Source organism: Pan troglodytes, chromosome 2 (genome assembly GCF_028858775.2).
Source record: "Pan troglodytes isolate AG18354 chromosome 2, NHGRI_mPanTro3-v2.0_pri, whole genome shotgun sequence".
Taxonomy (NCBI): domain Eukaryota; kingdom Metazoa; phylum Chordata; class Mammalia; order Primates; family Hominidae; genus Pan; species Pan troglodytes.
The window spans coordinates 75,666,437-75,738,525 of NC_086015.1; the positions used below are offsets into that span (position 1 = coordinate 75,666,437).

At 41.1% G+C, this 72,089-nt stretch overlaps 1 protein-coding gene across 2 annotated transcripts; it reads right to left on the reverse strand.

The window, feature by feature from the left end:
* Positions 1-9,862: 9,862 nt before the first annotated feature.
* On the reverse strand, positions 9,863-52,430 carry EIF4E3 (eukaryotic translation initiation factor 4E family member 3). Of its 2 annotated transcripts, none has more exons than XM_016940113.4 (7): positions 52,219-52,430; positions 37,465-37,537; positions 26,652-26,746; positions 23,503-23,563; positions 20,918-20,984; positions 17,044-17,199; positions 9,863-11,758 (listed from the first exon to the last, which is right to left on the reverse strand). In XM_016940113.4, the coding sequence occupies exons 1-7, from the start codon at positions 52,392-52,394 to the stop codon at positions 11,712-11,714; spliced, it is 675 nt and encodes a 224-aa protein (XP_016795602.1). In that variant the 5' UTR covers positions 52,395-52,430; the 3' UTR covers positions 9,863-11,711. The 2 variants fall into 2 exon arrangements, with proteins under 2 accessions (XP_016795602.1, XP_063662081.1); XM_063806011.1 differs by lacking the exon at positions 52,219-52,430 and adding an exon at positions 45,101-45,175.
* Positions 52,431-72,089: the final 19,659 nt, after the last annotated feature.

Sequence of the window (72,089 nt, forward strand, 5' to 3'; positions counted from 1 at the left end):
AAGACCACTGTGAGTGAGAGAGCCACGAGGGCTGAACCCTGTGTCAGCACGTGCTTCTGGAATGAATAATCGGAAGGGGTCTCCAGCTGGGTCATGGGACAGATGCTCATTTATGATGCTCTGGGCTTGTTGACCTGCACTTAGTGGAGTTCCCAAACTGCTGAAAATGCATAAGGTAGTGGCCCCAAGATATTATTTAATCCTAGACTTAGTGTCATATTTCTTGTTCAGATGCTATATATGCTTTATAAAGAGTTACAGGGCTTTTAAAAATTACAGAGTAAGCAATCTTTATACATTCCACGGTATAAGGATCCCCATATTTCACATGCTGGTGCACAGGCCTTTTGATGACCGCTACCCCTCAGGTATATACATAAAGACACAGTGAATTATTGGCCAGGAGTCAAGGGCTTGTTTGGCTTTCAAAGATGTTTAAAAAGCACCAACAAATTATAAACAGCCTCTGTGGTTACTGAATTCAGTGTCTAAGCTATTATTATTATTGGAGAATTTGAAAACAATAATGAGATTAGTAAAAAACACTCAGCTTTAGAAATCTAAGGGGTTTTTGACTTTAAAAAAAAAAACACTGCTTATGACAACATTCAAACATTCCTTCATTCAAACATGCATTGCATTCATACTTATATGCCAGGTATGTGCAACTCAAAAATGTCTAAGATACACTTCCTGCATTTCTTATAGTCTAGTAGTTCAGTTTTAATATTTACCAATCCACTAAATCGTCAGCTCCATGAAATAGGAATGATGTCATGTCTTGTTTTTGTATCCCCAGTGCCTAACACATCATAGCTGTTCAAGAAATATTTGTTGAATTAATGAGTCAATATTGTATATGGTCTACATCTCAGCAATACTAAGGCCTATTAACTTTCCTTTAAGGTAGCCAGGATTAAAATAATAATATAATAATATATAATTATATATATATATATATAAAACATAACATGCACATCATACAGGGAACTCTTGGGAGCTTCTCACAATTGTCCCCTCAGTGACAAGTTTGAGTGTCTGCAATCCAAGATGGACAATAGGAGACTTATGCTTCAGTGAGAATTTGTTCAGCCTCTAAAACATTTTCATCAACTGTACTTTTTTTTTTTTTTTTTTTTTTTTTGAGACAGCGCCTCGCTGTGTCGCCCAGGCTGGAGTGCAGTGGCATAATCCCAGCTGACTGCAACCTCTGCCTCCTAGGTTCAAGTGATTCTTATGCCTCGGCCTCCTGAGTAGCTGGAATTACAGTCGTGCACCACCATGCCCAACTAATTTTTGTATTTTTAGTATTGATGGGGTTTCACCATGTTGGCCGGGCTGGTCTTGAACTCCCGGCCTCAGGTGATCCACCCACCTCAGCCTCCCAAAGTGCTGAGATTACAGGCATGAGCCACTGCGCCCGACCCTGAACTTCCTTCTTATGTTATGATGGCAATAATGCTCTTAGAAAATAATTGGAAAGTTCATTTAGGTTTTAAGTTGGTTTGTGGCAAATCAACGCAGAAGTCAAGTGCGCAGAAGTCAAGTGCACAGAACTCAAGTAAACGGGGATGATTTGTTTTTTCCCAATATGGTACAATGAGGTAGAAAGATCATAAACAAGCAGTTAGAAGACTAATGGGTTTGGCCACAGTGTTGCCACCAAAGACTTGTAGGACCTCAAACATGTTAAGCTGGGCCAATACCTGAGGAGGAAAGTGGGAAAGTTTCCTTGAAGCAGTTCATTCTCTTCACTGTATGGATGAATTGATACAGCCAACCAATGGAAGTACCATTTACTAACTCTTTACCACATCCAAAGGGCTGAGCTGGGTGCTTCCTATGTTACTGGCTTTGAAGAAGCTCTACCTTGCCCTTCTAAAAAGGAGGAAACTGGGGCTCAGATATGTTGAGGGACTTGCTCAAGGCACAAGCGAATAGAATTTCAACCCAATAAAGCAAATTCCAAACTAAGCTCTTTGCATTGCGTCAGTTTGCTTTCTTTCTGATTGTTCATATTCAAGGCTAAATTGGGCATCCCGGACAAGTTCAAATCCAGAGAGAATCCTACGGTCTCCCTGTACTCTTAAGTGGCAAAACCACCAAACCTTTTACCAGAACACCTAACATTCTGGTCAAGAAACCAAATTCCATCTTCTCTGCTCTTCTCCTTTCCAATCCCTGGTAGAAGCATTTGCAAACACAAATAGTTAAAGGTCACCAGTAAGAAGTAGAAGAGGGATTTTGCATGATCCATCTGTGCTGGGATAATCCGGAATTGGCCGTGAATATGTTGAAGGGCCTACACGCTACATCAGTAATTCTTTTTCACCTGCCATCCACACCAGCAAATGTGTTATTCTTGTACATTCTTTGGAGAAGAGTGTTAGGCATGTGTGTCTGCAGATTGGGCACTCAATAAGTGAGACAGAAAAGCAAGCTTCAGATATAAATTTTTTAATTCCCAGTTAAAACCTTGAGAAAATAAGCAAGTAGATGGTGTGTCCTAGCTATAAACTGGTTTTAAGACAAATCTGCTTACATGGAGTTGATGCAAAGAAGCAGGTTAGAAAACATGCATTTTTTCCACATAATATATGGAATGAAGAAAAGATCATTGATTTTAACAGCCAGGAGATTTGGGATATAGCTGCAACTTTGCCACCAACTACTTGTATGACCTTGAACGAATTCTTTATACTTTCTGGGTCATTTCTTCATCTGTAAAATGAAAAGTTTGAACTAGGCCAGTGATTTTTCCATCTTTTTCTTAAAGCTGTAAAACCTTTTCTTTGTAAACAAACTCGCATAAGGAATCTCAAAATTCTTGCACATCATATCTTCAACTTTCACCAAGGCAGCCTCACTGTAGAACAGGCTGGAGCCACAGTACCTTAGATGTATCTTGGTTCTGCAACTGACTACTGGTGTGACCTTTGGCAAGTTATTTCACCTCTCTGAACCTCATGCATATGTTTCCACATACACAAACTGGGGACAACAATGACAGCATCCACCTCGTAGAGTGTTGGGGAGAACTAACCTCTATGCTTAGATGGCATGGAACTCCATACATGCTATTGTTATTGTGGATATTATAGCTATGGACAGAGCCACACACTACAGCAAAAGCACATTAAATTCTGCCCAGTTACTAACTTACGGGGGTATCAATTGCTTATAGTGTGTCATTTTGCACTTATCATTTAAAAGACTTATTACAAATAAGTTTTCTGAACCAACGTTCATAGTTAGAGAAGATTCTATATGTAAAATAATGTTTATCACCTGTGATAAAACCAGAGAGAAATGCAAGTGTCTCCTGTAGGTCAGGATAATGGTTATTTTAGTGGAGAGGGCGGGGACACAAGAAAGGGCTCCTGGGGTGACCGGCAAAGTTCTATTTCTTGGCCTGCTGTTATAGAGTGTTCTCCTTGTAACAATTCAGTAAGTTACACATTTGTTTTGTGTGGTTTTCTGTACCTTTATTTTACGCTAAAAAGGTTTTATAAAACCTTTGTTTCGTTTCATAAAACAAAATCAGTGAGTACATAAGTTATACTTACTGGCTTCCAAAATGTTAAAATTTGGCCATGTGATGCATGTCACTGTGTGTTATTGCTTTATTATACTTTTAAAAATACTTCTTAAAATGTATTTTACAATGAAAACTTTGTTTGCCATATCTGAAAGTGTTTCTGTGGAACCACCCTTCTAGGGAACACTCTTTGAAAGCTGATGGACCTCTGTTAAAATGTGGATTCCAAGATGTTTGTTTTAAAAAAATAAAATAAAATTCTGAAAAACAGTCTTGTCCTTTATAACTTGACTATCTTCATGAAACACTAATTATTTTCGCCTTAAAAAGGGGACACGGCTTTAGTGTTTAACCTTCACTTCCGTCATTCTTTTCCAGTAAGCATGAATCACAAAACTCAAATGTTTCCTAAGATCTGAAACCTTTCTCTAGGTCCATACTTTATATAATCCTATATGTGCAAAAAACAAATGATTTAAGTTTCCTGAGTTAAAGAGGAAATTGGGGAGTAAGAGCTTGTCCACATCTTTAATGCTTAGAGGAGCACACACATTTAGCCCTGCCATCTGTACAAATGGTACCAGAGTTCAACATGCTTACGATTATAAAGAATTTATGATTTATGCTTGCTAGTTAAATATGCTTATGATTTAAACTTATTTTCTCTGGCAAGAAATAAGCTAGTCAGCACCACAGCCTAGCCAGATGATGGGAAATAGAAACATATTTTAATGACATATATTTTAACTTGCTGGCCCTTGCAAATGCTACTGTTTTTTCTTTTCTTCATGTAACAAAAGAACCATCGTCCTGTAGGATTCCAGAGATTTTTTTATGCATTCATTAACGAAAAGCAGTTAAAAGTTCTTTAATAGCAGTTACTGCAGCGAAAGGATCACTGAGGAAGAAAAGGCATGCATGGTCTTGGCTTCCAAGAAAACTGTACGTTAGGTGACAAGGCAGAGGAACCTATGCTAATAGAACAACCGAGAACACATTCCAAAAAGTGCATCAATAACGACTAGATGATAAAGTACACACAGAATGCATGGTGGCAGTAATCAGATGCAAATATGAGAGGGAAATATTATGAAATTTTAAAGCCTTCCTAGTGTTATGCCCTGCTCTTCAACGATTTCATTAAATTCGCTGTGTTAAAATTAATTAGGCATCACACATAAGATCCTGAATTGCTTGTTTCTGCAGGGAGAGATAGGAAAGTCTGCAGATGAATGGAAGAAGAGTTTGTTGGTACGTTTTGTTTGTTTTTAAAGGAATATATTAGACAGCCAGAAAGGAGGAGTAAATTCACTTTACTTGCCGAAACAGGGGACAACTGAATCTCACCAGCAAATTGCAGCACAAAAGAGCAACGAGAGTAATTGACTTATTCTAAAACGGAACCATTCTTAGTAGAGGGTAAAGAAAAAGAATTAAAATAAGCAAGATACGTTTTCTAAGAGACCCAGATGAGCCCTATTATCAAATGTGTTCAACAGGGAAGTGTAAAAATAAAAACAGTTACTCCCCATCAGAATACCAGATAACCTACTAAGCGTCAGACTCCATGCTAGCAGCGTCACACATATTAGAGGTGTTGGACAGAAACTTTTAATATGTGTTGTAATAAACAAGGTTATTCTAATCACCATACACACACTGGAAATCTAATAATGATTAAGTTATGTGGTTGATTAAACTGCATGAAATTTTTAAACTGGAGGATGAAAATGACATTTCTATACTATAAGAACCTCAATACAGAATGAGAATTAGTAGCAACAGATTACAAAAGATCTCAAAATAAAGTTCTACAAACTAACACTTAAACAAACCCTGTGAACTACTACCCTGAAAAATGAAGAAGCACAAATTCATAGCAATATAGTCCCAAATTAGAAAATTGCAAAACAGTCTAAACATTTGCACTAAACACATAAATCACTACCTTTTCAAGTAAGAAAAGTATAGTCTAGTCTTACCTTATTGCTGCAAAAGGCTGGAATAAAAAATACTGACTTATAGAAGCAACTTTCACATGTATCTGAACATCAAACACAACACACAATATAAAATCAAAAATAACTAGAACAGAAAAGTTTTCAGTCTGACCTTAAAAATACTGAGCAAATCACTAGATGAAGCCAGATCAAAAGGAAGGGCATTACACCAGCTTGTAGCCAGATGTGAAAGGGTCCCCAATTGCACAGGGCACAGATGGTATAAAATAAGGGGGTGGGGGCACAAGCAGATCCAAAACATAATCAAACAAACCTGGTTCAACTTACACAGGTAAGACTATTCTAAAGAATTAATAACTTTCAATGCAACTGGTAAGATTTTAAATTTGGTTAGCTGTCTCAAGCTAAAGTATGCTCACTAGTTTAAATTTTGAAATTCTTTTATATAATCATTGAAATAAATTCTCCATGAGAATATATTCAAAGTCCTGGTGACTTGTTTTAAATGAATACTGAAAAGACAGTGTTAAAACTTAAAAACAAAAACAATGGTTGTAAGCCACATTATCTGATTAAAGTCTGAGAACTTTGGGGAGAATTTAATGTATATCCACAGCATCAATACCTCTATTTGAAAACAGAAACACTGTAAGTTTATTAAAATGTTCAAAGTCCTTTAATATTCGCCATTCATCATGTAATGTAAAGTGCTAAAATTAAAATTTTCACCCTAAGCCTTCATTAAAAGTTGCTTCTTTGTATGTGAAAAGATGAGAGGTAGCATAAATTTTCTATAGAAAACTCAGAAACACTCAATTTACTTCATGTTCAGTTCTATAATGCAAAGTTGACACTTTAATAGATCCGAAATAAACATCTGTTCCAAAATAAAAGTTCAAGAAAAATTATCTGACTTCGATATTAGAAATTGAAATTTTCATAAAGAAATCTTGCATTTCACTAAATGAGTTGGCAACTTTCTTCAGGCAGCAACCAAAACAAAAACATTTAACACAGATTCCTTCAATCTCATGATTTCTGAAGGACACAAAAGCATAGAATATCCAAAAGCTATTGTATTGGATATTCTAATAAGGTACACTCAAGACACACATATACAATGGAACTCTGAATTTCAGTAGCAATGATGAACAAAAAAATACTGACTTTGCAATGACTTTTGCTTATCACTCACATCGTTTAGGGAATACTTATTTGATTTTTTTTTGACATTTCTATGTATTAAAGGATCTCTCCAGTTTAGTAACAGCTTTGCTAAGCTACGTTTTGAAAGTGACAATTAATTTTAGTGGAAATTCATTCCCAGGCTACTTTGATAGTCATTTGAACAGTTTTGTGTTATTTTACATGCAATTTTATAGCTCTATAACGTTCATTTAATCTTGTTCAATGATGCTGAACCCCAGATGCCATAAGACATTATAGAAAAGTAGTTACTGCACATATGGAGTAACTACTTTTCTGAACATTAATTTCTTTTCTCTTAACAGGCTGAAATGGTATTTAGAAAAGAGAAAAACCACCACTCTGTATTAAAGGCTTTATATTATGGACTTCCAGGGATGGGCTCCTATGACTGCTGTGGTCCCAGCCATAAAGTTCTTATTTACGAGCATCATCTACTCAAGTCTCAGTATTAATGGTTTTCTCCAGCCTTCCTAAGATTGTTGGTATCATACATTGGAATCAGGTCACCTGACAAAGCTTAGGGTTGGGAGGCTTTCCTCATTTGTCATATGTGGGAGTTGGATAAAATCAGGGGTTCTCCAAGAGCGATCTGAGCACCATCAGCATTAGAATCACTAGGGCACTTGTTAAAAATGCAGATATCCTCCCAGATTTCTAGTGCTGGGGTCAAGAAATGTGAATAATAAGTAAGTATCTGAGTGATTTTGCTGCATGCTAAGGGGTGAGAAGCAGTGGTAGATGATCTCAAAGGTCCCTTCCACTCTAAAATTCTAAGAGTCCCTGAATGTTCTTTTAAAAATGGATTCATGTCAGCAACATGAAAGAATTTCTAGAAGACAAGACAGTGACTTTTGGCCTGAGTGGGCCAATCTGAATAAGTATTCTTAGATTTGGATGTATATGTAAAAATAATAGAAAATAAAATCAGAACAGTATAATCTGACATGAAGGGAATCTATTTGGGATTTCTTCTTGGGAGAAGTAGAGGGGCAACCCACTCTAATTGCTATAAATGACCACAGGTTCAAAGGGACTTTTCATTGCCTCTCAGTCCCTATTTTTTCCCACTTCACCCTCTGACTCCTCCCAGCTGTTGAGATCCAGGCTTTTTACAATCCTGAGTCACCAAACTCTTGAGTAATTTTAACTGATCTCAATATATTCTTTTCAGAAGTAAACAATTCACAGGCAGTCCTCTACTTTCACTTGTAATGAGTAAAATCTCACAGAAACATACAATGTAGGAAAGGTGAAGGGTAGAATTACATTTTTAAAAGGAAGTTCCATATTCAGAGTGCTAAAAAAATCAACTCCTAATTTTCTCTCTTTGGGCATAATATTTGATGAAATATTTTCCATATCTCCTATATGTGAGTTTATTTTATTCTTTTTCTTCCCAATCACTTATAAGGCCAATGAGAGCCTAGGATTTCAGATATTTTAAGCACATCTGGAGCGATCTAGCTTTGACACATTTTTATTAGGTGCATGAAAACTAAATGTCTTATTGCCAAGTATCATTTTTACATTTTCTCGTCAAATTTTTATAAAAGCTTAAGAGCAAAATGCAGTAGGATCTTAAAAGAATTCTACAAACATAGCTGGATAAATTCTGCTGCTGAGCCAGAACTGTTGGCTGGAAGGCAGCGCCACCATGCGATCGTTCCAAAGGCTGTCAGTTTTGTCTAAAGACATAAGCTGGGATCCTCTAAGAGTTGGGCAACTAATAGCAAAAGCCCACTTCCTGTCATAGGAAGGTTATTTTCAAACTCCAAACCCCAGCACCACTTCTGTCTCTGAGAGGGAGAGGGAGAGAAGGAGGAGCTGTTTACAAACAGGATGTCTGATTACGGAGTTACACCAGTGGCCAGATTGGATCAGGTATTTAATGCTTGATTAGGGTGGCTAGTGGGCAGGTTAAGGCTGGCAGATTCTGAGTACTCTCCATTTAAGGACGCCTGCACCGGGATACAACTTGCCGACTTCAATACCCAGCTCTGTGGCTGGCTAGCCCTACGTCTTTAACAAGGGACAAGTTCGGCCAAGGCTCAGTTGGTGGATTGTATATTATATCTATAGGACCCAATTATACCTAAAGTTTCTAAGCTATAAAGTCTTGTGACCGTGTGCATGGTGTAGACATGGGCTAAACTCAAGAAGAGGGGGTGAGAAAGAGTCATCTTAATCTTTAAAGTTTATTAGAGTTGTGTTTTCCTTTTCATGTTTTTGCTTCATAAAGTGTACCATGAATCTAACAGCAATATTATATGAAATGTACATGTTTGCAGTAAATTACACCCTCAATTAAGAAATGTGGAAAAGTTGGGGGGAAAGAGGAAATCTTAAAACTGAGTTAAGTCAGCAGTTCAGCAAGTGCTTACGAAAGACAGTCAAAATATAGGCAAGTTACTTTAAATGGGTATTATTTGTCCTTACTTTCCCAATGTAGGCAAGTGCCTGTGATATAACAATTTAGGGAATAATGGGAGAATAAAAAGCATATTAGTTTCAATCAGATTTCCTGGCATATATCACAGACCCTAAGGAATTACAAAGACAAAAAAGCAAGCTCTTTGGTTTCTGCATGGTTCTTTGCAGACTACAAGGCTGCCCCTGCAAGCACTTGGATGAAAAGACCGGGATTCTACTGGAAGTTTGCACTTTCCCCACATCAGCCAAGATGGGTAAACTGCCTTAACACAAAAGTCACATGCCCCACAAAATATTTCCTTCTATCTCAAAACAGTATTAGCTTCTTTAATCTAAGAAGGTAATGAGAGGTTTTTAAACTGATTAAATCAGCTTAGTTCATACAAAGTCTATTATGATTAAATATTCAATTAAAACAATTTCCAAACCAAAATCTGACAAAATCCTCTCTGAAAGTAATTTAGATGATAGGTTTTTAACATTAGGCAAATTAAATCCTTCTCACAGTTGGTATTTTCTAAAGGGTCAGAAACAGTTGCAGAAGTTCACTGGGGCAAAAATCTACTTTGTGTGCTAGTCATGTTCCATGATCATAAACAGAAACTAGAAATATTAACGTGAGCCTAACATTCCTATTTATTTTATTTTTACTTCAAAGGCTACATACATGCAAAAGTTGAACATGTCATCACAAATGCTTTAAATAAAGTTCAAAAAATAAAAATACTTCAAAATCCATTTACTTATGGAAATATACATGACAATTATAGTGAAGTCAATTATATCCTTTTTTCAATCAGAAAAATACTTATATTATAAAAAAGTTTTAATTCATGTCCAGAATAATTTTTTAAAATTCTTGAGTCATAATTTTAAAACAAGTTGAATGATAGTACAATATTTGGAGAAACAAGTCCTAGGCTTTAGCTAATTGGATCTGATATTCTTATACTTCATTTTGAAATAACTAAGGAAACTCAAGTTTAGAAAAAAAAGCATTTTTAAAAACCTATGATGGTAAGTATTATGGCTGAGGTGGTTACTAACCAAGTGAAGGGCACAACTTCCATAAGCAGATAATGTTCAAAGTCCTTTAAAATGTTTGAATGGAGAATTTTATCTACAAACACATAGTGGAGGCTTAAAGTAGCCTCGAGTCTCTCTGCTGGTCAACACTGCAAGAGGAATTAAAAATCCCAGGTACAGTGAAGTTCTGAGTGCACTGCCCTTTTGAAAAATGTGTGAGCAGGCACTAGCTCCCGTGACTCCAAAGCCGACTGGGGGAAGTGTCTTCAGATGGCCCTGCCCTTTATCAGGCAAAAGCAGCCAAAGGCTTGGCAAAGTCAGGAGAGGGAAATCAGCGTATTCTGAGCAAGTCTCCACGGTCCAGAGGATGACCATTTCCTTCTAATAAAACCAATATTTCTTTGGTAGCATAATACAATATATATCAACAATCCCAATAATTAATATGAGCAGAATGCACTCAAAGTTCAACTTTGTAAATGTTCACATGCATCCTGGAAATGAGATTTAACTTCCTGCACCTACATGAAAAAGGGTGGGGACAGCTGCCCAGGCTGGAGGACTACTGATGATGAGAAATGACACACAATGTGAGCAGGGAAAGGGATCATTTAACAAAATGTGTTAGCGTTGACTGGGAAAGAAAGCCCTAAGTGGGTAAACACACCCGAACTTTGCAAGGAGCTTAATTCAAACAATTAAAATATCACCTTCTCTTTAAATCAGAAACATCAGGTTTCCTATTGGAAGAAATCCCTTGCTACCACTCTAAGCCTTTGGTTGAAAAGGCCAAATTAAAATTCGGGTTAGAAATGTTTCCACAGAGGGTCCAAAGACTTAGAGCTTGATTTATATCCTGATACTGAATTGTGATTATAGTTTTCATGTTATGCAATCCAACTATTATTTTCCTTTTATCACTAAAAAAAAAAGTTTTAAAAAGGAAAATTGAAGATTTGTGTGCTGTCAGTGCAAAATCACATTAAGTATGGTTTTTCTTTTCCCTGGGACAGAAAAAAACAATGCCCAGCTCACAGTACATAGGAATGTGTCACAACAAATAATCAGAAGACAGATTTCTCCAAGCTAGTGTTCCTCCTTGTACAGTGTGGTATTCAAAAGCAGTATTGTCACGATTATGCACATTCTCATTAACTAGGTACAGCAGAGCTACTTAGAGGGAAACCCATTTCTTGTGCCTCAATGAAAGGGGAGTGTAGAAAACAATAATTAGGCTGAATAAGGAATTTTAAACGGCAAAAAAAAAAAAAAAATCAGAGTGAAAAGAACAGAGAATTTAGAAAGCCAAAAAAAAAGTTTTTTGTGTGTGTTTTTTTTAAAAAGCAAGTAATGTGACGGTAGAAACCCACACAATCTCCCCCCACCCCACCTGCCACTTTGAGTCCTAATTGCCCATCTGCAAGGACAGAAACCCACTCTAAATTGACCAGCATCGGCTTCGGCAAGTCTTCTCTTCACTCTCCCTCCTGTTAAGACCGTTTCCAAAACCAATCAGCAAAGGACAAAGAATTCTTTACAGAGTGCAATTAGTGTTTTCCACGTCCACCTTCAAAAGCATGATGCTCTTCATGGGCTAAAGGACAGAAAAAAAACAAAAAAGAAAAAAAGGAAAGAAAACTTTAAGCAAAGGATGGGCCAACCCTCCTCTAGGCATCTCATTCAGCTTCCCCAAATGTTGGCAAGAACTCAAACACCTTATTTATTTATTTATTTTTTTGCCAGTAACTGTTAGCTAAGGCGTGCATTTCCTGAGAAACGTAATAATGAAAATTAAAACAAGGAATAAACAAGCAATGGGCATGCTGCCTGTTTCTTCTTGCTGTGCCTGGGAGGATGAGTCATCTCAGCAAGCCGATGAAGAGAGTATGTTGGGCTGCAAGCAAATGCCGCAGGGGAAAATGTGCCCCACAAAATGCATTGCAGAGGGTGGGGAGAGGGGGTGCCTGACACAACCCAAGACAGAGCCGCTTACAAGCCTATCTTTAAAAATAAACTAAAAATAAAACAAAACAAAGAACCACACCAGGGTGACAGCAATTATATCTAGGTGCCCCTGCTGCCTACCTCTCAACACTCTCCATGGGAAATGAAGTTTCATAAAATTGCTAAGTTTTATTTTTCCAAATCAAGTTTCCCCCTGCCAATAGATATTCAGACCTATCATCTGGCTTGCAAAATTACTAATTTTAATTAGGAACTCTAGAATATATATATATTTTTTGAGACATAGTTTTGCTCTGTAGCCCAGGCTGGAGTGCAGTGGCGCAATCTTGGCTCACTGCAACCTCCTCTGCCTCCCGGGTTCAAGCAATTCTCCAGCCTCAGCCTCTGGAGTAGCTGGGATACAGGCATGTGCCACCACGTCCAGCTAATTTTTGTATTTTTGGTAGAGATGGGGGTCTCACCATGTTGGACAGGCTGGTCTCGAACTCCTGACCTCAAGTGAACCACCTGCCTCAGCCTCCCAAAGTAGTGGGATTATAGGCGTCAGCCACCAGGCCCAGCTGGAACTCAGGAATTTAAAAAAATTATGCTACCAAAAATATTTTCAAACACTTAACGTTTTTTAAAGTAGAAGATGCCACAGGGAGACCTACGAAATACATAACATTTTCTCTAAGGCAAAAGACTGAGTGTGACAATCTACCTCCCAGATCTGGCTAACCATTACCAGGAAGCAATGTCTGATAAAGGTGGGGTGATTCAGGACTCTGGGTGCTTTGATCCCCAACACGCTACCCACACTTAGCAGTGAATGGGGTTCTAAGGAGGCAGATGGGCTGGCCCATTTCACCTTTTAAGCCCCTTCCAATTCTGTTTTTTTTTTTTCTTTTTGTTTTTTAAGACTGGGTCTTGCTGCTCTGTCACCCAGGTTGGAGTGCAGTAGCATCACGCTACTCGGCTCACTGCAGCCTTGACTTCCCGGGCTCAAGCAATCCTCTCACTTCAGTCTCCTGAGGAGCTGGGATTACAGGTATGTGCCACCATGCCCGGCTAACTTTTGTCTTTTTGATTGATAGAGACAGGGTTTTGCCATGTTGACCAGGCTGGTCTCGAACTCCTGAGCTCAAGTGATCCACCCGCCTCAGACTCCCAAAGTGCTGGGATTACAGGCATGAACCACTGTACCTGGCCTCTGTGTTTTTCATAAGGACTAAATTCTTCAGACTATTGCTGAGGGGGTGGATGGAACGGGCCTATTTTCCCTTCAACATCATCTTGGATGTTCACCCCAACCTACTCCGCACTTGGATAAAACACTGGGAGAGACGCACTTTATACCTCCCAGGTCACCTCAGGTTGGCCATACTCCTAAGGGCAGCCTGAAATCTGAACTAATTTAACAGAACATTTCTCACAGCTTTAACTTTACAAATATTTCACATTGAGTGTGTGTGTGTGTGTGTGTGTGTGTGTGTGTGTGTGTTTTCTTTTTAAGAAAGATATTTAGGGAAGATATCGAAGAAAACATGCTTTGATCTGCAAGGAAATTACACTATGCTTCAGGGTCAAGTAGAGGTACCATAGAACTACAGTAACCTGGTTTCCAAACAATAAATCCAGATATACAGACTATCCAAAGATCTGTGTTACTTCTAGGTGTGAGGGGTAGTCTGGGGTGGTCATAGTTGCAAACTACAATGTTGATGGGTTAAAGAGACAGTACAACAGAACATTCAGAATTGGGAGTGCCTAGTGAACAGGAGTACTGTCAGCCTTAGGTTACTTTGGGTAGAAAGGGATTATAGAATTGCTCTAAGCCTGGAGTTGGCAAACATTTTCAGGAAAAGGAAGAGAATAAATGTTTGTCTTTATGACCATACGGTCTCTGTCCCAATTATTATTATTTGTTGTTGTTGTTCTTGAGACAGAGTTTTTCTCTTGTCGCCCAGGCTAGAGTGCAATGGTGTGATCCTGGCTCACTGCAACCTTCACCTCCTGGGTTCAAACAATTCTCCTGCCTCAGTCTCCCAAGTAGCTGGGATTATAGGCACCTGCCACCACGCCTGGCTAACTTTTTATATTTTTAGTAGAGATGGGGTTTCGCCATGTTGGCCAGGCTGGTCTTTAACTCCTGACCTCAGATGATCTGCCTGCCTCGGCCTCCCAAAGTGCTGGGATTACGGGCGTGAGCCACCATGCCTGACCTCTGTATCAATTACTAACTCTGCCATTGTAGCACTAAAGCAGCTATAGGTAATACGGAAACAAATGGGTATTGCTCTATGCTGATAAAACTTTATTTATGGACACTAAAATTTGATATTCATATAATTTTCATGTGTCACAAAATATACTTTTTCTTTTGATTTTTTCCAACTACTGAAAAATGTAAAAAGCATTCTCAGCTATACCTATACAGAAACAGGAGAGCGGAGAGGGGAACACAGAGGGCAGATTTGGGCTCCAGCTTCCTGCTGTAAACAATTCTCACGCCAGAAAAGACCTTTGTCACTCAGCTGTTCTGAAGAACTTAGCAGAATTGGCCAGGGTGGGGCTGGTCAGTGAGTGGAGTCTGTGCATTGTGAGTTTCTCAGTCAAATAATGTGTATCCATATCAAATGTAAGTTATCAATGGCCCAATGCCCATCTACCCGCTAGAGGCCATGACTGAATATGCTTGGGTTCTTTCTACATGGAAAATCTACAGTCACCTGGCTTATGTAAACTTGGGAATACTTACACTAGGATCCTATTAACCAAACCAGAGTAAAAGCATACATTGGCCGTTTCTAACTTAGCTTACCCTGCTGTGAAAAAGATTTCAGCCCAAATCTTATTTTTCCAAATTACTTCTGCAGCAAGTGGTGTATACCCTGCTGAGTAAAGGACTGCCTGCTTTGTTTACAATAAAGAAAACTGCTTGTTTTTTTTCAAATTCAGATTTTTATTTGAACAACCTTTGAGTTTTTAAATGCCAATTTATGCCCTTAAAATATGAATTTCTGCTGAGACCCTTTCTCAGTTCTGTATTACATACTTTGCAATGGCCCCTACCTTTAGGTATCTATTTGATTTAACTGGCCAAGTTGCAGTTTTCTTTCCCCTTGTTTGGCTTTTTTCTTTCCCAGAGCCATCACAACAGCTAAGCAGTGAATCATCCTGCCCTTTGACAATCTTATCTGATTATTGCCATGGCCCTAAAAACTAGCCTAACCACTCTGTGGCCTTATTATCTGATAAAACAGATATCTTATTATCTGTGTTGAGCCTGCTGCTAACCAATGTGCTACCTGGAAACTTAATCATAGAATTTTGCAGTAGAAGGAACCTTGGAGATCATCTAAGACCAACCTCCTCGATACTCAGATGAGAAAGGTAAAGGATGAGAAGCTGTGACTTGCTCAAGGTCACACTGGTGAAGTGGGACAAAAATCTAAAGTGCCTGACTTAACGACCCCAAATTGGTGTTCTCCTCTTTAGAGTCAAGTGTGGAGCTGGTTCAAAGGTGGGAAAAAATGTTTTAGCCCCATACATAAATGCCAATGAAATACACTTCCGTCTAGAGAGTTTCTGCTAGTCTTGTGAAATAAAAAAAAAGAAAAAACCCTTGATGACCTTTCAATTAATATATGGGGTGAAAATACAATTAAAGTATCCCTAAAGAATAAAAATGGCATCGGCAAATTGGCAACTTCTACACTGCGCAGCCAATAAGCAACTTCTGCAGTGCCATTTTTCTGTCTCTTTTAAACTTCCATTTAAAATTCAGAATATCTGTAGTGCCAGATCAGTCCCACTGCTTAACATCTAGGTCATTTGGCCTGTATTTATATGATTCCTTACAGGGAGGCCTTAGTGTTAATATCCCCTGTCATACTAGGATACTCACAAAACAAAATTTGATTTTTTTATCCTTTTTTGGCAAAGAGTTGGAAAAAGTGAAGCAATAATGAAACGTATTTCAGCAATTCTAAGACGCACTCCTCACAACTACCACACATATATTTGAAGACCTCTGGTACCAATAATGTGTTACAGTTTAATTGGGAGCCTTTTATTTTTCTTTTTCAGTAATACTAAAATAATGGAGCATTTTATCTTCAAGAGCATCTCAGATTCAATGAAATATGGTAGTTAAAAAATGGGTTACTGACTCTAGGAACAGTTTTGGATATAGGAAACTTATCATACATGTGTAGGGCTGTCATCCTTTTCTCTAACTCTGTTAAATGTGTGACCTGCAGTTTGATCTACCAAACATTGGTTTAATAGCACTAAGATGTTTTCATTATGAAAAAGAAGACTTTTTCAAAAGAGCACACAAAAGCAATGAAAATGAATCATGATGGAAAACAATGGGTCCACACACCTATTCATACTGTTAACATTTCACCACTAGGCGTGAATTCTCCCTCAGTTCTGTGTCATAGTCATTCATAATGAGGAAGTATTAGCATTTCAGTAGAACATTCAACCATGCCTGTGCTCAGAATGCATTTCTTCTGCAAATACAGATGTTATACATTATAAATTCCTGTTTATGAAGGGATGATTGAATATCTACCTGCCAGTTCATATAATGACATTTTTGTTATTGGTGTTTCCAATAGAATGTAATTTTTTTTCTGAGAATTACAAATTTGAGTTCAGGTACAAATTTTTGAAATAACAAACACAATATTTGTTATTTCCTTTTCTGATCCACGCAGTTAGGCAAGAATAAAATCTTACTTTAATTTCTGAGACTAAGCTTGTTTTTTTTTTAAAAAAACACTTAAATGTATTTTGTTGAATTATTTTCTGAATTATCAAATTTCAAGTAAGTCTGCCTTCACCGCATTTGCAAAACAGTTTCTATCTTTAAAAGTATGATAGAGTAAGCTAGAAAGTAATAACTGGAAATGAAGCACTCACGTTTATAAAATACTGCTTTAAAAGTTATGTGGGGCAGAAGTTCATAGATCTTTTCTAAAACAGTCGCTTCACCCACTAAAGAGGCATTTACATTCCAGACTTGGACGACGTCTTCTCGGTCCCGAACACTGACACTAACTCCTATTACTTCATCATCTGAGGAGAAGACAGGAAAAAAAAAAAAAATTAGTGATACTTCCAAGTCAGTCTGACTGTTTCTAAGAACTTAGTCTTTTTATCTGAAAATTAAGGATAAGATGGAAAAAAGAAGGTGGCACAAGATAACTTGTAAGAAATAATTGTTTCTATGGGGAATCACTGGAGGAAAGCAAGTCAGTGCACAAAAGCTGTAGCAGTCACATCACATTTATCCAGGGACTTAGATAAAGTGTTCCAGCCAAATGCATTTTCCAGATAAGTAATTTACCCTTTTTAACATTACCAAAGCTTTGTGACTATTTCTTACTCTGTTTTGATGAGACTTTTTCTAAAATGGGTTGCATAATTCCCTGCCCTCTGAAAGCCAAGTGAACTGAAATGAACTTTTCCTTGATGCCTTGCTGTCTTTGTTAAGGAGAGCAAGAATTTCTCCTGACTTCCTGCCAAGCTTTCAGGGACCTTGGAGTGGTCAGCGCTATCTGCCCCAACACGAACTGGAGCCAGATTGTGCATTCTCGACTGCTCATCTGCTTTCTGAGGTTTACTTGTCTGCTCCTTTCCTATGAATTCTTCCTGCTTCCTGATGCCTCCCTCTAGAAATCCCTTTTCTGGTTTTGGGCATTATATACTGTGGGCTAGAGAGCCAATGACCATCTGTTAGCACTGTGTATAGAGTGAGAGTAAAATCTTCTGAGTACAGCTCTGCTATTATAGGATCGTCCTTCAATGAATGAACGTTAAGGCATTTATCTACATTGATTAAGGTGGACTTTTTTTAAAAAACAAAATTCCAGATTAGGGCTGTCTTGCACATAGTTGAGAACGGCGGATGGATAGTAAGGTGTTATACTGTTTTATCCTCCCTTGCAGCCACTTTGTTTACATAAATTTGCAGCAAAATGAAAGGAATACAAACTTTGATTCTTTGTTTCCTTGTTCATGACACGGTAATGCAATACGGTCAGCTCTCTGCACTTTCATAAACAGTATCAGTATGTAATACGTGAGAGATAAGCATTACCAATATGAGAAAATTTTGCTTTAGTTAGTATGCTCTGCCTAATTTGCTGGCCTCTGTAAATCTAAATATTCATGCCATCAGTTTTTCCAATTGTCTTCTGGAAGTTAAAACGTTTTAGTATTAGGATATAATTTAAATAAAAACATATCCAATTTACTAAAAGAAATAATCGGCAGTAAAGTAATTCCTTTCTTTTCTCCATTCTTCCCTTCTCTTTCTCCCCCTCTTCCTTCTTGTCTTTTTTAAAATGAATTTGATCCTGGCTAAATGTGTATGACTTGACACTAAAAATGAGTCCACTTATGTAAATACTCAAAACCAGGGAAAATTAGCCTATAATGTTAGAAGTTAGACTGGAAGTTTCCTTCCTTTGAAGGAAGGAAAGAGAGCAGGGGGGATCCTGGCGGGCTGGTAATGTCCTGCTTGTACATCTGGATGCTAGTTACAGTTGTATGCTTACTTTGTGAATATTTATCAAACTGTACACATACGACGTGTGCAATCTTCTGTATATATGCCACATTTAAACAAAAGAGTCAAAAAACATAGTACCTTGTCATGGCCATTCACAGAAACTTATTATCCCATCAAGAAAATATTTTTAGATACAGATTCTTTACTTTCTAATTTACACTTTAAAAATAATCTTGCCAGAGATCAATGTTATATTTTAGGTGAAAATAAAAATCATCAAATAAAAAGAGAAGCTTTGCAGTTTACCACTTTCAAGAGTGGCCATGAAGTCACATCACCCTTTTGGGGAAATGTTCATGTCTCCAGTCTTTTGGTGTTGCCCATTTCTACCCTATTGGTCAAAGCGTGATGTAACTGATGGATGCCGAACTGTCAATATTTCAGTTTGGTTTGGCTCTTGGTAACCAGGCACAGTTACTAGCACAGCACTTTCACAAATGGCTCGGTAAAAAAAGGCTGCAACTCTTATCCAAAGGCAGATCCATTAGCAAACATGTAATATTCATAAGTAGAATCAACCAGCAAAACCTTGATTATTTTAGGGTACTGGCAGCATAAGACATTAGAGCTGGGAGGAGCCACTGCTTAAAGATGAGGGGAGTGAGGCCCAGAGACATTAGCTGACTTGCTTAAAGTGGCATAGCTAGTTAATGGAAGAGCTAATGGTTAATAGCTAATGGTGCGCTCATGTCCCAAGTCAACCACAAAACAATTGGTCTTCTTTACTCAATACTGGCTATTTATTACCACTTAGACTATTTTTCCCTGGTTCTGGAAACAGGAATAATTCATGCAGAAAACTTCCTCTCCCAGGGATTTATGTGTTTATAATTATACACAGGATACATTTTTGGCTGTATATTATCAAGTTGCTAAATACTCCCTATTAAAACAGAAGGAATCTGTACTTATAGACAAATTTATCTTAACCCAGGTCTTTTTTTTTTTTTTTTTTTTTTGAAACAGGGTCTCACTCTGTCACCCAGGCTGCAGTACAATAGCGATCATAGCTCATTGCAGCCTCTATCTCCTGGGCTCAAGTGATCCTCCCACTGTAGCCTCCAAAGTTGCTGGGGCTATGGGTGTATGTCACTACGCCCAGCTAATTTTTGCATTTTTTGTAGAGACAAGGGTCTCTCTATGTTACGTAGGGTGGTTTTGAACTCCTGGCCTCAAGTGATCCTCCCATCTTCGCCTCCCAAAGTGCTGGGATTACAGTCATGGGCCACCACGCCCAGCGCAGGTTTTATCTTAACTGAATAAAAAGTGGTGTAAGAAGTAAGCAAAACAAAAGTGGAATGATTGGAACTGCTCATGAGATGAATCTGAAATGTGCCCTGGGACTGGCAAGGCCTACAGGGCTCTCAAACACGGCCCCATCTAAGACATCAGAGGGACAAGTGATCACTGTCATTAACTAAAAAGAAAAACTTAACTGAAAGCTGGGGAAGAAAAATAGTATTCTAAATGTTACTTCAGGAGCATTCAGAAGGAACTACCCTAAAAGAAAACAAAACTTTAAACAAGCAATTAAATTCTGCTCTTTGAATGGGTTCATGATAAACACAAAGCAAAACAAAAGCTTTTTGTTTTGCTCTCAGAAATACCCTGGGTATTTGAAAATAGTCTCCAAAGAAAAGCCCTGAAGAACTTCTGTCTTATCCTCCACTGTGAGATCACAGGATATAATGGTGAGCATGTCCCCACCGACCACTCTAGTCCTCTTTGAGCAGGGGACAGAGAGAACAAGACGAAGGGGTTAGAGGTTGAGAGGGACAGAGAGGATTGTGCCTGCCCACCTAAAAACTTCACTAGACACTGAAGACACTTTCCCCTTCTGGAAGAACTGGAACAGATAATGGAACCTACTACCAATTGTGTTAAGGGCCCAGTTAATGTGAGATTTTTCTTTTCTGCCTATTTATTTTGGACAGATGGTTATAGATACTATTAAATTAAGCTAAGAGGGAAAAATATACATGAATATATACATACATATATAAATATGCACATATGTAAATATGCATATGGACACAGACACACATATCTAACACTGAACACGAAAATCACATGAAAAAAAATTGAGTAACTTTGTAGTTCCAAAATAAACAACTTCAAAACATGTAAAAAGTCAAACACGTGATAACAAACTGCTGCAAGAAACAAGCACAAGCCAGGAGCACACGAGGCAGGGCCGGCCGGAGCCGTGGGCTGCTTTACCTGCTGCGGCACAGTCTGTGAACTGTTCCCCGATGGTTGCTAACAGCAACTCTTTCCAAACTGTGGACTGATATGGGAAAAGAATAAAAAACAAAACAAACAAAATACAGATATTTTTAGACAATTATCCTCAGGAGCTAAACAAATTATGTTTTCTTCAACTTCACATGCACTTTCTGTGCCCATACTTGGAGTCCACAGACACCTCCAAATCCTAGGTGCAAACACTTATCACCGTGGCATATTTTTCATTGGTTTACAAATAACTTTATACAGATACAAGTGAGCCAAAGTCTGGTAAAAGCTAATCTCTAGTGAAACCCCTGGTGAAATTCAGAAGAATTTCTAGGGAAAATGCATTCAAATGACTTAAAACTTTCAAATTTCTTTACCTCTCACTGATTCAAAACATAGAAGCTGATTATATGTGGATGCTATTAGTAAAATCTTTCTCTTCAAAATCCTTTCTCTGTTTTTCTTACTACTTATAAGATACCTAAAAGGTTACACAAGTAAAGAACACTTAAGGACATTTCTTGTTTATTTAATACTAGAGTCTTGGGAAATTCCATTCATTTGAGGCAGACTGTTTATGGCAGGCGATAGAACTTTATGTAAGAATGTATGTAATTTCCCTGGAAGATTCCGTGCACGCTCTGGTCTGCCTCCTACCAATGAGAAACACTGGAGTTTCTTTCTCCTCATGATCTAATAGTGGCATCCAATAGACAGCCACATTATTTCCACACACATTACTTCCTTTGAAAAGTTCTTGGTCCCATTTATCCTCCTTCCTGTGATTCACAGGCTCCAAACTGCCCCCAAACTAGGTTTGAATCCTGAGAGGCTGCTTGCTATCTGCAAACCAGATGGGTTAACAACCTCTCTGATCATCAGTTTCTTTAGGTGAACAAGGAAATAATAATAGGTCCGACCTTCCAGCGCTGTTGTGGGTATGAAATTAGTCAACAAGTGTGCACAAAGGGCTTAGTACAATGACTGCAATAAAAGGGCTTAACATTTAAGATCCATGCCATAAACAGCTGTGTGTTTGCTATATTCCAAGTGCTCAATACATATTAACTATAATAATAGTGTTTATTATTATGTCCTCACAAGCTTAAAGCAGTCTCGCTGAATCTTTAACCAAGGCCATGGCAGTTAGCCAGGGAAATGAAAAGTGACCTTTCATTCTTTTCTCTTCTCTTTCCTAGCCTGTCCCTTCTGGTCTATGAGTCTCCCACCTAGGAATCATTGCTTCCGTTTTCTATCTGTCCAGCTACACTCCTTCAAGCTGTTAGTGATGAAGTTGAGAGCTGCGAGAGGCTGTTAGGGGAAGGGAGACTTCACCCTTCTGCTTTGAATTCAGACAGGATTGGCCCATAAGACTCCCACTGGTTGATGATGAAAAGTAGGCTCAACTGCCTGGGATGAGGGCATTTGCACGGATATGAAAGCGTTATTATTTGTGACCCAATGCAGCCAAGTGAGCTAACAAGGAGAGGACAAAACTGCCTTTCAGCCGCTTTTCAAGGAATGTTGACATCATGATTACTTCTACTAGAGTTCAAAGTCTAGTAAATAAAGTGAGTAAATAAAGAACATGGAAAGGCAAAAAGTGTTCATAGTGAAATTTTAAGAACACCTTATATTCCCTCATTCTCTTATATTCTCTGCTGCCCTGATATTTTTCATTATGTATGCCAAATAACAGTAAAATGTTGGAGCTTCAAATCTTGACTAATAGTTTGCACCTTTGACAAATAAATCTGGTCATGTCTTTAGGTATGTGCTTATAGGAAAATGACTCCAGCTCAAGCATATAGGTCCCTGGAGACATTTCAGTTCTTTGAGCTTATCCACATGAAAGAAACCATGAAAAGGTAAAACTGCATAGCACTTCCCCTTTGTCCATTTTCAAAGAAGCTTTTTAGTTTCCCAGGGCTTAAGATAACCGATTTTAATGTTCATGTTCATTTCCAGTCAAGAAGATGAATTAGAGCTCACTCTGGGAAATCTGGGTTTCTGAGACTTGATCACTGCAAACCAGCATCCCACCAGGTCATCACACCATCCAGGTTCTCATCGGCCCCAGAGGGAGATGGAGCATAGTCTCTCATGAAACCCCAAAGGATGGTGAAATGCCAAGCCTCCCTATTCTCTGTGACATGGTCATTCTCAGAACTGCTTTTGCTCCCCCTGTAGAGGAGGGAAGAGCCTTTGGAAGGAAAGATCCTGCTTCTGACTTTGTAAAACCATATGCCACATGTTAGTCATGGCTGTCAAGGGAATGACCACCATAAAGACATTCACCCAGCTTTTCTGTGAAGTTCACAGGCATTTACTCCTGCAGACTGCATGATACAGTCACATATTACACCACGTCTATAGAGAAGCACAATTATACGCTTTCAAGGTGACAGTGAAAGGCAGAAAATCATCAAGGTCAGAACAGAATTTCTCACCCCCAGCCTGTTTGGGGACTGCCAGGTAAATAGGCTATCTGCAAAGCACAAAATGCGGATGACAGGCAGTCAACAACCCCAAGCCTCGCCGGTTCTAGAAGAGGATCAGAAGGAACCTACCGTGCTGTCCTTGGGGACTTTCATCTTCCATACGCCACCCTTTGCATTACTCTCCTCTTCCCTGGGCCAAAGACCAACGTTTAAAGTTACACTCAGGACTAAGTGATTCTACATACAGTTAGATTAAATATCTCTTCATACATTTAGTTTAACAACAGACGACCTTAAAAACAAAATAGTTGGGCATTTTTCTTATTTTTTTTATTTTTTATCATGGATACATAATAGTTGCACATATTTACGGGGTATATCTGAATTTTTTTTTTTTTTTTGAGACAGAGTCTCGCTCTGTCGCCCAGGCTGGAGTGCAGTGGCACCATCTCGGCTCACTGCAAGCACTGCCTCACAGGTTCACGCCATTATCCTGCCTCAGCCTCCCAAGTAGCTGGGACTACAGGCGTCCGCCACCAAGTCCAGCTAAATTTTTTTTGTATTTTTAGTAGAGATGGGATTTCACTGTGTTAGCCAGGATGGTCTCGATCTCCCCACCTCGTGATCCACCGGTCTCAGCCTCCCAAAGTGCTGGGATTACAGGCGTAAGCCACCACACCCGGCCCCTGAATTTTTTTTTAAAGACTAGGTCTCACTCTGTCACCCAGGCTGAATTGCAGTGGCATGATCGTAGCTCACTGTAGCCTTGAACTCCTGGGCTCAAGCAATCCTCCGCCCTCAGCCTCCCAAGTAGCTGGGATTACAGGCATGTGCCATCACACCTGGCTAATTTTTAAAATTTTTTTTAGAGACAGGGTCTCTCTCACTTTGCTGCTCAGGCTCGTCTTGAACTCCTGGCCTCAAGCAATCCTCCCACCTTGGCCTCCCAAAGTGCTGGGATTACAGGCATGAGCCACCATATCTGGCCTGCATGTGATATTTTGATACATGCATACAAGGTGTAATGACTGAATCAGGGTATTTAGGCTATCTATCCATCACCTCGAGTCTTTATCATTTCCTTGTGTTAGGAACATTCCAATTCTACTCTTTTAGTTATTTCAAAATACATAATAAATTAGTTAACTATAGTTACCCTATTGTGCTCCAAGACCTCATTCATTCTAACTGTATTTGTGTACCCATTAACCATCCCCTGTTTATCACCCCCACAACTTCCCAGCTCTGGTAACCATCATTCTACTCTCTTTCTCCATCAGTTCAGGGTTTTTTTTTTTAAGCTCCTACATATGAATGACAGCATGAGGTATCTGTCTTTCCATGCCTGGTTTATCTCACTTAATATAATGTTCTCCAATTCCATCCATGTTGTTGCAAATGGCAGAATTTCATTTTTTTGATGGGTGAATACTATTCCATGGTGTACATGTACCATATTTTCTTTAGTCATTCATCTGTTGATGGACACTTAGGTTGATTCCATATCTTGGCTCTTGTGAATGGTATTACAATAAACATGGAAGTGTAGACATCTCTTCGACATACTGATTTCCTTTCTTTGGGGTATATATCTGGCAGTGGGACTGCTGAATCATTAACAGTCCTATGTTTAGTCTTTTGAGGAACCTCCATACTGTTCTCCATAGTTGGCTGTGCTAATCTACATTTCCACCAACAGTGTACGAGGGCTCCCCTTTCTCCACACCCTCACCAGCATTCATTATTACCTGTCTTTTGGATAAAAGCCATTTTAACGGGGGTAAGATTGGGCATTTTTCAATAAACACTTCCCCAGTCCTTTTGTTGGATACAGAAGCAGATTAATGAAAAAGGAAGGAGCTAGCGATTGAGAGGGAAGAAAGTGGCGTTCAGTGGCTACATGGGCAGGGAGGGTGAAAGGACTTGAGATCCTCATCCTCAAAGCGCTAGTGCAGAGAGGCTCGCTTGACTCTGGGGATGGACAACAAATACAGCTGCCACAAGGGAAGGCCCTTACACTTCAATGTCATGGTCATGACACAATCTCATGTGATTCTCCTATCAACCATGTATCAAGGCCTCATAGGTGTCCCTGTGGGGGACATCTGCTGTGTGTCACTGCTTAACATCTGCTCCCTTTCTGGTAAGAGCATCCCAGTTTCCCTCTAAAGAGCCACCTGCCCCCTACCCTTCTGTGAGATCCACTCAGGCAGGGTTGACTCCACGTCCTAGCTTCAAAGATGGGCTTCTGACCCAGGCTAGCCTATGAGAGCACTGCCTCTTCCTAGTCTTTGTGATTGGCCAGAAATTGAAAGGGGACCCAAAGTGGGAGAATGAGACCCAGCCCTGGGATTTTATCTGGGCTCGTGAGTACTGACAATGGTAAACTTACAGGGTGTAAGACCAGAGCATAGGAAGGCCACTTTGCCACCTCAGATGGGAGAAAATTAAACCAATGTAGAATGAAGCAGAGTAATTCTGGTGGGGACCATCAGATTCCTGATAACATGAGCTGGATCTGCCAGAAACTACCCCTACCAGTGAACTTCCCAGTCACAGGTTAAAAACATACTCAATTTTTTTGCTCAAATTACATTTCTGGTGGCTGGGCCTGGTGGCTCATGCCTGTAATCCCAGCACTTTAGGAGGCTGAGGTGGGCACATCGCTGGAGCCCAGGAGTTCAAGACCAGCCTGGGCAACAAGGTGAAATCCCATCTCTACCAAAAAGAAAAAATAAAAAATTAGTTGGGGGTGGTGGCACACACCTGTAGTCTCAGCTACTTGGGAGGCTGAGGTGGGAGGTTCACCTGAGCCTGGGAGGTCAAGGCTGTGGTGAGCCGTGATGGTGCCACTGCACTCCAGCCTTGGTGACAGAGTGAAACCTGGTCTCAAAAAAAAGAAACCAACCAAACAACAACAACAACAAAAAAAACCCCACAAAAACAAATTAGGTTTCTGTCATTTGCTACTAATCAAGATGAGGTACATTTCCATTTTATTAATGAGTAAATAATGCAGAAAGACTGAATGACATGACATAAGGATTTATTACTAATTGGGACTCCAGCCTGGGCAAACCAACTTACTGTCCATCTTCATCACTACATCAAGCTATTAAAGAAGGAGGACACTTACCCCCAGACCCTGGGCCATGATTGGTATCACAGACTTTCTATGTTGTCCATGTGAGACACACATCTCAGGTGATATGATCTTTTATGAGGTTCACAAACATTTTCCTCCCACCTTGACCTTAAATTACACGTTAGACACTTACCAAAGTGGTCGCCTCTCTCCTCTCATTAAATGATAACTACATCTCAAAGGCAGGCTAGTCACAGGAGGGATATTATTGTATACACTCCAAAATATCTTTAAAAGAAAAACAAACACTTTGTTTAATATACCCAGTATTGATTTATTACGCTGCTAGATTATCAAATTAATGCATTAAAGAAAAATTTTGATTCTCATTGTTTTATCCATTCAAAATAGATTTTTCTCAGTATCCCTTCTAATTCTCTGTTAGAAAATGTAATATAACATTAAAGAATGCTGGGCTTGGTGGCTCATGCCTGTAATCCCAGCACTTTGGGAGGCCGAGGCAAGCGGATCACTTGAGCCCAGGAGTTCGAGACCAACCTGGGCAATGTGGCAAGATCCCATCTCTACAAAAAATACAAAAAATTAGCTGGGCATGGTGACACATGCCTGTAGTCCCAACTACCTAGGAGGTTGAGGTGGGAGAATAGCTTGAGCTTGGGAAGTCGAGGCTGCAAGTGAGCCAAGATCGCATCACTGTATTCCAACTTGGGCAACAGGAGTGAGACCCTGCCTCAAAAAAACAAAAACAAAAACACAACAACAAGAAGAAAAGATGTTCCTTGCTGATGCTGTGCCAAGCTCTATGTTTCAGGAAGCTATGGTTATTAAGCAAACATTCCTATGCAACATGTCTACACATAAAACTGGAAAGGACTTTGCTAATGATTTTTCTGGCAGCTAGGTAGTATCCACTAAAGCCTCTAGTACTGAATATATGTACTGAACATATTTATAACTATTTTGCTACAATAGACCCTGTCTTCAACATGGTGAAACCCCATCTCTACTAAAAATACAAAAAATTAGCCAGGCGTGGTGCCAGACGCCTATAATCCCAGCTACTCGGGAGGCTGAGGCAGGAGAATCACTTGAACCTGGGAGGCGGAGGTTGCAGTGAGCCGAGATCACACCATTGCACTCCAGCCTGGGCAACAGGGCGAGACGCCGTTTAAAAAAAAAAAAAAAAAAATCAACCCTGTCTTCTCTACAAGCCTGGAAGAAGTCTGTGATGCTATGGCTTGGGGGTTGAGGGATAAATGAGATGGCAAAGAGAAACTACCTTAGACACTCTGTTTGCCCCTTATCTCTCCCCTGCTAAAGGAAGAGGGAACAGCTCAGGTGCTGAAACAACAAGCTGCGCAAGATACACAGTGTTACGGACTGCACATCTGTGTCTTCCCCAGATTCATATGCTGAAACCCTAACTACCAATAGGATGGTGTTAGCAGGTGGGGCCCCTGGGAGGTAATCAGGTCATGAGGGTATAGTCACCATGACAGGCTTGGTGTCCTTATGAGAAGATGAAGAGAGCCAGCCCTCCCTCTGGCATGTGAAGATACAAGGAGAGGATGGCCATGTACAAACCAGGAAGAGGGCCCTCACCTGGATGTGCCCATGCTCACACCCTCATCTCAGACTTCCAGGCTCCAGAACTGTGAGAAACAAGGGTTTGTTGCATAAACTGCCCAGTCTATGGTATTTGGTTATAGTAGCCTGAACTAAGACACAGGGCAACTAGTAAACAGAAATAGATTATACAAAAATAATAAAGTAATAGTAAAATAGGAAGTCTTGGCAAAGACAAGTGATCTGGAGCTGTTTTCTGAGCCAGGCTTTGTTCTATGAACATTTACATGTTTATGCAATTTATCCTAATGACAGTCTTAGGAGGAGGTATGATTATTATCCTTTATTTAAAGATAAGGACACCAGGCAGAGACGAACCTGCCCAAGAGTCAGTTTGGTATGACCATTAGGATTAGGATGAGGATTGAGGCTATGAAGAAGAAAACACTTCCCCATTTGTTTGGAGTAGGTCATAGAATTACTATGCTATGAATGCTATGCACAGAATTACTGTGCAAATAAGAAATATTGTTCTGTGTGGTGAGGTAAGCATAGGGTGATCATCTGGGTCTCCCAGTAGGTCTGAGGAAAGCAGCACGAGTAAAAGAGCAATTAGAAAAATCAATCCTAGGGCTCATGAACTGAGTCACATGGGTGGAATAGAATTTTATCTATGTTGAATGATAATCCTGCTGGGTTGTTCAAGCCTGTTTTGTGTTAAAAAAAATAATAAAGCTGAATTAACTGCAAAGGTGGCAATGATGAACTATAAGATCAAATTGAAGGCAAGAAACTACAGGATGACAGATGTATTAATTGAGAATCCACTTTGGCTCCCTTCTACTAAAATGGTGCTAGTGTAGTGAGGAGTTAAAAGCTACTGTAATAACAGTAGCTCCTCAAACACACATCTGTCTCTATGGAGGTACCTATCCTGTAAATGCTTTGCTATTTGTACAAATAAGATTATTCCAATATTTCAGTTTCTGTGGTGTGAGGGTGGGTAGGCAGGGCTGGAATCTGAATCCAGGCAATTTGATTCCCAAACCTCTGTTCCTAACCACTCAGCTATTTTCTTTGAAGATACTGCTATATGTTTTTGACACATCTTTCTCCAATCTTAGCAGCCAAGAATCAGGTCATGAAGCCACAGAAAGAGGGACACATGTTGAAGATATTTTCCCACCAGTAAAATGCCCATAATTCACAAGAGGCTGGTGGTTGTCAACTCCAGCCTGATAACCTGGTTACGATGTGGCAATGACCTCTGTAGAATTTATGCACAAAATAATATTAAGAGGAAAACCCCTGCCTAAGGTAAAACTAAGAGGACTTTGGTGCTGGCAAACTTCAAGTCTCCTCAAAGGCATCACAAACCAAAGTTCCTGCCGTCATACCCCTGTCAAAGTTGTCAAATCTTGACTTTTTAACCTAGGACTTGAAGCACACTGAAAAAGTACAACAAAACACTTCTTCCATTTCAAAGATCAGAAAAACACTAAAGATCATGCTAAGGATTGGAGCTTTAGAAGCTTCTCTTGAAAACAAAAACAGACAACTGATTCTGCTTGGCTTGGCAAATTTGACAGGAAGAGATTACAGCCCAAGAAGATCAGTGATAGACTTAACATATTCATTAAAGCACATATTTGTACGTTTTTGCTGAGCATAAAATAGGAGCAAAATATCCGGTCACACCATTAAAAAAAAAAAAAAAGCCCTATTTGAAAAGCATGTGTCATTAAACTGGTCTGTTTCCCTGTTGCAAACCTCATCCAATGGGTAGAATATTTGTGAAGTATGTCTGCTGGTGAAATACCTACAGGAAGGAATCTAGCATTACTCAGCTCCTGAAAACCTCTTCCGCCCTTGCAGAAGTGAAAGGTCTGCTACAGCGGAAGCCTGGTAATTCAAGATTATACTCTCTGTAACACATCTTGAAAATGGAAACACTTAAATTTTACTATATATAAAATCTTGCAAATAGATTTCAGAAGCCTTTAGGCTTATAATTAATTCTGTTAGACTTGCAAATCCAAGATTGCAGTAAAAGTAAAACTAAGCACGATGTTTATTAATGATGGTTAAATGCTTTTTTTTCCCAAAAGCCTTGATAATCACCCTAGGACTAGGAGAGGTATAAAAGTTGAACATCATTCATTCAGTCAACATCTGTGACCATCAGTTGTGAACAGAGCACTGTGACGGGTCCTTGGGGAACTTAGCTGAATGCAGGAGGGTCAGCTTTTGACCACAGCAATCCACTCCTTGGGAGGTATGTTCTGGAACACCAATCTGGCACCTCTCCTTGAGAAACTGAGGCAGGGAAGACACCTGTCCAGTGGAGTCTAATACCTGGATTTAAGACCTAGGTTCTCAGCATAACCTTCACAGGTCATGTAGCCCGTGAAAGCCAAGTTGCCTCCTCTGATAAGGATACAGCTATTTCACTGGAAAATGTAATGATGAAATGCAAAGTGAAAGCACTTGCTAGGCCTAAGGAAGGAAACAAAGTATGGTTAGACCCATTAATATGCTGACCACTTGATAAATCCCCAATCTGATAGTACTGATTGGAGCAACTATGCCCCACCTTACAGCCTTCTGCCAAATAGATAATCATTCATTACCAAGAAAACTGGCAAATTTCCTCCTCAATTTCCTACTGAAATGTTCTGAAGAAAAAGAATGCACTTGGAAATTCTTCAGAAGAAAAGATGTCATGTGTTGACAGACAACAAAGTGATATGTCTGTTTTGTAAAACAAACCAGAAACAAAACCACCCAGCAAACACACATCAAAAAAAAAAAAAGAAAGAAAAAAAAATTCCAGGATTTATTCCAAGGTTGTGGCATGTGTAGCAAGAGAGTATTTCCAAAAAAACAAAACAAATATTTTTGCTCATTAGGTATTACTAGTTGCCTGGGGCTTCCCACCAACTGAATCAGTGGTATTTATGGGCAGGGCCAATAGGCATCTGAACCGAATAGGCAACTGAAGAGTTTAATGGATGTTTTTAACTCACAGCAGACACAAAGGCTGAAAGCAAAGTGCTTCTGATTTACAAGAGCTAGGTACTTGAGAGAGAAATGGGTTTTCCTTTGAATTCCAAAAAGGGCTTGGCTTAAAGAGAGAGCCCAAGTGTGGAGTTGTGATCATAGAGTAAACGAGATGTGACAGGATGTGAGGGTAATTTCCCACCACATAGAAAGTCAGTTAGTAAAAACCAACTCTGAGTTGGGGAGTTAAAAGCTTGGAGAGAGAGGACAGTGGGGTTAAAACCCTGAAAGGATGGGAGAGAGCCCCACCCAAAGATTGGGGATGCCTAGACCAGAGGAGTGTGGAACCTGCTTCCTGGTACAGCCCAAGAGGCTCCAAGACTCCCAGAAAAGGCCCTCATTCCTACAGCGCTGAGCAACATGGCGGTCAGGTCTGAGAACAGCTGTGAAGGCAGGAGGGGTTATTCTGGCCGGGAGGGCCTGCCACAACCTTATAGAGTTCCCCTCATTCTGGTGGGGTCGGGGGAAGGCAGCCAACATTTCCTAAATCTCCAATCTGGAGCTTGAAATTGCTAGAAAGCCTAAGGACAACAGGGCCTGGGGTCTGGATGTGTGTGTACATAGCAGGGGTCTTCATAACATGAGGTTACAGCAGGGCCAAAGGTAGTGGGCATGGCCCAAGGTCAGGAGGGGTCAGGGGTATTTCTGCATATGCCTGTTCATATGGAGAAGGAGAAGAGGGTGGTCATTTTTCCCAAAAGAGATTTAAATTAGAAGAGACCCAGTTTCACAGTTGAAGTGACTAAATTACTTTTAATTAACAAGGTCAAATCTCACCCCACCCAATACACAGACACAACAGCCTCCACTGAGAATGTGGAGGAATACAAGCAATGTAACTTCAGTTATATTTCTTCATAACTGGATTGTAGCTATAGATGTTGATCCTATTATGCATATAATGAATAAACTAAATGATGGATAAAGAATCTTGTTATACTGGATGCGAAGTCTGTGCTAGACAGAACTATGAAGTGGACCTGGCTGCAGGTCCTTCTCTTTCTCTTTTCAGTGTTGGCTTTCCTCCTCTCTCCCCTCAGGCCCCTCCCTTCAGCCAAGTGGTTCACTCCAGGTCATTCTATTGTAGGACACCACACACCATGGGCTGTCTTGCTGTGTCCAGGGCAGCAAGTGCTTGGAATCAATCTTTCCACCATCCTCCATGATCAATACTGACCTAGAAAACCTCTTCTTCTGAAGGAAGAGCCCTCATTTCCCAAGGGTTTGGAAAGCAATCTGCTGCCCTAACTTAACTGCACAACTCCAGTCAGGCGGCTTGACCTGCGGATATGAAGTCTTGATATTATCGACAGCACACAGGATAGGTTTGGCATATGCAGGGGAAACATTTTCTTAATTTCAATAGGTTATATATACTCTTTAGGAAGACTTTCTGCTTATGATAAACGATGCTGAATTTCCACTTATAGAGGAAATATGGTTTCTGTTTTATGCAAATTTAAATAAGAAGTCAAGTTATAAGAAATACTGGGTAGAATGTACTACAAGTGAGATAAGTGTGGCAAAATCCTTAAGGCGATACATCAAATAACTGATGTTCGAGACAGAGTGCTGTACAGGAATGAGTTTTCAGGGGTGGAATTTTTAGTCTTGTAGCAGATAAGGCTGAAAGAAACTGGACAAGGGAGACTTCTCTTGCAAATCACAAATGGCAGGTAGCTCTTCATTCTCCAACAGGTAAAATAGGGCTTGTTCAAAAGCCGTGTTCTATTTTTTTTTCTCCCAGAGATGTGGGTCTTGCCATGTTTCCCAGGCTGAACTCGAACTCTTGGGCTCACGCAATCCTCCCACCTCAGCTTCCTGAGTAGCTGAGATCACAGGCATGAGCCAATGCACCCGGCTAAAAGCCATTTTCTATTCTGCACTGCAACCACTGAGGATGCAAAATCACAAGAGAAATGTGGAAAATTTGGACAGGTTCACAAAAGAGTAAGAGAATCAATAAGCATCTGGAAAATACGCCTAGATGTAAAATGGAATTTTCCAAGAAAGTTAGGAAAGTAGAAATGAATTTAACTCCAGGCAGAGAGAATTATTGTTAGGTGTGATGAAAGTGTCCTCAGCAGGGGTTCCCAGGTCCTTTGGAGGCTGAGTCTCCTCCACTCCTCAATCACGGGGAGTAAAAGAAAGAGAATTGGACTGGAAGGGGAGGGAATTCTAGTCCTAGAGGCATGGCATGATTGGCTCTTTCTAATCACGGAATGTTTGGGCCTCTTACCTCCAGCCTCAGTCTCCTCAACTAATAGACGGGGTAACAATTCCTCTCCCAAACCATCTACTTTGATTTGCTAAAGGGCCTCAAAGTATAAAAAGACTCATATGTCTTTAATAAGACAATCATTAATATCACATGATTTTTACCTTTCATCTAAACACATATGGGAGGAAAACACAGACATAATTGGAGAAACAGTTTTTTTTAGTGCTAATGGAGTGAGAGTAAAAGGATCAACGTACAGGCCAAAGTGGTTCATGCCTGTAATCTGAGCACTTTGGGAGGTCAAGGAGGGAACACAGCTTGAGGTCAGAAATGTGAGACTAGCCTGAGCAACATAGCAAGACCCCATCTCTACAAAAAAAATAAAATAATTTAGCCGGGTGTGGTAGCACATGGCTATAGTCCCAGATACTTGGGAGGAGGCTGGGGTGGGAGGATCTTTTGAGACCAGGAGTTTGAGGCTGCAGTGAGCTATAATTGCACCACTGCACTCCTGCCTGGGTGACAAAGTGAGACCCTGTTTCTGAAGAAAAAAAAATTAATATACAATCCTAGAATAAAATAAAAAGACAGTGGGACAAAAGCATATCCTCAAATTACTTACAAGATAGTATCCTGGCCGGTTCTTAAATACTAAGGACAATTTATCAGCTGTTATGGACACTCGCAGGCTGAAAACTCAAAAGTTATTGATAAGTTAAATATCTTTACATACACCTCTGTGTTAGTGGTGGTGCGATCCAGAGTATAATCACTTGAAATAAATAATCTAGAAGCAGTGGTATATAGTTTCCTGATATAAAACATGACTGAAGAAAGCATGAAAAGATATCTCAGTAGAAGTAGACAAATTATGGCAGATGATTGGGTACTTACTATGGCTTTTTACCTCATTGTATCATATAAGTCTCATAACAGCATGATAAAATTACCATCACAATTATTTCCATCTTACAGATGAGTAAACTGAGATTCAGGCAGGTTATATAACTTGTCCAAGCTAGTAAGTGTCACATATGGGACATCAACCAAGGCATTGTGACAACCCTAGCCCACACCCTAGCCAGGTAACTGATGGAGCTGAGGGGTAGAATCCAGTAACACTTAAGTAAAAGCTGGCCACATCTGAGGGCTAAGTGCCAAGCATTACTAAGAACTATATACCATCTCATCTAACTTTCACTCTACCTTAGCGAGTAGGCACTATTACTACCTCAGTTTTACAGATGAGAAACTGAGGGAGCAGAGACAGCTGAGACAGAAAGGAATTTCCTGATCCTTAGGGCAGTGTTTATCAGCCATTTTTTTCACTGTTGCCCCCTTAGGCCCTAAAAGAACCCTTTTTCCTAATCACCTATGACGAAATTTTAATACCACAGAGACACCGTATGTTTATGGACTGCATGGACATCTATGCTTTGTACGTAAAAAGAATGAGATTTGTTCACTGATCTACTTCCCCTGCAAGAATCAACTTTGGCCCCCACTGAGAATGTGCAGCCCACAGAATTCTTACGGGAGCAGTCTGTTGTGACTCAGGAAAGTGGTTCATTTATTAACTTCTAATTCATTCTTTTTTTTTTTTTGAGAGTGTGTGTGTGAGAGAGACAGAGTCTCACTCTGTCACCCAGGCTGGAGGGCAGTGCAATCTCAGCTCACTGCAACCTCCACTTCCCGGGTTAAAGCAATTCTCCTGCCTCAGCCTCCCCAATAGCTGGGACTACAGGTGCCCACCACCACTCCAGGCTAATTTTTGTATTTTTAGTAGAGACAGAGTTTCACCTTGTTGCTCAGGCTCGTCTTGAACTCCTGACCTCAAGTGATCCGCCCACCTCGGCCTCCCAAAGTGCGGGGATTACAGGCAAGAGTCACCATGCTCGGCCTCATTCATTCATTCAATCCTTCAATATTCATTGAGTGCAAAGGACCAGACACAATAATATAGTACTGTATGATTCCATCAATATAAAATTCAATAACAGAATGAATGTAATGCGGTAGAAATGAGAATAGTGGTTGCTTTGGGGGATGGAGGCTGGCAGGGGCACGAAGACACTTTCTGGTGTAAGGGAAAGTTTTTTCTTCTTGATCTGCGTGATGGTTGTATGTGTGTACCCTTGTCAAAAGTTATACTTAAGAAATCTACATTTACTGTATACAAATTATATCCCAATAAAGTAGTTTTAAAGGAAGTATTTCCTAGTATGTGCCTGCCTGGGTGCTTTAAATTGCTCCCTGAAGACCCTAAAATGCTGTGGATTCAGGGGCTCTACCAAATACCCTGGGTTATCTCGTGGGGTCAGGAAAACCAAGCCAATCCCCTCATCTGACTAGTGTCAGCCCCGGAACCCCTTGCATAGCCCTGATGATCTAATGTCATGTGGGTTGGGAAAAGTCTAATAAGACTCTGAGAGCCTTTACATGAGGACAGGCCTTCAAATCAAGTGCTCTGAGGATTAAAAAATGGCCGCTGGGAAATGGTAACAGAAGTCCCTAAATCCACAGAAGAGACGTGCAGGGAGGCCTCCCAGACTCTTAGCGCGTTGATTTCTCTGGACAGTGGTGCTGCCTTGCGGTGCTGTCTGTACTTGGCACTGCACAGCAGCACTGCTGCTCTGCTTCCCACAAGCTTATGTCATTTCCCCAACGACACCAGAAATGGCCCACAGTCAGGACTGTGTCTTCACACCCAGCTCACTGCCCTTGGTAGCCACACGCAGCACCTTACAATCAGATTCCTGGGACTTCATAATTATGCATGCCACATTTTTTGAACCAGATACTGGGACCATAGCCTAAAAAAAATTGGATCTCTGTGCTACTTCTGCATGTAAGAGGCTGCCTAAGAGACACAATCTAGATGCGGATCTATTGGAATTTCTAAGACATTAAAAGATTTAGGGATACAACAGGATAGGTATTTAAAATCTCTCCCTTCTAGAAAATTCATGGACATATGGTCAATGCAACTCTGAAGCAGCCACAATAGCCTTATTCTCTACCTGCACCAGCCCGCTACACTAGAAGACAGGAGAAACTGGGTAGAATCTGCTATTGAAGAAAATAGAAACGGGATCAATTAAATCAATCAGGTTTTTTCTTTTTGGAGACAAGGTCTTGCTCTGTTGCCCAGGCTGGAGTGCAGTAGTGTGAACACAGCTCACTGCAGTGTTGAAATCCTGGGCTCAAGTGATCACTGTACCTCAGCCTCCCAAGTAGCTGGGACCACAGATGTGTGCCACCATGCCCAGTTAATTTTTAAGGAAACTGTTTGTAGAGATGGGGGTCTATGTTGCCCAGGCTGCTCTGGAACTCCTAGGCTCAAGCAATCCTCCCACCTTAGCCTCCCAAACTCCTGGGATTTCAGGTGTGAGCCACTATGCCTGGCCAGCTGTGTTTTTTCAGTTGTGTTTTTCCAACTCCACCATCAGAGTTAGATAGAGAAAGAACTAATAGAACTAAGAGCCTGCATTCATTGAGAATCTGCTATGTATTAGGTATTCCACTAAGCATGGCATAAACATAATCTTATTCAATCTTCACAGTAACCCACGGAGGTAGGTGCTACCATTAGACCAGTTTTACAGAGATGAAAGGGGTTGATCCATGCCTAATTTAGGATGATGGAATTGCGAAGTGAAGTAGGAAACCAAGCAGAGACTCTCCACCTTCACGCTCCACACTATCCTGCTCTCCCCATGTGACCTCTAAACCTTTAGTAACCCTGCAGGGAAGGCGCCACTGCCTCTCACTGATGGGGAAGAGAGGCACAGAGAGGCAGTGGCAGAGCTGGAGTTTGAACAGGAACACAGACAAAGATCTTGAAAAACCTTCGCTCTTAACCACACTGCAGTCTGCCTTTTGTGCGGGTCTATGAAAGGTTTAGGTAGTAGATAAAGGTTCAGCAGGTGGCCAAGAGAAGAGCAGGCCACCTGACTGTGTGCTCAGCTGGCCCTGGAGCGGACTTCGTCAAGGGCAGCTGTGCCAACCTGGACCCGAGAGCCAACTCCAGAGCAGAACCCTGGACAGGGGCTGCCAGCACAGCAACAGATTTCAAGTTGGGTGATTAGGTGTCTGACGTGTGCCGTGTTAATCCAGTTAGTCCCTCTCTTGATCTTACCTGTACTGTCTGTACTGTGTAGATTTTCTTCAGATTTGATGCGCACTCAGCTGCTGTGGCACCAGGGAGGGATCTAGGCAAGCAGGAGCAGGACAAAGACACAAACAAAACAAGCAGTCAGTGCTCACAAAACAGCCCACAGTAGAATCTTTCAGGTCTTCCTAAAAATCAGGTCTCAAACCACAGGACTGGACATTTTGGGGATGCTAGTTGGAATTTAAAATGTGAAATCCCTACTTTGTGAAGTCATGTGTTGGCTTCTTCTAAAAATCAGCAGATTTATTCTTGGAAACTTAACAGAAAAAAAATAGATAAGTATGTATTAATAAGAAAGGGAATGGACACCTTAAAATCACATTTTAAAACATACCAAAATAACCTACTGATAACCAAGCATTTTCTCCAGGACTTTAGATGAGAAACTGCCTATTGTACAGACGACAACGAAAATGCAGTGTCCTGGCCTGGTGATATGTTTGAAAACTTGTGAGTAACTGGGTGGCAAATATTCAAGCACTCTTGAGAAACAGAGTGACCATTTGCCTACTTTAAAAAAAGTCAACTCTGGTTTCATATGAATTTGCTGTTACCAAAACACTTGCTTTTAGAAAATACTTTCAGTTCTTTTCTCTGGCTGATTTAATTAGCTCAGCTGAACTTTATGGTCAGACTGCATTAATCTTTAGTTTGCTATATGTTCCACTAGATGGCAACATACTACAGGTTTAGTCACCAGAAACACTGCAATTTAACTGGTTTTACCAAGGACCATTGCCTGGGATGGTAAAATGACCTGTCCCATCAAACCTTAGGAGTTCAAGACTCTCAATTCCTGCCACCTTTTCTTTCTCTCTATATTGAATTAGCAGTTCATGCTCAAAAATGTTGGGGTACAATTATATCAGCCTGAGATTATGTTTCATCACACAAATAATGCATGAAAGCCCACATCTGGTTGTTGGTGAGAAATAAGAAGCTTGCTGAGAGGAGAAAGCACCTCAATCACAGCTGACCCACTAGGATCTGGAATCTATAAAAGCAATGCTCTTTACCAGACACTGATCCCAGAGACGTTGCCCCCAAGGACTCTCAGTATGTTGTACTTCCTGGACAGTTGCTAAAACACTGCACACTAGAGACAAAACTCACATGAGCTCAGAGGTGGAGGCAATGCCAAAGGCCCATGCCCAGGTTGGGGTAAGCACAGCAAGGACTACAGTCCTTGAACTATGAACCAGTGAATGCTCCCTAAGAGTTGAACCTGAATATCAAAAATGCATTTCTGGCCAGCCGCTGTGGCTCATGACTGTAATCCAAGTACTCTGGGAGGCTGAGGCAGGTAAATCACTTGAGGACAGGAGTTTGAGACCAGCATGGCCAACATGGTGAAAACCCACCTCTACTAAAATTATTAATACAAAAATAAGCTGGGAGTGGTGGTGCTCACCTGCAGTCCCAGCTACTGGGGAGGCTGAAACACGAGAATTGCTTGAACACAGGAGATGGCGGTTGCAGTGCACCGAGGTTGGGCCACTGTACTCCAGCCCGGGTGACAGAGCGAGGCTCTGTCTGAAAAAAACAAAAAATGCAATTCTGAATACCGCTTCCTTATCAGAAGGTCACTGAAGAAGCACAATCACGGACTAGTTTGGGGGAAAACAAGGGACTTCCAGTGGGCAGGTGCAGTCCAATAAAGAAATCTACTGTAAAGCACTGAATTTACAACTCGATTTGCTGGACATTGTTTTAGAAAAGCAAATCCACATTAAACACCATGACTGCATTTTGTTGTTGTCAGACTTTAAGCCTAAAATAACTATGTCAAAGAGTGTGGCAAAGAATGAAGTACTCAATCAATACCTTGCTAATGACAGTTTATACCTGGGCCCCTGATGAAATACATCAGTCCACGTGGATTGACTGGGCTGTAGTTACTAAAGTATCAACTTGGATAGATACTAAGTTGGCTATTTAATGTAGGTTTTATATCTTTTTCAGCTTTAATTATTTTTTAAATCAGGGGGAAAAAACTTTAAAACTCTTAAACTTTTTCTGAATAGACTGTTAGCATGAAAAATCTATCACTTTAACATTAAAATATGACTTTTCTTCCTTTATCTGACTGCTCTACTACATATGCCCAGTAAATACATTCCTGGATCCCCCAAAGCACATAGGAGAGTATATACAGGGCTTCTTCCCTATGTGTGTGTGTTGGGGGGGGTGGGGGGGGGAGATTCTAGGGCTCAAAGGGAGGAAATATACTTTGCATTCTTTTTTCATTCAAAAAACTGTATTTCAAAAAAATTTTTTTAACTAATTTTTAAAGTTCACTTCAATTTGAAAGGTTTATAATGAGTATAATTCAAATGTTTGCTTCATACAGTATTATGTCAATTTTAAGCAAACACAATGTGAGGATAATACCATTTAACCTAGACCAAAAAAAAAAAAAAAAAAAAGCACTGATGAAATTTTGCTATATATGGTTCTTTTTAAATGCCTCTGTCTCCACAGTCTGGTCTTTACTTGTATTCCAGTGCAGGAGATAATTGTACCAAGTTACGTAGGTCCCCTCAGTTTCATTATCCAGGTTTTTTGAAGAAATCACGTTTCCAGAGGCCCTAAAAGGACTCTAGAATAAAATAACAACTAGGAAGTACTTATTAGTGTAACACAACAGTGTCAGTGACTAACATGTAAGTGCCGAATTCTTGCTAGTGTGCTGAGCCTCTGACCTCCGTTGAAGCACTGAATCCCTGCAATCCTATTTATGCAGCTGTCAATATTATTTATCACCATTACAGGTGAGCAGGCTGGTACTTAGAGAGGTTTGGGAACTTGCCCATAGCCACAAATATGTGATTTGAATACAGGTGACCCATTTGTGATTTCCTGCCCTTCATCCCTCACTGCTGAGCTGCCCATTCAAGGCATATATACACTTGCCTTTTTTAAGTGGAGTTTTACAGTTGACTCTCTTGGTATGTTTTCATCAAGTCCACCATTTTTGCTGAATCCCAATTTTTTTGTTTGTTTGTTTTTGGGAAAAGGTCTCACTCTGTTGCCCAGGCTGGAGTGCAGTGGCATAATCATAGCTCACTGTATTCTCGACCTCCTGGGCTCAAGCAATCCTTCTGCCTCAGCCTTCCAAGTAGCTAGGACTACAGGTGCATGTCACCACAGCCAGCTAATTTTTGTATTTTTTGTAGAGGGAAGGTCTTACTATGTTGCCCAGGCTGGTCTCAAACTCTTGGCCTTAAGTGATCCCACTGCTTTAGCCTCCCAAAGTACTGGGATTACAGGAGTGAGCCATCACCTCGAGGCCTGAACACCATTTTTAATACAAGATTGTATTCATATAATATTCTGAGAAGAAACAATATTAAAATAGTCTTTCCAATGGATAGGGTAGGGAAGATCTTCACAAAAACCAAAAGGATTACACTCAACAAGAGCTCTATTTTAACAGACTAACACCTGATGATACTGATGTATTGGGATTTGAAAGGAGATATGGGCTGGGCGCAGTGGTTCACACCTGTAATCTCTGCACTCTGGGAGGCCGAGGCAGTTGGATCACCTGAGGTCAGGTGTTCGAGACCAGCCTGGCCAACATGATGAAATCCAGGCTCTACTAAAAATACAAAAAAATAGCTGGACGTGGTGGTGTATGCCTGTAATCCCAGCTACTCAGGAGTCTGAGGCAGGAGAATCGTTTGAACCTGGGAGGCGGAGGTTGCAGTGAGCCGAGATTGCGCCACTGCACTCCAGCCTGGGCAACAAGAGCAAAACTCCATCTCAAAAAAAAGAAAGAAAGAAGAAAAGAAGGAAAGGAAGGAAGGAAGGAAGGAAGGAAGGAAGGAAGGAAGGAAGGATAGGAAAGGAAAGAAAGAAAGAGAAAAAGGAAGGAAAAAAAAGAAAGGAGATATGTCAGGCTTCACAGAAACTCAGTTTCCTAATTTCTTCATGGAGGAGGGTGATTCTGTGATCTTAAAGATTCTCTCCAGCTGATGGGCACCTTTCTGAATATTCAGGCTTCAAAGTAACAAAATAGTGATGTCGGAAGTACTGATGGTAGTAAATACTTGGCGGGCCAGAGGAAGGCATGGCATCCTTTTGTGAGCCAAATGTGATTCCAACAGTCACTGAAAAACACCAATGTGCCTAAACCTCATGCCCGAACTTCATACTTGTTTAACAAGCAAAATTGGGCCGTATCCATAGAATCAATTTCAAAAGAGCAAATAACCTGAGATTTTTAAATGATCTGCCCTGTAAACAGGTCAGTCTGTACTGGACTTGCTGATTCAAAATTGAACTGCAGCTGTATCATCTACGGTTACTGTTTCTTAAAGTAGCAGTGCAAGCTGTTCATGGCAACACTGAAGCCTGGGCAGCCGGCAGCCACACCTCTCTTCCCTGTCACCTGAGTAGACATTTGTAGCAACTGAAGGTAAATGTCTGTAATGGATGTCAAAGAAGGAAACATTTTTACTGGTATCACACATACAGTATATTGTCTTAGCTTTAAAAATCTTTTTCTTTCATTCATGTTATAAACCTTCCTTTCCCAGCAGAACCCTAGTCCAAACCCTGTCTCCACAGACCAGGGGTGCTCATCTGAGAGTGATGTTGCACCCCAGAAGAGACTTGGCAATATCTGAAGACATTTTTGGTTGTCATAACCGAGGACGTGCTACTGGCATGTGGTGGGTAGAAGCCAACGGTGCTGCTGAACATCCTACAGTGCACGGGACAGCCCTCACAACAGAGAATTTGCCCTGGCCAGAATGTCCATGGTGCCCATGCAAAGAAACCCTCCTGGCAATGTTTAACAAATAGTCTCAGGGGCTTTAAAATTTATTTAATCAACAAAAATGTTTTAGCACACCTTCTGTGGCCACTGGGGATACAATGGTGATCATTCTAGAAAAAGGCCTTTTCCCATAGAGTTTTAGAACCAGCATCCCTCCTCTCTCGGAATTCCCCAGGCTCCCAAAGACAGAGAAACAATGTTCATATCATTTTTTAATTCTCCCGGAAGGGAGGAGGTGGGAAAGAAAGCTGAGGGAGGAACATACATGCTGATAATGACCATTCCTAGTAGAAGATACAGGCAGAGCTGTGGAAAATCACAGAACCCAGGAATCAGGACGCTGGTTCGGAATTTTCTGAATCACATGCCGCCCTCCCACGGTATACAGCTAGAGCTGAGAACACAGCAATGGAACAATAAATGCCCCTGGATGGATCAGGTTAAAGAATTTCAATACTTCCACCAGGAGTTTCCTCTTTAATAATATTAACGTAATAATGGCTCCCTTTTATTAACCATGTATTATATGAAAGGGTTTTGCACATATTATCTCTAATTCCTACAGCAATCCTGTCAGGCTGGTTTCATTATCCCCACTTCACAGATTAGGAAACTGAGGCTCAGTGAACTTGTTTTTAAGTAGCAGGTCTGGGTTCTTCTCCTGGTCTATCTGGCTCTGAGGCCCATGACCTTCCCCTTAAACTAGGCTGACTCCCAGTAATAACTGAGCAGTCATTGTCAGCATAGGTGTCCCATAGTACATCTTGTGTCATATCCCTCCGTGGGCCCACCTACTGTTTCTGCCTGTCAATCTTGCCTCCCCACCATATATCTAGCCACATTGCTGGCAAAGCACAGAGGCGGAGGTGCAGGAAAGCGCTAGATGCCACTAGAATCCCTGGCAAAAAAAATACCCCCAAATGTAATATAAATAACATGATTCCGGAAGAAGTGAAGTGCTTGAAAGCATTTTATCCTTTTTTTTTTTGGAGACGGAGTCTCGCTCTGTTGCCCAAGCTGGAGCGCAGTGGCGCAATCTCGACTCACTGCAAGCTCCGCCTCCCGGGTTCACGCCATTCTCCTGCCTCAGCCTCCCAAGTAGCTGGGACTACAAGCACCCGCCACCACGCCCAGCTAATTTTTTTGTATTTTTAGTAGAGACGGGGTTTCACCGTGTTAGCCAGGATGGTCTCGATCTCCTGACCTCGTGATCCACCTGCCTCAGCCTCCCAAAGTGCTGGGATTACAGGCATGAGCCACCATGCCCGGCCCATTTTATCCTTTTTCTTATTCCAGAAATGCTGGGCCCCCAATAATCGAAAAGACCACATATCATGTTGTACATGCATACATGATCTCCTTTTATCCTCATTAAAACACCTTAGGTAAATAATAGTTGCAACCCCACTTTAAAGATAAGCAAACTGAATCTGAAGGTGGTAAAGTAACTTGCCCAAACATACACCATTGGTTAGTGGCAGATCTGGGACTTGAACCAAAGGTTACCTGACAACCATGCCCTTAGTCATTGGCCCAAACTAAACAGCCCCTGCATGACCAATATTCAGCCTGGCACCCTCATAAAAACACTGCACCAAGCATGGCCCCAGCTGTCCTGCAGCTTACAATCCTCCATTCAGACTTCCCAAATATGCCTTCCCCATTAAACCCCACTTTTAAAGATATAATTGCTGCAGCCTAAGCTCATTAAGAAAGTTCATGGAGATAGATGCCTCTGTAAATACCTAAGGACACTATCTTAATCATTACCTGGCTATCTTTTATCAGACCACAGCACCACTTACAATCCATACGTATGCCTAGAGATGCTTCTTACAAAGTAAAGAAGCTGAAAAGGTTTCTTCGAACCCTGCTGCATCTTTGCCACTCAAAGTGCAACCAGGCAATGGGTAGCATCACCCGGGAGCTTGTTGGAGCGGCAATCTCCAGGTCCTCATGAGACCTGCTAAATCCTATGTGATTTGCATGTACATTAGAGTTTGAGACATGCTGGCCTATGTCATCTAAATCAAGTTATCATAAGAAATGCTAACTTGGAAAGTAAAATCTAATGAACTACAGCATCACAAGACAAATGTAAAAATCACTATTGTCACAAGCGCATTTGTCATCACCCAAAGACATCAAGAAGGAGTTATCCTTATATGTGAAGGACAGTTCTGTAAAAGCACTTAAATATGGGTTTTCAGGCAAGGGCTCTCTTCTTTTCTCAGCAAATTCCGAGGCAGGGAGTCCTTGGCTTAATCATCTCCCATGAAACTGGCTCTTGGTTTCCTTATTTGTAAAATTAAGAGGTAGAGCCAGATAACCTCTTAAGTCCTGTCCAGCTCCGATATTTTAGGATATGAGAGAATTGTGTCCCATCTGTGTTCATGCTCACAGGAAAGCAGTGTGCAGTGGGGTTAGGGACACCAGGGCTTGGAGCCATACAGTCCTAATTCAAATCCTGTTTCTGTTCTATATTGCTGTGTGACCTCAGGCAAGTTACTTCTCTGGGCCTCAATTTTCTCATCTGTAAAATGTTGCTGATATATCCTACTTCAATAATGTGAGAATTTTATGGATAATTATGTACAGTATCCAGTCCAGTGCTTAACACGAATGAGTAAACTGTAGTTCATATTAACAAGTTAAAGTGGGAAAAGATGTCTGAAACAGTATGTGGTACAGTATATCCAATTACTCGATACACATGCCCAATACACAGGCACACAATAAATGTTTGCTGAAAAAACCAATGATGACAATATTCCATCTTATGTGAGAGATAATTTTGTTTCAGCCAAGAGAACCCACCTTAAAGGGGAAGACTTTAAAGGCAGAGTTATATCTTCTAAATGCCAGTCTTCCTGTTGGATTTACAACATCGGGCTCAGCTGTCAAAGGGAAAATTTGTACAGCCCAGTTACATGATTAAGTATGCCCCTCGTATGCCATTCACTCCATTAAAGATGATTTCATTTTAATCACTGTTAGATAGATCTGTGGCTTGCGGCTACACCAGCTTCCTGTCTGATCAAGAGTCGCATACAAAAATGGCCCAAGCCCTATTACTGACAGTTAATAATGCATCTACTGAAAATATATACATCATTTAAAGGTTTTATTTCTGCATGTTTATTTGATTTTGATTTCTCCCTGCTTTCCTATGGTCATTCCTAGTCTATCTTACAGCTCTTTAACAGTAGCAACTGGGGCTCCTTTCATCTTGAGATATATTAATCCCTTCAGTACATGGAGGATGGGTAGAGAAGTGCAGCAGTGTTAAGAGTTTACGACAAAATTAAGAAAGACCAAGTTGTGAACCATTCCCATGACAGATCACTAAATTGTTGCCATGTGCCCCGGGTTTGGAAGTAAGTAAATGGTCTCTGTAATATTAAAAGCAGAAATGTTTTTGAGCAGCTAGTGCCAGGTAAGGACCAGAAACTTTTCTGAGTGAGGATGTGAAAGGCCCTCATACTTTTCTGCAAGAAGCAACCACTGACCTGAGGTAGAAAGGCTGGAAGTACTCTAAGTCAGGGCCTTGCCCTGCCAGACATTCTCAGAGGACCTTTACCCCTCACAAAAAATAAAATCCTGGGCCATTTAGAGTTTACAGATTCAGGAGGGCAAGTGTGAGAAAAAGACAAGAAAAGTTCAGATGCCAGCCACTCTCTCCCTGTCAACCATGGCCCTTCCATCCAGTCTCCTCCCCAACCTAGTCCCAGTAGGCAACTCAATGAACAAGGATGACTTTGGGGTCCCTTTTGTCAAGCTCAGCCCTACCTTCCCATATCGGATTTGTTATTATGGAACACACCATTGGAATGTATTTTGAAGTAATGCACCCTTTAGGGTGGGTCCCTGTAGAACTCAACACTTCTCAGAATTCTTCATTGATACTACTGAAACATTCAGCATGTGAGATATCCCTCCTGCGAGGACATGGCCCAAGGTGTAGTCATGTTTGCAATCTTATAACCTGGAATGGTGACTGGTAAATAATATACTCAACTGATATGATCAATACATAGAGCAGTAACTCTCAAGTTTGGATATCTATGGCATTTGTTACAAATCTACCTTTCACCACAGAGGTCTGAATGAGTAGGTCTGGGGCAGGGTGGGGAGCCTGTATTGTAACAAGCACAGCCAGGTGATTCTGATGGGCGGATGAGGGAATACACTTTGAGAAACACAGGCTTGGTGGAGCTAAACCATGACTGGGTAGGGTTGGTGACAGCTGTATATGATGGCTCACCTTTCTGATGAAAAAAAAAAAAAGTCTGCAAATACTCAGCACCTACTGTGTACCAGGCACTGTAATGTGCACTCTCTCGAGTCACAGACATGAGGAAGTTAGATCTATCCAAGGAAAGGGCCAGTAGTCTGACGTGACCAGGAAGAGTGGACAGACTGAGTGGTATTGTGGAGTTGAAGAGTGGTAGGTGATAAGGTTAAAGAAGAGGTGGGTTTGGACAGGGCGCCTCTAATCCCAGCACTTTGGGAGGCTGAGGTGGGAGAATTGCTTGAGCCCAGGAGTTTGAGACCGGCCTGGGCAACATAGTCAGACTCTGTCTCTACAAAAAATACAAAAATTAGCTGGGTGTAGTAGCACATGCCTGTTGTCCCAGCTACTTGGGAGGCTGAGGTGGAGGGATTGCTTGAGCCCAGGAGGTAGAAGCTATAATGAGTCATGATTGCGCCACTGCACTCCAGCCTGGGTAACAGAGAATGCCTGTCTCAAAATATATATATATATTCATATCTTATATTTTAAGAGGTGGGTTCCACTTAAAAAAGCAATATATGAATGTATACCATAATCTCTAAGTCCATAGTTTTCCTTAAAAAAAAAACGTAGGGAATCTTTTATTGAAACTAAAGGGGTCTTTTTATATATGTATGTACGTACATATGTATGTATTTGTAGAGGCGGGTCTCATTCTGTCAACTAGGCTGGAGTGTATTGGTGTGATCATAGTTCACCACATCCTCAAATTCAGGCTCAAGCAAACACCTAGGCTCAAGGGATCCTCCAGCCTCAGCCTCCCAAGTAGCTGGGACTACAGGCTCTTGCCACCATGCCCGGCTAATTTTTTTTTTTTAAGTAGAGACGAGGTATTGCTATGTTGCCTAGGCTGGTCTCAAACTCCTGGCCTCAAGAGATCCTCCCTCCTCAGCCTCCTAAAGTGCTGTGATTGCACGGATGAACCACCACATCCAGCCTAAGGGGTCCCATTTCTAAAAACAAACAAACCACCACACCACCACCTCTCAAAGCTGCTCTGGTAGAAGTAGTGGTGGAGATCCAGAATCCCTACTGTCTGGATCACACAACTTCATAAAAGAGGTCCTCTTAGGTGGTAAGAGACATAAAGTAAAAATCTGCTACTATGGCAGAGGAACAGGGCAAAGGAGTTTTGGAATGGTAAGATAAGGCATATGTTTAGAAGGCTAACCATGCCAGTCCAGGTGGGGGATGCTTGGAGAGGGGCAGAGCTTGGGAGCAGGCAGGAAGCTAAGAGCGGCTAGGAGGTAACTGGAACTAGACATAACCAGAACCTGCAGAGAGAGGGCATGGAGAGAGGAAAATGGCTTAGACTTGGATCAAGTTTTCCCAGGGGAATTAACAGTACGAAATACAGAACTGGATGGAGGAGGGTGCTTGAGAGAAAGAAGATTCAAGGATCAAATGGAAATTCCAATTCTGAAAAACTGGAAGTATGGCAGGATGGTTAACCAACACGTGGTCAGCAGAAAAGAAAGAGAATGGAGAGAAATGAGCTCAGTCACTGAAGAATCAGTACTGCATTTAAAGTGCCTGTGGATTTCCTTAGCTTTCAGACATGTGTCCAGAACTCCGAAGAGAGCTGAAGGCTGGAGATGGAGACTTGCAAATGATTAGCAGAGTAATGGAGCCACCACAGGAGAAGGTGAAGTCACTGCGGGTAGAATTCAACAACACCCTGTTCAGGGTATTCAGTGCGGGCTGACTTGTGCTAGGCTCCAACCCAGGAGCTAAGGACAAGGCATCCGGGACGAGAACTCTGCCCTCATGAGGTTTACATCCTAGTGGGAGAAGACAAGCCAATGGTGGTAATACTATGGAGAAAATAAAACAGGGTCAGGGGCTTGGGGTGTGTGTGTCAGGATGCTTGCGCCATTTCATAACAGTGGTCAGGCAACATAAGATGGTTTGGCTGTGTCTCCACCCAAAATCTCATCTTGAATTGTGATCTCCATAATCCCCATATATGTCAAGGGCAGGACCAGGTGAAGGTAACGGATCATGGGGGTGGCTTCCCCCATGCTGTTTTCGTAACAGTGAGTGAGTCTCATGAGATCTGATGATTTTATAAGTGTCTGGCATTTACCCTGCTTGCACTCACTTGGTACTGCTGCCCTGTGAAGAAGGTGCCTGCTTCTCCTTTGGCTTCTACCATGATTGTAAGTTTCCTGAGGCCTCCACAGCAACGTGGAACTGTGAGTCAAACCTCTTTCCTTTATAAGTTACCCAGTCTTGGGTAATTCTTCGTAGCAGTGTGAGAACAGACTAATATGGAAGGTCTGAGAAGGTGACATGTGAGCAGAGGCTTGAAGGACAGGAAAGAGCAGGGCAAGCACTGATGGAGGTGAGAGCACTCCAAGCAGTAGGGGGTGTCAGTGGCTAAGGTCCCTGCTTGGGATGAAGGCGAAAGAGCAAGGGGACCGATGAGCAGAAAGAAGGGCATGGCAGAAGGGAGAGTGACAAGGGAGAAAAGGGTCCTGGGTGGGGCAGGAAGAGCTGCAAAGCTTTATGGGTTACTGTAAGCCCTTTGGCTTTTCCTCAGGGGGGCGGGGGTGGGAGGTGGTTACAGATGACTCTAAGATTTTTGGGCTGGGCAACTGGAAGGATAGACTTGCTCTTAACTGCTCTTATCTGAGATACAGATAGAAGGAAGCAAGTTTGGGAAGGCAGTTGAGGAGGTAGTTCAGTACATGTTGAGTCTGGTTGTGTATTACATTGGACATCCATGGAGACAAAGGAGAAGGAGCACTGGATCTAAGAGTGTAACGTTTTGAGAGTCACCAGAATTCAGGTGGACCTGAAAGCACTGTGACTGGATGAGATCCCTGGTGTAAATGGCACAAAGAAGAGGCCTGAGGCCTGAGTCTTGTGGGAAAAAACTCAGAGGCGAGCGGGTCACCATAAGATCAAAAGGAAGCAGTTAGAGACACATAACCCAGAGTGGCTTCCAAGAATCAAGACAGGATAGTTTTAAATGTCCAGAAAAGGGGAGAAAAACTCTTCAGCCTGTACCCCCAATCTAAAATTACCTTCCTCAAATGCCGAAATCCTTAACCATACAGTCTATTTTTTTAACCAAATAAGGACTTATTGGAGTTGACTATTAAAAATACTAATAACTTTACAGAGGAGTTCTCCAACTCATCCAGTGAGGGGAATGAATTTAGGTTTCTGGCTTCCCAACACGGAATTCAGACAAGCTGCTCCAGAGACTGTTTGTTGGGGTGTGGCTATGGGGAGGGGTTGGTAGCTGGGGAGCATGGTAATGACAGTGTTAGTAGTTTATGCTTAGGAAGCTCCTTCTACCAGCTGGCACCTGTTAGGTGTTGTACATCATGTCTCTCATTTAATCCTCAGAACTGCCCTGTGAGATATAGCCTATGACTATCCCATTTTACAATGAAAGTGAGGCTTGGGGCAGCTAGATGGCTTGCTCATCAGCACACAGTAGGCTGGAAAGTAGGACAGGCCAGGAGGTAGGATGCCAAAGGGGAGTTTTAAGTAGCAAGAGGCCTTTGCATGCTACGGAACTCAAAAACCGATGTCATCTTGCCAGGCAGACATTGGCTACGCTGCAGGGAAGGCTGCCTTGGAGGGCTCTCCTGAGAACCTCACCAGTCTCTAGAATGTTGTTTACCTGGGGAGAAAAGTTACTAATGAACTTCTAGATCATAATGTGTTCATAACCTCAAGGGGGAGAGGGGCACCCTATATAAAGGTAATGGATTCCCACAGAAGGAGAAAAAGTTCAATAAAAATTATGAGATGTTTGATCGGGCAAAATGAATTCATATGTACAATATTGGAACTCATTATAATTTCTAAATTAATACAGCCATTTCTATTAAAGATCTGGACACTGTGGCAATAATGTATTTCATCTGATGATCGACCTTTAGAGAACAAAAATGTGTAAATCAATAGTAAGATATAGTTTTTGTCTTCATTAAAGTTACTATAATCTTAAGCTACTAGTCTTAAAAGATTGTGTTATCTGTAGTATTGACATTTTAGACCAGTCCTTAAAAGTGTTGTTCCTACATGTAAATTAATTTTAGACCTATTTAAAAAGAAACTCTCTTGATACTGTTTCCACCAGTCAGCAGTATTCACAATTTAGACCACAGGTCCAGGTTTAACACCTTGAAAACAGATACCAGGTAACAACAGCACAGTTGCAGCACACCTATGAAAACAGACACGATTTCATTCTGCTAAGGTCTGCCAAAAGCACGCTTGTTATGACAGTATAATGCTCTCTTAGCATCCCATAACGAAAGTGAAAATGTTTTGAAAGAACGAAACTCACTCCATCTCCCCCACCCCCAACTTTTTTGGGTCTCCGGCAAAGAAAATGGCAGCAAGTGACAATTCTTATAGACGGGTGCTATAAGAACCCAAAAGGAAAAAAGAAATGAGCTTGTCTTAACCAAAAAAAAAAAAAATGAATATCACTTTTTTAAAACAAAATCTTGCAGTCATTTTATGCAAAGCCTTTTAAAACCAGATTTGTGTGTACCAAGCAAACTTCTCAGAACACTGTCACACATTTCTTCCTAACACTTAGCCAGAGTAGACACGGTTTCATCAAAATTTCCAAATGCTCTTGGGACAACTTTGAGGTGTCATCATTGGGCACCCACTGCAGGGCAGACACTAAGAAGGGGCTTTGCATTCATCCATCTATTCATTCATAACAATTTCTGGTGTTCTTACTAGGGACCAGGCACAGTTCTAGGTCCAAAATGTTCAAAAACAAAAATCCACTGCTCTTTTATCCTTAACTGAGGGGAGGTGTTGAGGAGCTGGGGAGACAGACTGAAAGTAAACAAATTCATATATAATAAAATCCAGCTGCATTAAGCATTAGGAAGAAAAAGAAGGCAGGGCAGGAGAATACAAAACGAGGGAGCAAGGTTTCTATTTTAGATACGGTAGTCAGGGGGTCTTTCTGAAAAGATAGCACCTGGGTTGTCCCCTGAGAAAGCCATAATTCACCCCCTTCCTGACAAGGTCAGCTGCTGCTCATTATTGAATCTCCAGCGCATAGCAGGTGTGTGGCTCCACTGTAGGTGTTCAGGAAATACCTGCCCAGTGGATGAGGAAGAATTGGAAGAGGAGTCCACGGCAGCAGCGGCCGGACACGGGGTGGGAGCGCCCGCCGTGCAGTAATCATTGCACCACCGCACACCTCCCAACGGATGGGCAACTTTTCCGAGCGCTGTCACAGCTGAGGTCGTGTCCTGAGCTCCCAGGCGCCCCGCGGGGTAAGCAGGACAGCCCTCTCCCTGCAGCAGGGACGCGGCCACCCCCAGCTCGCCTACCCTCTCCCACGGCCCTGCCAGCACGCCGCGTTCCGATCGGAAGGGAACAAGGGGTAAAAAGTGTTGCCGAAACTTTTCGGGCTGCGCTGTCCTCCCCCGGCCCGGAGGCGAGGACGCCGAACAGCCGCCCGGCGCGGCCCGAAGCTGGCTTCCGACCCGGCGGGGCGAGTCCCGGGGTGCGCAGGCGGACGCGCGGAGGGGCCGGGGTCTGTGCCACAGCGGAGCGGGGCCGGGGCGAGGGGCCGCGCCGAGACAAAGCGGCGGTGGCGGCAGGACCCGGGTCGGGGCCGTGCGCGGCGGGCCCCGCGCCCCCTCACCTGTCGAGCCAGAAGGTCCAGGACGAGTGCAGCGGGACCCCGCCCGGCTCAGGCTGCAGCGCCGACAGCTGCTGCAGGCCGAGCGGCGGCTCGGGGGCGGCGGCAGCGGCGGCGGCGCGGGACCCCGGCGGCTCCCGGGCCCCGGCGGGGGGCGCGGCGGCCGGGGGCAGCGCCATTTTCTCCGCCCCGCCTGCAAGGCCGGCGGACGCGCGGACCGCGGGGCGAGCGCGGCTGAGTCACCCCCGGCCCCCGCCCCGCCCCGCCCCGCGCGCCCCGCCCCGCCCCGGGCTAGCCGCCCGCCGCCCGCCGCCCGCCGCCCGCCGCCCGCCGCCCGCCGCCCGCCGCCCGCCGCCTTCAGGGCCTGGGAGCCGCGCGGAGGGGCCGTGGGAGGCACGGCCGGGCCGGGGCCGCCGAACAAAGACAGACCCACGGAGGGATGGGGGGCCGATCCCGCTCAGGCGCGGGCCCAGCGTGGGGGACTGACGGCCTGGCCTGGAGTGGCGGCCGGGGACGGGCTAGAGGGCCCACGGGGGTGAGAGGGACCGGGGAACGGTCTGCGGGCTGGCTCTGCAGCCATGCAAAAGGGCAGCGGGATGGAGCGGCAGGCTAGGGACAGATGGAGGGATGGATGAGACAGGGGATGGAGCCCCAGACCCACGTGGTGCGAGGGAAGGAGGGATGGACAGACATACCAGCAGTCAGAAGGACGGAGTGAAGGCTGGCAGATGGCTGGAGGAGAGAAGGAGGGATGGAGGGCAGATGGAAGCACAGTTGGGTGTGACAGATAAATGGAGAGGGGAACCGATGGCCAAATGGATAAAGAGACTCCAGTGCCCGCGAGTACAGAACAAAGGGCGAGACAGAAGAACGAACAAGAGAACCACCGACTGGGGCATGAGGTTGGAGCAGGTGGGCTTTGCATTCCTCTTGGTGAGAGCATACTTCCTAACTCCGCTGATTTGAAGGGGCCAGAGCCCCCATCCCAACCTCTGGAGCTACCATGTGACCACAGTGAGGGCCTCAAGCCTGGCTTAATGTGTGGCTAACTTCAGAGAACATTTCCCAAAATCAGCCAAAGTATCCAGATCTGCCCTAAAGCACTGGCGAGTGGGGAGGAGGAAAGCGGGCACCTGTGAACACAGAGCGCTCTGCTTCCTGTACCTCTGAGCACCCAGGAAGTCCCTTAGGCGGTGAGATTCCTGAGCCCAAAGTAGGAGGGGCCCTCCTAACACAGCCTCTCCCCAGGTCTCTGTCACTTTCTTTTTCAAAAGAAAAGCAAAGGCATGAGGCAAGTGAACACACATGTCACAACCAGCATGGACATCCTCTTTACACTTGAATTTCTAGATAGTTCCTCTCTGGCCTTGAACAGTGAAGGGCGTGGGATTCCATCTCCTCATTGACCTTCTACCTGGCCTAGCATGTGTTCTGTTCATGCCTTGAGCATTCGCTGGGATGGAAGAGCTACAAAACAAGATGAGTTCAGGGGCATCAACAGCATCATAGCAGACTGTCATGAATCCCAGAGTAGATGCCCTCCCTAAAAGGTAATCAAGGTCACATAAAGTGACAATAATAAAAACAAGACCGCTGCTTTAAACTTAACTTCTGTACAACATACAATGCTGGAAGCAATGACAGATTTTATAAAATCTGTCCAACACTAAAACAGGGGAGGGTGCTTTTGGTTAGATGCATTTATCTTGTTGCTTAATATCTCCTTTCATTTTTCCAAGAAGCGTGGTATATGGCATTGTTTAAACTGCTCTGAGCACTTTACCCTTAATAACTCATTTAATCCTTACAATAAGCCAGTGAGGAAGATACTATTAACCCATTTTACAGATGAGGAACAGAGATAAGATTAAGATAACCCCAAGGTCACAGAGCTAGTAAGTGGGACAGCTGGGATTTGAACATAGGTATTCAGACTCCAGAGTCTAGACTTTCAACTGCCAGACTCTCCTACCTCTCTACACAGAACACTAACAAGTCCACAAAGTAAAAACAAGCTGTGAATAGTAGGTCTCCCTCCCTCCCAAGACTATCAATCTTCATTCCCAGAGGAAACCACTGGCAACAGTTTCCTTCCAGAAAAATGCAAGTATGCACATGCAAGCATATATCTAGATTCATAAGTTATAAATCTATATCTTTTTTATAACCAAAATGGAAGCATTTAATACCAATGCTGTACCTTCTTATTTCACTTAACATTATATCCTTGAAGATTTTTCCATATCAAAACATATAGATGTACTTTATCTTAAGGGCTGCAAAGTAATTCATTGTAAAGAGGTAATATAATTTAATTCACTAGCCTCCAACATTTATGTGGTTTCTAGACATTTTCTTATATAAATAATGCTACCGTAAGTATTTTTATATTTATGGCTTTCTTCATCTACACAAGCTAATCTCAGAATAAGTTTGGAGAAGAATTGTTGGCTGCATTTAAAAATTTGATACATATTGCCAAATTGCTTTGCAAAGTGGTTACATGAATTTATATATAGCTGATATATAAATAATGGTTGATTCTGAAAATTTATATTTACGAAGTGACACATATCTGTATAAAATTCCAAGGCATGGGTAGAGAGGAAGTTTTGCTTTCTAATGATTAAAGCTAGTCTAACTGTCAAGTTTAGCTCCTTCCTTATGTCCTTTAACAATATCCTCAGCAAAAAAGGGCTAGTCAAGAATTTTTATCTGCAGTTTCTGTAAAAGGAATGTGTACCACATGAAAAAATTCCCTCCAGAATTTAGAACTAGGAACAGTCTGGCAGTTTTTCTTTACTGAATAGCAATTATATACCTTTCTCTCTTTTTGCTTTGGCTTCCAGGCTGCTCATAATTACATTTGGTGCTCAATCACAGCACCAATATTAGCCAATGAAGAAGCATCACTATTTTTATATTTATTCCTATTTCTATTTTAAAGACCTAATAGCATATATGCACCTTACACTGAACCCCTCAAATTTATTTTGGAAGTAGGTGGTATATATGAATAGATAAAATTTAAATGACCTTAAGATTAATAAAAGAGATTATACAAAATGGCTAAGGGGGGAACAATGGTCACAACTTTCATTCCCTTCCTGTTTGAAATATGTAAGAGACTTAATTATTTTTATTGCTCTTCAGAATCATTCTTAGAAGATAATAAATTGGGGAAATTTCCCTCATCTGGGAACTGGATGGCAGGAACTAGAATTTCAAGGTAGAAAGGGGATTCAGCGATCATCTAAACAAACCCATCACTTTACAAATGAGGAAACTGAGGCCCAGAGAGGTGAGGTGACTTACCCGAGGCCACAGCTCTAGGAAATGACAGAGGCGGGACTAGAACGTGGGTAGCTTGAGGTCCGGACCAACGTGCTCTCCCACGGCATGACACGCAACACAGACGACTTGGGGTGGCAGAAGAGAGGAAGAGAAGGTGACCCCACAGCCCCTAGCAACGAAAACAACAAGAAGGACTTGAGGCACTCATAAATAATTAAGCAATTAGCTGCAGCAGCTACTCCCCTCCCCTCCAGCATCCAGTCACCAAGGCAACTTGGGCAGGGTGCCTGCTGGTTGCCTAGTAACAGTGTGGTCTGCTCCCCTGACATGCTCCCTAGGCATCAAAGGATTTGAGAGCCGGGAAGAACCTTAGACAGGGATCACTTTTCCAACACCTTCATTTTCCAAATGAGAAAAGAAAGGCCCAGAGAAGCTGGGTAACCTGCCCAAGGTCACACAGCTATTCAGACACACAGCCAGGCTCCATTCCCAGTTGCTTTCCATTGCACTAGGGCTGCCTCAGGGAGGCTGCAGATGGAGGAGAGGGGGAAATCGCTCTACAGTTCCTAGAAGAATGAGAAAGTCAGAGCGAGCAAGCAGGCAAGAAAGAGACAGAAACCTGAGCAATTAGCAGGAGCTGGTAATCCCATCAGCCCAACTTTCATCATCACCATGGCAACATGGGTGAGGTGGGTGCTGGTTGCCTAGCAACAAGTGGTCCTCTCTCTTCTACTCACATCCGCTCCCTGGGAGTCACAGGAACAGCAGAATGATGACGTTGGAAGGGAAGGCAGGGGTCCTAACTCAGTCTCCTCCTTTACCCAATGAGGAACCTGAGGTTCAGGGACACTGGAAGTCACACAGCCACAGAGTTAGCTAGTGACATTCCCTCCATTGATGGCCTCTGTCTCAACACTTTGGGAAGGGAGCCTTCCACTCAATAAAGGCAGAACATGGGAGGCAATTGGCCAGTGGCTCCCTTGAAAGGAGGGAACACATGGTCTCTAATGTCAGAAAACCTGGGTCAAAGCTAGTTCTCCCTAAACCTGGCAAGCTTCCTATCCTCTCTGTGCCTCAGTCTCCACATAAGAGGACTGGACATGCTAATGGTCTCTATCTCTTGAGTTATCGTTAGGATTAAATGAGAAAATGTACATGTCAAGTGCCTGGTATATAGTAAAGATACAGTAAATGTCAGGCGTTCATTCATTCCACACTCAATAAATATTTGTTGCATATCTGCTATGCAAATGCCACTGTTCTAAGCTCTCCAGGTTCATTAGCAATACAGACAAAAGAAATTCCTGTCTCTGGGAACCTACATTCCAATAGAGTGTGTGTGTGTGTGTGTATTTAAGTGTTTGTTGAATGGGTGGGGGAACTCATTGGCAATATGCTGTTTATGTTGCTGGGCTCCTTCTCTAAGACTGAGAAGTTTCCTGTTTACAGGGTGTGATACTATAAATATGCAGGCCTGTCTTTTATGTGGGAACTCCGTTTTCCTTTCTTTTAACAGCAAAAGAAAAAGGAAGGCAATGGCCACTAGATGGCAGTCTTCAGTGCCGGTAGGTACAGGGCACAGGAAGGGACTGGCCTGGGGCAGAGGCCCTGACTGAAGCTTCCAGCAAAGGTGTGTTGCAGCTGGTCAGTCCTAGAGCAATGGCTTGGAGAGGTAGGGGAGACTTGAAACTATTCTGGGATACTCACGGGTCAGAGGAGGCTGCGGTGTGGTTCAAGAGTGATTGCTTCAGAGTGAGACTGATCCCTGCTCTAACCAAGATCCTGCCATAGGTAAACCCTGTGACTCTGGGAAGTTATTAACCTTGCTGAGCTCCAGATTCCTCATCTAGGGTACAGAGATAACAAGAGCGCCCTCAAGGGACTGCTCTGAGCCATGTATAAGAAAACATTGTCTATAAAGCACCTTGCAAGTTGCACATAGAAAAAGCTCAACTAGTGTTATTTATCTAGATTCCAAAAGACCTCTGAAGATCTTTTAGGGGCCAGGCCAGGCCTCTCTTGTTCAGAGCTGCTAATGGAAGAGAAAGGGGCAAAGGAAATGGCATGTGTTAAGCATCTGCAGTGAGGACACTGAGGTCCATGTGGTCACTGAGCCTGGAAAATGTGGCCTTGAGGTTTGGTTGTCCCACTCTCCACATCCATCCACCTATCAGACATTGAGTTCTCGTCCTGATCTGCCTGCAATCCGTGCGTCGGTCTTCCTTCTTTTTTTCTTTTTCTCTATTATTATTGTTGTTTTTTTTTTTTTTTTGAGACAGAGTCTTGCTCTGTTGCCCAGGCTGGAGTGGAGTGGCACAATCTTGGCTCACTGCAGCCTCGGCCTCCCAGGCTCAAGCAATCCTCCCATCTCAGCTTCCCCAGTAGCTACAAGCACATGCCACCATGCCCTGCTAATTTTTAAATTTTTTGTAGAGACAGGGTTTCACCATGTTGTTCAGGCTGGTCTTGAACTCCTGGCCTCAAGTGATCCTCCCACATCAGCCTCCCAAAGTGCTGGAATTACAGACGTGAGCCACCGTGCCTAGCCTGCTCTTCCTTCTTTATTCCCACTGGTGCCAGCCACTCCCAGTCCTCACTCCTGAGTCAGCCAAGCATGGCCTGGAGGACTGCAACAGCCTCCTAACGGGTCTCCCTGCTTCTAACACCCGACCCTCTCATCTCCTGCCAGACAGCAGCCTGAACAACAGTCCTCAAACACTGGTTTGCTTCTGCCTGCTCTCAGAAAAAAACCCAGACTCTTTCTGGTGGCTAACAGTACTTGGCATCTTCTGGATCCTTCCTGCCTTTCCAAATCCATGGCTGATCTCTCCCCCTGCCTCAAAGCTTCTCTGTGGCCACAGGGCACCTGCATATGCTGTTCTTTCTCCTGAACTGCTAGTCCCTCCGCTTGCATGGCTGACTCCTTCTCCTGCCTTAGGCCTCCACTCTAAAGCAGGTCTTCTCCCCTTCCTCATTATTTTTTTCAGTGCACGTGTCAGCTGCACACATCAACTGCCGATCTTCCGAAACAGAATATCCAGTCCAAGTGGGGAGGGCCAGGCCTCTCTTGTCCACCTTTGTCCACCCAGTGTCTAGTGCAGGGCCTGTCCATGGCTGGCACACCAGCAACATTTATTAAGGAAACAAACTGGGTATACAGCAGATATTGGTTGAAAGGAAGAGTCTGTGACTTTGTCTCCTAATTTCTTGTCTTTCTCCTCTGCCAATGTATCTTTCTTATGGACGGCATGTTGGTCTTCCTAAAAAGCACTTTTGTCCTATTACTTCTTTGTTCAAAAGCCCTAAAGCGCTGCCTGTTTCTCACAGGCTGAGGTCTGAAATCTGGAATCTAGCCTTTGAAATTGTCCACACCTTGACCCCCTTTTCCAAATGCATTTGCAAGTATATTTCCAAATATATTTAGAGAGATATAATTATACACCTATATTTACATATACTTGGAATATATATGTTAAATCTATATATTTGGAGAAACAGCTATACATGGAAATATATATATTCCAAACAGATTTGTCCCTATTTCTTGGTGCATTTTCAGCTCTACCACAACATGAGCTCCCGAAGACAGGCCTGGGCCCACCCCCTCCACCACTGTCTTCTGGGTTCCTAGCACGGTGTCTGGCACATGGGAGACCCAGCTTTACTGAATCAATGATGGGCTTACTCCCCACTTGGTAAACACACCATATGTACTCATATCTCCACACTTTTGCCTGAGACCTTTCTTCTCTCCTCTGACCATCTAAATTGTCTAACCATCCTTCAAGGGCCAGGCCAAGTTCCCTCACAGGGAATCAGTCGCCAAACACACCCCAGATAGGGACAGAAGATTCACAGAGTTCTAGAGACACAGCTGGGCAGTGCCCAAACTACTTTCCGGATTTAAAAAAAAATCTCTTCCCTGATTTAAAAAAAAAAGTCCCAACAATGTCAGATATATAGGTTTTGTGGCCAGTCTAAGAGCTCTGATTAAAGACCTTTGTTGTGGCCACACAGAATTCCACTGATTGGAAGAGTAATGATTCGTATAACCAACTCCTCCTGTTAGGCACACAGATTATTACCAGTGATTGTGGCTATCATGTGCAACCCTGTAATAAACACTCTGCCAATCACTGGCTTCTTATCAAAGAGTAGTTCTGAACATTCCTGGCCAGCCGATCAATCAGAGATACAGAGATGGCTTACATCAGAAACTGGACTGAAGGGGAGAGCCGGCAGGCCTCAAATTGGTCTTCAGCAATTTTCAAAAGAAAGGAAACGATGAGCAGTAGGGAGGCAATGTGATCAGAGGAAAGTCCAAAAACATGTGCTTGAGCCAATGTCTAACAGCCATGTGCTTTGGGACAAATCGGTGATCCTCTGAGTCTCCTTTTTTCTCAATTAAAAAATGAGTGTGCCAATAACACCTGCTTTGCAGTGCTGCCTGAAGGATCAAATCAGGAACATTTGGTGAGGCTCTACATAAGTCAAAAAAAGGTCACACAAGTGTTGATTCTTGTTTCCTTATCACAGTTCCTGGAGGGGATAACCCTACATCTTCTCTGCTTTTTGAATACGAGTGTCCTCCTTTGTATGCTCGTTGGGGATCTAGAGACAGGTGGAGTGAACAACTGTCCCAATTTGCCTAGGACTGTTCCAATTTGAGCACTGAAAGTTCTGAGTCCCAGAAAACCCTTTGGTCCTGGGAAAACCCGAATGGTAGATACACAAGGAGCAGGTCCTGGAGCACTGCCTGTTCCAAAGGATTTCAGCTACCATCTTGGGAGGCCTCTAATCCCCACTATGAGCTGATAACTGCTCGCCTAGTGGGATAAATCAACAGCAAGCAAGTCATTTGTTTACATCTAAGAAGCTGCCTTAAGGATAAGATTTTGTTTTGGGGATTTCATTTATGGTTCATAGATCATTTAGGGGAACATTTTGTAAGCCAGTTCTCTGAGGAAGTGTATTGTGCTTTCCGAAGCTTTATTTTAAGCTGAAATAATCATATTTATGACATAAGAAATCTTGATACAGAAAATATAAGCTGATTTGGCAAAATATTAGGAGGTTATGAGTCAGGCTGCAAAAAGACCTCCTGTACCATCTTTCCCTGTACCATATTTAACCCAAGCTTCCTGAGGGGTGGGGAGCTCACCTTTGAGGTCCTCAGAGACTATTATAAAGTACTGCTCATGTACTGGGAAGTCAATAAATATCTGAATAATGAATCCTTCTGTGATTTAAAACCATTCATTAAAGTGTAGATTGAAATATTTTATAAGTCATTTACTTCTTAAGAGCTAAGTACACTAAAGTTTGAGAAGCCATTATCAATTGATGAACAATTAGTAAAGGAAAATAAAGCAATTCTTGAAAGGAAGCTGCATTATTTGTTTTCTAAAAAAAAATCATAATTACATGACATTTTTAGAACTGTAACTACTGTGCAAAATGCACCATTCAGAAACAGAAGGACACTTGCAGTGTTTAGGCCAATGAGACCCCTTCAGTTACTGAATCTCTTTTGTTTTACCATCAGCAGGAATTGCATACTCACAATACAGAAAGATCCTGTTAATTTTTCACTCTTTTCCTGTTCATTCTTATTAGTTACATATTATCTACATAATGGCTGGTTGCACCTTATGGTATTTGCTTTAAATTTTCTTAGTGTTTGTGGTAAGATAGTATCTTATTCCCAGAGGCTAAAAAGATGCACATATTGATCATACTAGGTCATCATTACAAAAGAGGAGCTCTCATGGAGGCTATGATGAACATGGTATCCCTCAGATGACTTTATACAAGTATTTGATGTCACAAATATATACTGTGGTTGACAATGATCTTGGAGATAGCTGAGTCACTTTTGTCCTTTCAAAACCTACCAGGTCACTCAGAAATACACTGTGAATTATCCTAAATTTGGGATGAGTCCCTATCATTCCTAAAATGCCTAAGGGTCATGTCTGCTTGCCTTATTGGACTAAAATATTTTATAACACATGAAACATAAATTTGTCAATTAAATGCAGTATCATGTTTTTCATAATTTGCAAAAGCACAGTTAATGATGCAAATAATTTCCTATTTTTCATTCTGAGGGAAAATCATTAATAAAACCAAACTCCTTATTAGAATTGAAATTCAGCAGTAAGAGGGCACAAGCCACCCATAAAGGCAAGATATAAATTAGCAGTGAAAAAAACAAGCCAACTGATTATAACGTCCAGATGGAAATGAATAACTGAATCATTCTTTGTCAAATCAAATAGCATCTTAATAAGTTGTTGCATCATCTCTGTTGATTCAATTTAACTGGAAGATATCAGAAAATGACTATGACCTGCACAAGTGTCTTCATTTCTCGTGCTCATTAGTATTTAGCCTATGAGTCCTCTCCTTTTATTTTGGAGGTGAATTCACCTCTAAAATGGTTTTTTGGTTTCTAATCCTCAACATCATCCCATGTTAAAAAGAAAACTGGCCCCAGGCTGGAATGAAATTATTGGAATTAAGAAACTGGGGCCCCAGTGGTTGGTCAAGTCTTTTATCAGAGGAAGAATTCAAGCACTTCTTTTACCAGGCAAGCTGGTAAGTACAAGTTGTCATGGAAACAGGATGTATTCAAATTATATGAGGAATGACGTTCCTCATCTAACTAGGTGTTCATCTCATCTAAATGGGGAGAGATTGGTGTAGCTGAAATCCATTATATTTTTTTCAAATCTGCATTAAAAACAAAAATTTCCTTTATTTTATATAGGAGTACACAGGCACAGAGCCTCACTCTCATAAAACGAAGAATTAAAATTACTTGCAAAAGAATTGGTGCGTAAATAAAAAGACATAAAATGAAAATGAATCCTATGATATAAATCTATTGATGCATAGTGAAGGGTGGGAGAATGGAAATCAGATAATATAATACCTCCATCTATCATGGGACATATTTTTCTTCAATAGCATTAGTAACTAGTTTTTCTACAGAATGATCCAGGCCAGAGCAGTTCTCTGCAAGTTGAGGAGACTTGCTAATAGGTGTAATGTCACCACCCTGATAACAGCAGAGCACCTTGTGAATCCACAGATTCCTAACAAAGAAAGGCAATACTGTGCTAAGCAGGTACTTCCCACTCCTTAATAAGGCAATTGTTGAAAAACACAAGGCACAAACTAATTTTGTGGGGAGGGTATTACAGCATGAAGGGCCCATGAAGTCACAGCTCTACTTAAGAGGCAGCCTGAAGTTCTTTCTGGATCAAAGTAACCTAGAACATCTTTTCATTTTTTTTTTCAAGTGAAGATCATTTATCCACCTCCCTCCAAAAAATGAGACGAAAACATTTTCATGTTTTACTGGTTAAAATGCTGAGGTCTTAATGAAACTCTTGTCCAAGCACTTAAGATAATAGTAATTCAAATAAAAATACCAATAGCTCCAAAATCTACAAAGAAATTTTTTAATTAAACAATAAGAAAATGAACACCATGATTTTAAAATTGGACAAAAGACCTGAGCAAACATCTTGCTGATGATATACAGATGGCAAATAGGCACCATGAAAAGATGCTTAATATCATATGTCACTGGAGACTGCAAATTAAAACAATGAGATACCACTATACACCTATTAGAATGTCTAAATCCCGAAATGTTGGCAACACCAAATGCTGGTGAGGATGTGGAGCAACAGGAACTCTCGCTCAATGCTAGTAAGAATGCAAAATGGTACAGCCACTTTGAAAGACAGTTTGGCAGTTTATTACAAAACTAAACATACTCTTACCATATGATCCAGCAATTATACTCCTTGGTATTTACCCAATTGAGCTGAAAATTTACGTCCACACAAAAACCCACACAGAGATGGTTATGGCAGCTACATTCATAAATGCCATAACTTGAAAGGAGACAAGATGTCCTTTAGCAGTCAGTAGATCAGTAAACTATGGTACATCCAGACAATGGAATATCATTCACTGCTAAAAAGCAATGAGCTATTACACCATGAAAATACATTGGGGAAACTTTAATGCATATTACTAAGTGAAAGAAGCCAATCTGAAAAGCCACATACTGTATGATTCCAACTAATATAACATTGCAGAAAAGGCAAAACTATGGAGACAGTTAAAGGATCAGGGGTTGTCAGGGGTTCAGGTGTAGGAGAGGAAGGAATGAATAGGAAGAGCAAAGATTTTTATGAAAATAAAACTATTCTGAATGATACTATAATGGTGGATACATGTCATTGGACACTCATCAAAACCCATAGAATATATAAATCCGAGAGTGAGCCCTAATGTAAACTATGGACTTTGGTTGATAATGATATGTCAATATAGGCTCCTTGATTATAAAAAATGCACCCATCTGGTGTGGCATGTTGATAATGGAGAAGGCTATGCATAAGTGAGGATAGGATAAATGGAAAACTCCTTGTACCCTCCACTCAATTTTGCTGTGAACCTGAAACTGCTCTAAAAAAAGAAAGTCTATTAAAGAAAAATATCAACAGCAACAATAGCTACCATTTTGTGAATCCTTAACTATTCTCATCTAATTCACATATCAACCTGATGAGGTATTAACAAGTATGATTATCATCTCCCACTTTACACACCAGAGGCTCAAAATGGTTAAATAACATTCCCATCAGCACCCAGCAAGAGGTATGGAGTTCAAACCCTAAGTCTGCCTGTGCTCCTAACAGTTGCAACTTCAGGAAACTTTAGGAAAAGTTTCACTTCTCCGAAGTCATCTCTATGATCTGGAAAATGAGGTGAGTCTTTGACTTATGAAAATATTCAAGTTATGCCCTAAATGTTTAAAACAGAGCACTGTGGCAGAAGGTGCTTGAACATCTGGTGTACAAAACATATGACCACCTATTAAATAAACAATTTAGAACCTGGAAAATATCAGAGTTCAACTACAAATTAATAGCAGTCTAATTTTTACTGTAAGGTGGGTTGAGCCACCTGCTTTTAGAGAGTGACTGCTTAAGAGGAATAAACCCTTGGATTCAAGAATCTCAATGAACTCCAATCACAAAAAACATGAAGAAAATCACACCAAGGAAGGGCATAATCAAACTGCTACAGTGCAGGAAAAAAAGACACATTTTATACAGAGGAACGAAATAAGAATTAGGCTGGGTGTGGTGGCTCACATCTGTAAACCCAGCACTTGGGGAGGCTAAGGCAGGGGGATTGCTTGAGGCCAGGAGTTCAAGACCGGCCTGGGTAGCATAGCAAGAACTCTCATCTTTACCAAAAAACAAACAAAAAACAACGACAACACAGATTTTTTTCATAGGAAATCATACAACTAAGATGATAACAGAACAATCTCTTTAAAGTACTGAAAGAAGAAAACCTGTCAACCTAGAATTCTATACTCAGTGAAATATCTATTCAAAAATGATGGAGAAGATTCTCTGCCAGAAAGATGGAATAAGACATGCTTTCTCAATTCCTCCCACGAAGTATAGTGAAAAACCCTGAACATTATATAAAATAAACATAAGAAGCCTCTGAAAGAGGCCAAAAAGTGGAATACCAGTTAGGGACCTCAGTAGTTAAAGAACAACACAGCAATAACTTCCCTGGGTTTTCTTTTTGTCTCATATCTCTTAGACTCAGAGATGGAGAAGCTGGCAACCTGAAAATGCTAACAAGCGCAGACAAGAAAAGTCTAGTTTCTCTAGCCAAAGGAGCAGCCTTGCAAGACAGAAAACTAGCTATGCCAGCCAAATGCAACAGAAAAAACTGTGATCCTTCCCCTACCTAAGCCAGCAAGGCCAAGTGAGAATCTTAGACTTTTACCCCCACCAGGTAGAGTGGATTAAATAACAAGCAAATACACAACAGCAAAAAAACATGATGCAACAAAATGCTATTTATAAAAAACTCATTTCAAATACAACAATGTGGGTAGGTTGAAAAGGAAAAAAATGAAAAAAGAGATATCATGTAACAATAACCCAACAAAGTTAAGAGTAGCTATATAAATATCAAATAAAGCAGATTTTAGAGTAAAGTTAACAGAGACAGAGAAGGACATTACATAATTATAAAAGAATCAACCCTCCAGGAAGACATAATGATCCTACATATATGTGCACCGAACAAGAGAGCCTCAAAATACATGGGGCAAAACTTGACAGACCTGAAAGGAGATAGGCAATAGAAAATTATAGCTGGGAACTTCAACAGCCCACTCTCAGCAATGGATAGAACTGCTAGACAGAGCATCAGCAAGGATATACAAGAAATGAACAACAAGTCAGACAGCAGGATCTATTTGTCATATATATATGACTTTAGCAGAGCACAATTTTTTTTTCAAGAGTTCATGGAATATTCACCAAGATAGATTACATTCTGAACCATAAAACAAAACTTAACAAATGTAAAATAAATCAGTACCAGAAAAAGAAGCAGAAAATTTCCAAATACCTGAAAATTGAACAGTATATATATATATATATATATATATATATATATATATATATATATATAGGTTAAAAAGGAAGTCTCAAAGAAAATTCAAAGATACATAGACCTGAATTAAAATGAAAATACAACATATTAAAGCATGTCAGATGCAGCTAAAGCACTACTAAGAGGGAAACTTACAGCACTAAATGCTTACATTAGAAAAGAGGAAAGGTTTCAAATTAACAGCCTAAATTCCTACATTAAGAAACTAGGAAGAGAAGAGCAAAGTAAACCCAAAGCGAGCATAAGGAAGAGAAAAATAAAGAGCAGAAATTAATAAAATCAAAAATTAATAAAATCAAAACAGAAAAATAATAGAGAAAATCAGTGAAACAAAAACAAAAAGAGAGAAATAGAGATGTTTTCAGATATGCAAGAGCTGAAAGTATCCACTACCAGTAAATCAACACCATAAGAAATGTCACAGGCTGGGAGTAGTTGCTCATGCCTGTAATCCCAGTACTTTGGGAGGCCAAGGCCAGAGGATCGCCTGAGGCTATGTGCTCCAGACCAGTCTGGGCAACATGGTGAAACCCTGTCTCTACCAAAAAATTAAAAAATTAACCAGGTGTGGTGGCGCATGGCTATAGTCCCAGCTACTCAAGAGGCTGAGGTGGAAGGATCACCTGAGCCTGGGAGATTGAGGCTGCGGTGAGCCGTGATGGCACCACTACACTCTAGCCTGGGTGACAGAGTGAGACCCTGTCTGAAAAAAAAAGAAATGTCATGGGAATTCCTTCAAGAAGAAGGAACATGATGCCAGAAGGGAACGTAGACGTACAGAAAGAAACAAAGGGCACTGGAATGATAACCACATGGGTAAAATATAAGATAATTTTGGTATTTTTAAAATCTCTTTAAAAAATAATGACTGTTTAAATAAAAATAATAACAATGTACTATGGGCTTTATAACATGAATAAAAGAAAAATCTATGACAATAACAGCACAGAAGTTGGGAGGGAGAAATGAGAATATGCCACTGTAAATTGTTATAGTGTATGTGAAGAGGTAAAATATCACTTGAAGGTAGACTGTGATAAGTTAAAAATGTACACTGTGAATCCTAAATAAAGCACTAAATACCAAAGCAAAGAATTATAGCTAATAATCCAACAAAAGAGATAAAAAGAAATTATAAATAATATTTAATTAATCTAAAAGAAAGCATAAAAATAGGAAAAAGGAAGCAAAGAGCAGTTAAGACAAATAGAAAACAAAGAGCAAGATGACAGATTTAAATCTTACCATATTAATATTCACATTAAATGTACAGTTTAAATATTCCCAATTGAATTTCAGCCATTATTTGGTTGAATATAAAAGCAAGAACCAACAATAAGGCTGCCTACAAGAAATGCACTTTAAATATAAAGGCAACAATAGATTAAAAGTAAAGGACAGAGTGTGCATTTTTCTTTCTGCATGTAGTAGACTCAAACATTCCATTTAACAGATATTGGCCAGTCATGGTGGCTCCTGCCTGCAATCCCAGCACTTTGGGAGGCCAAGGCAGGTAGATCGTTTGAGTCCAGGAGTTTGCGACCAGCCTGGGCAACATGGCAAAACACCATCTTCACAAAAAATACAAAAATTAGCTGGGCATGGTGGTATGCACCTGTAATCCCAGCTACTTGGGAGGCTAAAGTGGGAGGATCACCTGAACCCAGGAGGCAGAGGTTACAATGAGCTGAGATCGTGCCACTGCACTCCAGCCTAGACGATAGAGCAAGACCCTGTCTCGAAAAACAACAAAACGAAACAACCAAATATTTACTGAGCACCTACTATTGTCCAGGAATATATGAGAAAACCTGTTAAAGGAACAAAAGAATTGTGAGAATTCATTAAAAACCACACATCCCGGCCGGCTGCGGTGGCTCACGCCTGTAATCCCAGCACTATGGGAGGCTGAGGTGGGTGGATCATGAGGTCAGGAGATCAAGACCATCCTGGCTAACATGGTGAAACCCTGTCTCTACTAAAAATGCAAAAAATTAGCCGGGTCTGGGGGCATTCACCTATAGTCCCAGCTACTTGGGAGGCTGAGCCAGGAGAATGGCTTGAAACCGGGAGGCAGAAGTTGCAATGGATGTGACTGCGCCACTGCACTCTGGCCTGGGCAACAGAGTGAGACTCCATCTCAAATAAAATAAAATACAATAAAAACAAAAAAACACATCCATGCACATGCACATGCACACACACACACACACATCCTGGAATCCCAGGCATAGATTGTAAGCAAAAGTAGAAGTTACATTGATCCTTAGCTTGATGTTATGAGCATATCCTACAATGAAATAATTTTTAAAGTAAAAAAAGAAGGTACATTGTGCTAATTCTAATCAAAAGAAAGCGGGAGAGGCTATATTTATATCACACTAAGTAAATTCCAGAGCAAAGAATATTATTTGGAATGAAGAGGGTCGATTAGTAATATAAATGAGTCAGTTCATCAAGAGGATATAATAATTCTAAATATTTTTTACTCCTGATAACAGAGCCCCAAGATACATGAAACAAAAACTGTTAGAAGTACAAGGAGAAACACAAATCCAGAATTACAGCCAGAGATTTCAACACTCATCTCTCAATAACTGCTAGAACAAGTAGACAGAAATTTAGTAAGAACATAAAAGATTTCAACAACACTATCAACCATCTTGACCCAACTGACATTTACAAAACATTTCACCCAACAACCATACAAAACACATTCTTTTCAAGGGTACACAGAATGTTTACCAAGATAGACCATATTCTGGGTCATAAAAGTCTTGATAAACTTAACAGAATTCAAGTCATACAAATATGTTCTCTGATACAGTGGAATTTAATTAGAAATCAATAATAGCAAGATCTCTGGGAATCCTCCAAATACTTATAAACTAAATAACACACTTCTCTATAATTCATGGATCAAAAAAGAAATCAAAAGGAACATTAGGAAGTATTCTGAAATGAATGAATATAAAAAAAACCTATCAAATTCATGGAATTCTACCAAAACATTTCTTAGGGGAAAATTTATAACACAAATGCCCGAATAAAGATCTCAAATAGATGGACTCAGCTTCTGTGTTAAGAAACTAGAAAATAAAAGCAAATAGGATGCAAATTAAATAGATCAAAGGAGATAATAAATATCAGAGCAGAAATCAATGAAATAGAAAACAGAAAAACAGTAGAGAACATCAATGAAAGTAAAAATCTGGTTATTTGAGACTGAAAAAAATGATAAACTTCTGGCAGGACTATTCAGGGAAAAATGTTACCACTATCAGAAATGACACAGAAGATATCAATACTGACTTTATATTATAGCTATGTAGAAGATAACAACGGAATGTTATTAACAACTTATGCCAATGAATTGGTAACACAGATGAGATGGACAAATTCCTTTAAAGACATAAACCACCAAAATGTACTTGGTAAAATATGTAACTTGAACAGCCATATATCTATAAAAGAAATGAAATATATAGTTAAAAACCTTCCCCCAAAGAAAACTCCATGCTCAAATACTTTTACTAGTAAATTCTACCAAACATTAAAGAAAAAAATTCTACATAAACTTTTAAAAAACAATTGAAAAGGGGAGAATACATTCCAAGTCATTCTATTAGATCACCTTCATCCTGAACCAAAAGACAAAGCCAGTACAAGAAAAAAAGAAAAACAGCTGGAGATCAATAACCCTCATGAATATAGATGTAAAAATTCAAAACAAAATTTTAGCAAGTATAATACAAGAATATACAAAAAGGATAGTTCATGACAAATTCATATTTATCTAAGGAATGCAAGGTTGGTTTAATATGGGAAAGTCAATCAATACAATTCACTATTTAACAAACTAAAAATGTAAATCAGTGTGGTTATCTCAATAGATGCATGGAAAGCATTTGTCAAAATCCAACATTCACTGCTGATTTTAAAACAAGCAAACAAACAAAAACCTCTCAGCAAAGTAGGAATGGAAGGGAACTTCCTCATCTATAGGCACCTATAAAAATCCATAGCTAACATCACGCTTAATGGTGAAAAACTGAATGCTTTCCTTTTAATATGAGAGAAGAGACCAATAAGGTTAGCTCTTGTCATTTCTATTTAACATTGTATTAAAGGTTCTAGCCAGTGCAACAAGGCAAGAAAAAGAAATAAAAAGACATCCAGACTGAAAAAACGGTAACATTGTCTATTCCAGACAAGACGCACGTCTATGTAGAAAACCTGATAGAATTTACCCTCAAAAAACTGAAATAAGTGAGTTTAGCAAAATTTCAAAATATGAAGTCAATATACAAAAATCAATTATATTATTTTATGGTAGAAATGAACAATTAAAAATTTTAAAAATACCATTCATAAAAGTATCAAAAACACAAAATGTTGATAGATAATTCTGACACCAGATATACAAGAATTATACACTGGGAAGTACAAAAGACTGCTGAGAGAAATAAAAGAAGAGCTGAAGAAATGAAGAGATACACCTTTTTTGTGTATAGGAGAGTATTGTTAAGATGTCAATTCTCCCCAAACTGATCTAGACACAACCCCAATTAATATCCCAGTAGGCTTTATCATAGAATTAGATAACTTCATTCTAAAACACATATGTCAATGCTAATGACCGAGAACAGCCAAAACAACTAGAAAAAGAAGAACAATTTGGAGAAATAATGCTCCCTGATTTTAAGGCTTATTATAAAGCCACAATAATGAATACAGTGTGACATCAAGACAGACAAACACACAAACTCAACAGAATAAAGAGTCCAGGAAAAGACCCACACATATATGGACAATTTGTTTTTGACAAAGGTGCAGTAAGTTTTTCAACAAGGGGTGCTGGAACAGTTGAATATCCATACATTAAAAAAATGAATTTCAATCCATTGAAATTCAATCCACCTCACACCATTTATAATATTAACATCGAACATAAAACTAACTGTAAAAAACCTAAAATCATAAAACTTCTAGAAGAAAACATAGGAGAAAATTTTCATGACCATGGTTTAGGCAAGAATTTCTTAGATATGACGTAAAAGCATAATTCATAAAATAATTCAAATTGATAAACTGAACTTCATCAAAATTAAAATCTCTGCTCTTCAAAAGACACTATTAAAAAAATAAGAAGACAAGCCAGAAACCAGAGGAAAATAGGATTTCCAAATCTTATATCCAAAAAAGAACTTTTTTCCAGGATGCATAAAGAACTCCTAAAAGTCAATTAAGAAAAATAAATGATTTATTGAAAAAATATGGCAGGTTTATCAGCAAAGAAGATAGGTAGATGGCAAATAAGCACATGAAAAAAATGTTCAATATCATTGGTCATAATTGCCAACCCAGTAGAATTTTATTCCCAGCCAAACTATCAAGTATGAAGAAGGTAAAGTAAGAGCATTTCCAGATATGTAAAAAATCTTAAAATATTCACCTCCGGCTGGGCACAGTGGCTCATGCCTGTAATCCCAGCACTTTGGGAGGCCGAGGTGGGTGGATCACAAGGTCAGGAGTTTGAGACCAGCCTGATCAACATGGTGAAACCCCGTCTCTATGAAAAGTACAAAAATTAGCTGGGCAAGGTGGCACGTGCCTGTAGTCCCAGCTACTCAGGTGGCTGAGGCAGAAGAATCACTTGAACCTGAGAGGCAGAAGTTGCAGTGAGCCGAGACTGTGCCACTGCACTCCAGCCTGGGTGACAGAGCGAGACTCTGTCTCAAATATATATATATATTTATGTCCAAAGCAGCTTTCTCAGGAAGCTACTGATATATGTATACCACTTGAAAATGAAACAAAAGAATAAAACAAGAAAGAGAAAGATGTGGGTTCATTCCAGGAAATAGGAAGTCTCACAGGGAGAGAAGAGAACAGCATGCTTTGGAAGGCAGTGCCAGGGCCACAGCTGTGCAGGGAGCTGTCCAGACCAGATGAAGTAAGAGAATGAAGGAAGGGTGGTAGCAGGGGTTTCTCTGAGAAATGCAGCTGTTTATCCAAAATGTTTGACATATGGAAATCAGACCACTGCAAGTTCACATGGGAGT

Bases quoted from the DNA above. Each gene is read 5' to 3' on its own strand.
- EIF4E3 (XM_016940113.4), bottom strand. From the start codon at position 52,394: ATGGCGCTGCCCCCGGCCGCCGCGCCCCCCGCCGGGGCCCGGGAGCCG. The intron at 23,564-26,651 runs GTAAGTGTCTAA...TCTTTGGCCCAG, and splicing joins GGAGAGAGGCGACCACTTTG to GGAAGAGGAGAGTAATGCAA. The intron at 17,200-20,917 runs GTAAAGCAGCCC...TCTTCTCCTCAG, and splicing joins CACAGACTGTGCCGCAGCAG to ATGATGAAGTAATAGGAGTT.